Source organism: Schistocerca serialis, chromosome 7, assembly GCF_023864345.2.
Source record: "Schistocerca serialis cubense isolate TAMUIC-IGC-003099 chromosome 7, iqSchSeri2.2, whole genome shotgun sequence".
NCBI lineage: Eukaryota > Metazoa > Arthropoda > Insecta > Orthoptera > Acrididae > Schistocerca > Schistocerca serialis.
In genome coordinates this window covers 587,322,183-587,394,271 of record NC_064644.1, presented here as the reverse complement: position 1 = coordinate 587,394,271, position 72,089 = coordinate 587,322,183, and positions in this window count along the sequence as shown.

The following is a 72,089-nucleotide window of genomic DNA, read 5'->3' as shown; positions in this document are numbered from 1 at the left end:
CAAATCTACAGTCCCTAGGCGACTTTTCTCCAAGTTAATAACCTGGCTACAGCTATTGTTCAGACGATCCCCTGAGGGTCAGGCTGCAGGTTTCGGATGCACCAGTGACAATTTATTGTATCCCTCAAGCTCTCGTAATGACATTAGAACTAAGAAATTGCCTCGCGAATCAATTCTACAGTCCCTAACGACTTGTCTAAAAGTGACTAACGTGGCTATGACTATTGTACAGACGTTCCCCTGAGAGTCAGGCTGAAAGAGTCCGATGCACCAGTAACAATTTACGGTATCCCTCGTTCCCTCTAATGGCTATGGAACGAAGAAAAATCGTTGCGATTCAAATCTACAGTCCCTAGGCGACTTGTCTGCAAGTGAAAAACGTGACTATTGTTATTGGACAGACGATCCCCAGAGGGTCAGGCTGCAGGTTTCGGATGCATCAGTGACAATTTACTGTATCCCTCAAACCCTTGTAATGACAATGGAACAAAGAAATTGCGTCGCGATTCAATTCCACAGTTTCTAGCGCCTTGTCTCCAAGTTACTAACGTGGCTATGGCTATTGTTCAGACGTCCCCCTGAGGGTCAGGCTGCAGGTTTCGGATGCACCAGTGACAATTTACTGTATCCCTCAAACCCTCTAATGGCAATGGAACGAAGAAAAATCGTCGCGATTCAAATCTACAGTCCCTAGGCGACTTTCTCCAACTGACTAACGTGGCTACGGCTATTGATCAGACGTTCCCCTGAGGGTCAACTGCAGGTTTCGGATGCACCAGTGACAATTTACTGTTTCCCTCAAACCCTCGTAATGACAATGGAACAAAGAAATTACGTCGCGATTCAATTCTACAGTCTCTAACGTCTTGTCTGAAAGTGACTAACGTGGCTATGACTATTGTACAGACGTTCCCCTGAGAGTCAGGCTGCAGGTTTCCGATCCACCAGTGACAATTTACTATATCCCTCAAACCCTCTAATGGCAATGGAACGAAGAAAAATCGTCGCGATTCAAATCTACAGTCCCTTGGCGACTTTTCTCCAAGTGACTAACGTGGCTATGGCTATTGCTTATACGTTCCCCTGAGGGTCAGGCTGTAGGTTTCGGATGCACCAGTGACAAATTACAGCATCCCTCAAACCCTTGTATTGACAATTTAACAAAGAAATTGCGTCGCGATTCAAATCTACAGTCTCTAACGACTTGTCGAAAAGTGACTAACGTGGCTATGAATATTGTACAAACGTTCCCCTGAGAGACAAGCTGCAGGTTTCCGATCCACCAGTGACAATTTACTGTATCCCTCAAACCCTCTAATGGGAAGGAACGAAGAAAAATCATCGCGATTCAAATCTACAGTCACTAGGCGACTTTTCTCCATGTTAACAACCTGGCTACAACTATTGCTCAGACGTTCCCCTGAGGGTCAGGCTGCAGGTTTCGGATGCACCAGTGACAATTTACTGTATCCCTCGCACCCTCGTAATGACAATGGAACAAAGATATTGTGTCGCGATTCAATTCTACAGTCTCTAACGACTCGTCTAAAAGTGACTAACGTGGCTATGACTATTGTACAGACGTTCCCCTGAGAGTCAGGCTGCAGGTTTCGGATGCACCAGTGACCATTTACTGTATCCCTCAAACCCTCGTGATGACAATGGAACAACGAAATTGCGTCGCGATTCAATTCTACAGCCTCTAACGACTTGTCTAAAAGTGACCAACGTGGCTATGCCTAATGTACAGTTGTTCCCCTGAGAGTCAGGCTGCAGGTTTCCGAACCAGCAGTGACAAATTACTGTATCCCTCAAACCCTCTAATGGCAATGGACCGAAGAAAAATCGTAGCGATTCAAATCTAGAGTCCCTAGGCGACTTTTCTCCAAGTTAGTAACCTGGCTACAGCTATTGTTCAGACGTTGCCCTGAGGGTCAGGCTGCAGGTTTCGGATGCACCAGTGACAATTTACTGTATCCCTCAAACCATCATAATGACAATGGAACAAAGAAATTGCGTCGCGATTCAATTCTACAGTCCCTAACGACTAGTATAAATGTGACTAACGTGGCTACGGCTATTGTTCAGATGTTCCCCTGAGGGTCAGGCTGCAGGTTTCGGATGCACCAGTGACAATTTACTGAATCACTCAAACCCTCATATTGACAATGGAATAAAGAAATTGCGTCGCGATTCATTCTACAGTCTCTAACGACTTGTCTAAGAGTGACTAACGTGGCTATGATTATTGTACAGACGTTCCCCTCAGAGTCAGTCTACAGGGTTCGGATGGACCAGTGACAATTTACAGCATCCCTCAAACACTCGTATTGACAATGGAACAAAGAAATTGCGTCGCGATTCAAATCGACAGTCTCTAACGACTTGTCTAAAAGTGACTAACGTGGCTATGACTATTGTACAGACGTTCCCCTGAGAGTCAGGCTGCAGGTTTCCGATCCACCAGTGTCAATTTACTGTATCCCTCAAACCCTCTAATGGCAATGGAACGAAGAAAAATCGTCGCGATTCAAATCTACTCTCCCTAAGCGACGTTTCTCAAAGTGACTAACGTGGCTACGGCTATTGTTCAGATGTTCCCCTGATGGTCAGGCTGCAGGTTTCGGATGCACCAATAAAAATTTACTGTTTCCCTCAAACACTCGTAATGACAATAGAACAAAGAAATTGCGTCGCGATTCAATTCTACAGTCTCTAACGACTTTTCGCCAAGTGACTAACGTGGTATGACTATTGTACAAACGTTCAACTGAGAGTCAGGCTGCAGGTGTCCCAAGCACCAGTAACAATTTACTGTATCCCTCAAACTCTATTAATGACAATGGAACGAAGAAAAATCGTCGCGATTCAAATCTACAGTCCCTAGGCGACTTTACTCCCACTGACTAACGTGGCTACGGCTATTGTTCAGACGTTCCCCTGAGGGTCAGGCTGCAGGTATCGGATGCACCAGTGACAATTTACTGTATCCCTCAAACCCTCCTAATGACAATGGAACAAAGAAAGTTCGTCGCGATTAAAATCTACAGTCCCTAGGCGACTTCTCTCCAAGTGACTAACTTGGCTATTGCTATTGTACAGACGTTCCCCTGAGGGTCAGGCTGCAGGTTTCCGATCCACCAGCGACAATTTACTGTATCCCTCAAACCCTTTAATGGCAATGGTACGAAGAAAAATCGTCGCGATGCAAATCTACAGTCCCTAGGCGACTTTTCTCCAAGTTAATAACCTGCCTACAGCTATTGTTCAGACGAACCCCTGAGGGTCAGGCTGCAGGTTTCGGATGCACCAGTGACAATTTATTGTATGCCTCAAATCCTCGTAATGACAATGGAACAAAGAAATTGCGTCGCGATTCAATCTACAGTCTCTAACGACTTGTCTAAGAGTGACTAACGTGGCTATGACTATTGTACAGTCGTTCCCCTGAGAGTCAGGCTGCAGGTTTCCGATCCACCAGTGACAATTTACTGTATCCCTCAAACCCTCTAATGGCAATGGAACGAAGAAAAATCATCGCGATTAAAATCTACAGTCCCTAGGCGACTTTTCTCCTAGTTAATAACCTGGCTACAGCTATTGTTGGGACGTTCCCCTGACGGTCAGGCTGCAGGTTTCGGATGCACCAGTGACAATTTACTGTATCCCTCAAACCCTCGTAATGACAATGGAACAAAGAAATTGTGTCGTGATTCAATTCTACAGTCTCTAACGACTTTTCTAAAAGTAACTACCGTGGCTATGACTATTGTACAGACGTTCCCCTGAGAGTCAGGCTGCTGGTTTCCGATCCACCAGTGACAATTTACTGTATCCCTCAAACCCTGTAATGGCAATGGAACGAAGAAAAATCGTTGCGATTCAAATCTACAGTCCCTAGGCGACTTTTCTCCCACTGACTAACGTGGATACGGCTATTGTTCCGACGTTCCCCTGAGGGTCAGGCTGCAGGTTTCGGATGCACCAGTGACAATTTACTGTATCTCTCAAACCCTCGTGATGACAATGGAACAACGAAATTGCGTCGCGATTCAATTCTACAGCCCCTAACGACTTGTCTAAAAGTGACCAACGTGGCTATGACTATTGTACAGTCGTTCCCCTGAGAGTCAGGCTGCAGGTTTCCGATCCACCAGTGACAATTTACTGTATTCCTCAACCCTCTAATGGCAATGGAACGAAGAAAAATTGTAGCGATTAAATCTACAGTCTCTAGGCGACTTTTCTCCAAGTTAATAACCTGGCTACAGCTATTGTTCAGACGTTCACCTGAGGGTCAGGCTGCAGGTTTCGGATGCACCAGTGACAATTTACTGTATCCCTCACACCCTCGTAATGACAATGGAACAAAGAAATTGTGTCGCGATTCAATTCTACAGTCTCTAACGACTTGTCTAATAGTGACTTACGTGGCTATGACTATTGTACAGACGTTCCCCTGAGAGTCAGGCTACAGGTGTCCGATGCAGCAGTAACAATTTACGGTATCCCTCATTCCCTCTAATGGCTATGGAACGAAGAAAAATCGTTGCGATTCAAATCTACAGTCCCTAGGCGACTTTTCTCAAAGTGACTAACGTGGCTATGGCTATTGTTCAGATGTTCCCCTGAGAGTCAGTCTGCAGGTTTCGGATGCACCAGTGACAATTTACTGTATCCCTCAAACCCTCGTATTGACAATGTAACAAAGAAATTGCGTCGCGATTCAATCTACAGTCTCTAATAATTTGTCCAAAAGTGACTAACGTGGCTATGACTACTGTACAGACGTTCCCCTGAGAGTCAGGCTGCAGGTTTCCGATGCACCAGTGATAATTTACTGTATCCCTCAAACCCTCTAATGGCAATGGAACGAGGAAAAATCGTCGCGATTCAAATCTACAGTCCCTAGACGACTTGTCTCCAAGTGACAAACGTGGCTATTGTTATTGTACAGACGTTCCCCTGAGGGTCAGGATGCAGGTTTCGGATACACCAGTGATAATTAACTGTATCCCTCAAACCCTCGTAATGACAATGGAACAAAGAAATTGCGTCGCGATTCAATTCTACAGTTTCTAGCGATATGTCTCCAAGTTACTAACGTGGCAGTGGCTATTGTTCAGACGTGCCCCTGAGAGTCAGGCTGCAGGTTTCCGATCCACCAGTGACAATTTACTGTATCCCTCAAACCCTCGTAATGATAATGGAACAAAGAAAGGTCGTCGCGATTCAAATCTACAGACCCAAGGCGACTTCTCTCCAAGTGACTAACGTGGCTATAGCTATTTTACAGACGTTCCCCTGAGGGTCAGGCTGCAGGTTTCCGATGCACCAGTGACAATTAACTGTATCCCTCAAACCCTCTAATGGCAATGGAACGAAGAAAATTCGTCGCGATTCAAATCTACTCTCCCTAGGCGACGTTTCTCAAAGTGACTAACGTGGCTACAGCTATTGTTCAGATGTTCCCCTGATGGTCAGGCTGCAGGTTTCAGATGCACCAATGAAAATTTACTGTATCCCTCAAACACTCGTAATGACAATAGAACAAAGAAATTGCGTCGCGCTCCAATTCTACAGTCTCTAACGACATTTCTCCAAGTGACTAACGTGGCTATGACTATTGTACAGACGTTCAACTGAGAGTCAGGCTGCAGGTGTCCGATGCACCAGTAACAATTTACTCTATCCCTCAAACCCTCTAATGGCAATGGAAGGAAGAAAAATCGTTGCGATTCAAATCTACAGTCCCTAGGCGAATTTTCTCCAAGTGACTAACGTGGCTATGGCTATAGTTCAGACGTTTCCCTGAGGGCCAGGCTGCAGGTTCCCGATGCACCAGTGACAATTTACTGTATCCCTCAAACCCTCGTAATGACATTGGAACAAAGAAATTGTGTCGCGATTCAATTCTACAGTCTCTAACGACTTGTCTAAAAGTGACTAACGTGGCTATGACTATTGTACAGACGTTCACCTGAGAGTCAGGCTGCAGGTTTCCGATCCACCAGTGACAATTTACTGTATCCCTCAAACCCTGTAATGGCAATGGAACGAAGAAAAATCGTCGCGATTCAAATCTACAGTCCCTAGGCGACTTTACTCCCACTGACTAACGTGGCTACGGCTATTGTTCAGACGTTCCCCTGAGGGTCAGGCTGCAGGTTTCGGATGCACCAGTGACAATTTACTGAATCCCTCAAACCCTCTAGAGGCAATGGAACGATGAAAAATCGTAGCGATTCAAATCTACAATCCCCAGGCGACTTCTCTCCAAGTGACTAACTTGGCTATTGCTATTGTACAGACGTTTCCCTGAGGGTCAGGCTGCAGGTTTCCGATCCACCAGCGACAATTTACTGTATCCCTCTAACCCTCTAATGGCAAAGGAACGAAGAAAAATAGTCGCGATTCAAATCTACAGTCCCTAGGCGACTTTACTCCCACTGACTAATGTAGCTACGGCTATTATTCAGACGTCCCCCTGAGGGTCAGGCTGCAGGTTTCGGATGCACCAGTGACAATTTACTGTATCCCTCAAACCCTCCTAATGACAATGGAACAAAGAAAGTTCGTCGTGATTAAAATCTACAGTCCCTAGGCGACTTCTCTCCAAGTGACTAACTTGGCTAATGCTATTGTACAGACGTTCCCCTGAGGGTCAGGCTGCAGGTTTACGATCCACCAGCGACAATTTACTGTATTCGTCATACCCTCCAATGGCAATGGAACGAAGAAAAATCGTCGCTATGCAAATCTACAGTCCCTAGGCGACTTTTCTCCAAGTTAATAACCTGGCTACAGCTATTGTTCAGACGATCCCCTGAGGGTCAGGCTGCAGGTTTCGGATGCACCAGTGACAATTTATTGTATCCCTCAAGCCCTCGTAATGACAATAGAACTAAGAAATTGCCTCGCGATTCAATTCTACAGTCCCTAACGACTTGTCTAAAAGTGACTAACGTGGCTATGACTATTGTACAGACGTTCCCCTGAGAGTCAGGCTGAAAGAGTCCGATGCACCAGTAACAATTTACGGTATCCCTCGTTCCCTCTAATGGCTATGGAACGAAGAAAAATCGTTGCGATTCAAATCTACAGTCCCTAGGCGACTTGTCTCCAAGTGAAAAACGTGGCTATTGTTATTGTACAGACGTTCCCCTGAGGGTCAGGCTGCAGGTTTGCGATCCACCAGTGACAATTTACTGTATCCCTCAAATCCTCTCATGGCAATGGAACGAAGAAAAATCGTCGCGATTCAAATCTACAGTGCCTTGGCGACTTTTCTCCAAGTGACTAACGTGGCTATGCCTATTGTTCAGACGTTCCCCTGAGGGTCAGGCTGCAGGTTTCGGATGTACCAGTGACAAATTATAGCATCCCTCAAACCCTTGTATTGACAGTGGAACAAAGAAATTGTGTCGCGATTCAATTCTACAGTCTCTAACGACTTGTCTAAAAGTGACTCACGTGGCTATGACTATTGTACAGTCGTTCCCCTGAGAGTCAGGCTGCAGGTTTCCGATCCACCAGTGAATATTTACTGTATCCCTCAAACCCTCTAATGGAAATGGAACGAAGAAAAATCATCGCGATTAAAATCTACAGTCCCTAGGCGACTTTTCTCCTGGTTAATAACCTGGCTACAGCTATTGTTGGGACGTTCCCCTGACGGTCAGGCTGCAGGTTTCGGATGCACCAGTGACTATTTACTGTATCCCTCAAACCCTCGTAATGACAATGGAACAAAGAAATTGTGTCGTGATTCAATTCTACAGTCTCTAACGACTTTTCTAAAAGTAACTACCGTGGCTATGACTATTGTACAGACGTTCCCCTGAGAGTCAGGCTGCAGGTTTCCGATCCACCAGTGACAATTTACTGTATCCCTCAAACCCTCTAATGGCAATGGAACGAAGAAAAATCGTTGCGATTCAAATCTACAGTCCCTAGGCGACTTTCCTCCCACTGACTAACGTGGATACGGCTATTGTTCAGACGTTCCCCTGACTGTCAGGCTGCAGGTTTCGGATGCACCAGTGACAATTTACTGTATCTCTCAAACTCTCGTGATGACAATGGAACAACGAAATTGCGTCGCGATTCAATTCTACAGCCCCTAACGTCTTGTCTAAAAGTGACCAACGTGGCTATGACTATTGTACAGTCGTTCCCCTGAGAGTCAGGCTGCAGGTTTCCGATCAACCAGTGACAATTTACTGTATTCCTCAAACCCTCTAATGGCAATGGAACGAAGAAAAATTGTAGCGATTCAAATCTACAGTCTCTAGGCGACTTTTCTCCAAGTTAATAACCTGGCTACAGCTATTCTTCAGACGTTCCCCTGAGGGTCAGGCTGCAGGTTTCGGATGCACCAGTGACAATTTACTGTATCCCTCAAACCCTCGTAATGACAATGGAACAAAGAAATTGTGTCGCGATTCAATTCTACAGTCTCTAACGACTTGTCTAATAGTGACTAACGTGGCTATGACTATTGTACAGACGTTCCCCTGAGAGTCAGGCTACAGGTGTCCGATGCAGCAGTATCAATTTACGGTATCCCTCATTCCCTCTCATGGCTATGGAACGAAGAAAAATCGTTGCGACGCAAATCTACAGTCCCTAGGCGACTTTTCTCCAAGTTAATAACCTGGCTACAGCTATTGTTCAGACGATCCCCTGAGGGTCAGGCTGCAGGTTTCGGATGCACCAGTGACAATTTATTGTATCCCTCAAGCTCTCGTAATGACATTAGAACTAAGAAATTGCCTCGCGAATCAATTCTACAGTCCCTAACGACTTGTCTAAAAGTGACTAACGTGGCTATGACTATTGTACAGACGTTCCCCTGAGAGTCAGGCTGAAAGAGTCCGATGCACCAGTAACAATTTACGGTATCCCTCGTTCCCTCTAATGGCTATGGAACGAAGAAAAATCGTTGCGATTCAAATCTACAGTCCCTAGGCGACTTGTCTGCAAGTGAAAAACGTGGCTATTGTTATTGGACAGACGATCCCCAGAGGGTCAGGCTGCAGGTTTCGGATGCATCAGTGACAATTTACTGTATCCCTCAAACCCTTGTAATGACAATGGAACAAAGAAATTGCGTCGCGATTCAATTCCACAGTTTCTAGCGCCTTGTCTCCAAGTTACTAACGTGGCTATGGCTATTGTTCAGACGTCCCCCTGAGGGTCAGGCTGCAGGTTTCGGATGCACCAGTGACAATTTACTGTATCCCTCAAACCCTCTAATGGCAATGGAACGAAGAAAAATCGTCGCGATTCAAATCTACAGTCCCTAGGCGACTTTCTCCAACTGACTAACGTGGCTACGGCTATTGATCAGACGTTCCCCTGAGGGTCAACTGCAGGTTTCGGATGCACCAGTGACAATTTACTGTTTCCCTCAAACCCTCGTAATGACAATGGAACAAAGAAATTACGTCGCGATTCAATTCTACAGTCTCTAACGTCTTGTCTGAAAGTGACTAACGTGGCTATGACTATTGTACAGACGTTCCCCTGAGAGTCAGGCTGCAGGTTTCCGATCCACCAGTGACAATTTACTATATCCCTCAAACCCTCTAATGGCAATGGAACGAAGAAAAATCGTCGCGATTCAAATCTACAGTCCCTTGGCGACTTTTCTCCAAGTGACTAACGTGGCTATGGCTATTGCTTATACGTTCCCCTGAGGGTCAGGCTGTAGGTTTCGGATGCACCAGTGACAAATTACAGCATCCCTCAAACCCTTGTATTGACAATGGAACAAAGAAATTGCGTCGCGATTCAAATCTACAGTCTCTAACGACTTGTCGAAAAGTGACTAACGTGGCTATGAATATTGTACAGACGTTCCCCTGAGAGACAAGCTGCAGGTTTCCGATCCACCAGTGACAATTTACTGTATCCCTCAAACCCTCTAATGGGAAGGAACGAAGAAAAATCATCGCGATTCAAATCTACAGTCACTAGGCGACTTTTCTCCATGTTAACAACCTGGCTACAACTATTGCTCAGACGTTCCCCTGAGGGTCAGGCTGCAGGTTTCGGATGCACCAGTGACAATTTACTGTATCCCTCGCACCCTCGTAATGACAATGGAACAAAGATATTGTGTCGCGATTCAATTCTACAGTCTCTAACGACTCGTCTAAAAGTGACTAACGTGGCTATGACTATTGTACAGACGTTCCCCTGAGAGTCAGGCTGCAGGTTTCGGATGCACCAGTGACCATTTACTGTATCCCTCAAACCCTCGTGATGACAATGGAACAACGAAATTGCGTTGCGATTCAATTCTACAGCCTCTAACGACTTGTCTAAAAGTGACCAACGTGGCTATGCCTAATGTACAGTTGTTCCCCTGAGAGTCAGGCTGCAGGTTTCCGAACCAGCAGTGACAAATTACTGTATCCCTCAAACCCTCTAATGGCAATGGACCGAAGAAAAATCGTAGCGATTCAAATCTAGAGTCCCTAGGCGACTTTTCTCCAAGTTAGTAACCTGGCTACAGCTATTGTTCAGACGTTGCCCTGAGGGTCAGGCTGCAGGTTTCGGATGCACCAGTGACAATTTACTGTATCCCTCAAACCATCATAATGACAATGGAACAAAGAAATTGCGTCGCGATTCAATTCTACAGTCCCTAACGACTAGTATAAATGTGACTAACGTGGCTACGGCTATTGTTCAGATGTTCCCCTGAGGGTCAGGCTGCAGGTTTCGGATGCACCAGTGACAATTTACTGAATCACTCAAACCCTCATATTGACAATGGAATAAAGAAATTGCGTCGCGATTCATTCTACAGTCTCTAACGACTTGTCTAAGAGTGACTAACGTGGCTATGATTATTGTACAGACGTTCCCCTCAGAGTCAGTCTACAGGGTTCGGATGCACCAGTGACAATTTACAGCATCCCTCAAACACTCGTATTGACAATGGAACAAAGAAATTGCGTCGCGATTCAAATCGACAGTCTCTAACGACTTGTCTAAAAGTGACTAACGTGGCTATGACTATTGTACAGACGTTCCCCTGAGAGTCAGGCTGCAGGTTTCCGATCCACCAGTGTCAATTTACTGTATCCCTCAAACCCTCTAATGGCAATGGAACGAAGAAAAATCGTCGCGATTCAAATCTACAGTCCCTGGGCGACTTTTCTCCCACTGACTAACGCGTCAACGGCTATTGTTCAGACGATCCCCTGAGGGTAAAGGCTGCAGGTTTCGGATGCACCAGTGACAATTTACTGTATCCCTCTAACCCTCGTGATGACAATGATTCAACGAAATGGCGTCGCGATTCAATTCTACAGTCTCTAACGACTTGTCTAAAAGTGACTAACGTGGCTATGACTATTGTACAGACGTTCCCCTGAGAGTCAGTCTACAGGGTTGGGATGCACCTGTGACATTTTACAGCATCCCTCAAACCCTCGTAATGTCAATGGAACAAAGAATTTGCGTCGCGATTCAATTCCACAGTCTCTAACGACTTATCTAAAAGTGACTAACGTGGCTATGACTATTGTACAGACATCCCATTGAGAGTAAGGCTGTAGGTTTCCGATGCACCCGTGACAATTTACTGTATCCCTCAAACCCTCTAGTGGCAACAGAACGAAGACAAATCGTAGCGATTCAAATCTACAGTCCCTAGGCGACTTCTCTCCAAGTGACTAACTTGGCTATTGCTAGTGTACAAACGTTCCCCTGAGGGTCAGGCTGCAGGTTTCCGATCCACCAGTGACAATTTACAGCATTCCTCAAACCCTTGTATTGACAATGTAACAAAGAAATTGCGACGCGATTCAATTCTACAGTCTCTAGCGACTTGTATAATGGTGACTAACGTCGCTATGACTATTGTACAGACGTACCCCTGAGGGTCAGGCTGCAGGTATCGGATGCACCAGTGACAATTTACTGTATCCCTCAAACCCTCCTAATGACAATGGACCAAAGAAAGTTCGTCGCGATTAAAATCTACAGTCCCTCGGCGACTTCTCTCCAAGTGACTAACTTGGCTATTGCTATTGTACAGACGTTCCCCTGAGGGTCAGGCTGCAGGTTTCCGATCCACCAGCGACAATTTACTGTATCCCTCAAACCCTCGTAATGACAATGGAACAAAGAAATTGTGTCGCGATTCAATTCTACAGTCTCTAACGACTTGTCTAAAAGTGACTAACGTGGCTATGACTATTGTACAGATGTTCCCCTGAGAGTCAGGCTGCAGGTTTCCGATCCACCAGTGACAATTTACTGTATCCCTCAAACCCACTAATGGCAATGGAACGAAGAAAAATCGTCGCGATTCAAATCTACAGTCCCTAGGCGACTTTACTCCCACTGGCTAACGTGGCTACGGCTATTGTTCAGACGTTCCCCTGAGGGTCAGGCTGCAGGTTTCGGATGCACCAGTGACAGTTTACTGAATCCCTCAAACCCTCTAGTGGCATGGAACGAAGAAAAATCGTAGCGATTCAAATCTACAATCCCTGGGGGACTTTTCTCCAAGTGACTAACTTGGCTATTGCTACTGTACAGACGTTTCCCTGAGGTTCAGGCTGCAGGTTTCCGATCCACCAGCGACAATTTACTGTATCCCTCAAACCCTCTAATGACAATGGAACGAAGAAAAATCGTCGCGATTCAAATCTACAGTCCCTAGGCGACTTTACTCCCACTGACTAACGTGGCTACGGCTATTGTTCAGACGTTCCCCTGAGGGTCAGGCTGCAGGTTTCGGATGCACCAGTGACAATTTACTGTTTCCCTCAAACCCTCCTAATGACAATGGAACAAAGAAAGTTCGTCGCGATTAAAATCTACAGTCCCTAGGCGACTTCTCTCCAAGCGACTAACTTGGCTAATGCTATTGTACAGTCGTTCCCCTGAGGGTCAGGCTGTAGGTTTCCGATCCACCAGCGACAATTTACTGTATCCCTCAAACCCTCTAATGACAATGGAACGAAGAAAAATCGTCGCGATGCAAATCTACAGTCCCTAGGCGACTTTTCTTCATGTTAATAACCTGGCTACAGCTATTGTTCAGACCATCCCCTGAGGGTCAGGCTGCAGGTTTCGGATGCACCAGTGAAAATTTATTGTATCCCTCAAGCCCTCGTAATGACAATAGAACTAAGAAATTGCCTCGCGATTCAATTCTACAGTCCCTAACGACTTGTCTAAAAGTGACTAACGTGGCTATGACTATTATACAGACGTTCCCCTGAGAGTCAGGCTGAAAGAGTCCGATGCACCAGTAACAATTTACGGTTTCCCTCGTTCCCTCTAATGGCTATGGAACGAAGAAATATCGTTGCGATTCAAATCTACAGTCCCTAGGCGACTTGTCTTCAAGTGAAAAACGTGGATATTGTTATTGTACAGACGATCCCCTGAGGGTCAGGCTGCAGGTTTCCGATGCACCAGTGAAAATTTACTGTATCTCTCAAACCCTTGTAATGACAATGGAACAAAGAAATTGCGTCGCGATTCAATTCCACAGTTTCTAGCGCCTTGTCTCCAAGTTACTAACGTGGCTATGGCTATTGTTCAGACGTTCCCCTGAGGGTCAGGCTGCAGGTTTCGGATGCACCAGTGACAATTTACTGTATCCCTCAAACCCTCTAATGGCAATGGAACGAAGAAAAATCGTCGCGATCCAAATCGACAGTCCCTAGGCGACTTTCTCCAACTGAATAACGTGGCTACGGCTATTGATCAGACGTTCCCCTGAGGGTCAGCTGCAGGTTTCGGATGCACCAGTGACAATTTACTGTTTCCCTCAAACCCTCGTAATGACAATGGAACAAAGAAATTGCGTCGCGATTCAATTCTACAGTCTCTAACGACTTGTCTGAAAGTGACTAACGTGGCTATGACTATTGTACAGACGTTCCCCTGAGAGTCAGGCTGCAGGTTTCCGATCCACCAGTGACAATTTACTGTATCCCTCAAACCCTCTAATGGCAATGGAACGAAGAAAAATCGTCGCGATTCAAATCTACAGTCCCTTGGCGACTTTTCTCCAAGTGACTAACGTTGCTATGGCTATTGTTCATACGTTCCCCTGAGGGTCAGGCTGTAGGTTTCGGATGCACCAGTGACAAATTACAGCATCCCTCAAACCCTTGTATTGACTATGGAACAAAGAAATTGCGTCGCGATTCAATTCTACAGTCTCTAACGACTTGTCGAAAAGTGACTAACGTGGCAATGACTATTGTACAGACGTTCCCCTGAGAGACAGGCTGCAGGTTTCCGATCCACCAGTGACAATTTACTGTATCCCTCAAACCCTCTAATGGCAAGGAACGAAGAAAAATCATCGCGATTCAAATCTACAGTCACTAGGCGACTTTTCTCCATGTTAATAACCTGGCTACAGCTATTGTTCAGACGTTCCCCTGAGGGTCAGGCTGCAGGTTTCGGATGCACCAGTGACAATTTACTGTATTCCTCAAACCCTCGTAATGACAATGGAACAAAGATATTGTGTCGCGATTCAATTCTACAGTCTCTAACGTCTTGTCTAAAAGTGACTAACGTGGCAATGACTATTGTACAGACGTTCCCCTGAGAGTCAGGCTGCAGGTTTCCGATCACCAGTGAGAATTTACTGTATCCCTCCAACCCTCTAATGGCAATGGAACGAGGAAAAATCATCGCGATTCAAATCTACAGTCGCTAGGCGATTTTTCTCCCACTGACTAACGTGGCTACGGCTATCGTTCAGACGTTCCCCTGAGGGTCAGGCTGCAGGTTTCGGATGCACCAGTGACAATTTACTGTATCCCTCAAACCCTCGTGATGACAATGGAACAACGAAATTGCGTCGCGATTCAATTCTACAGCCTCTAACGACTTGTCTAAAAGTGACCAATGTGGCTATGACTAATGGACAGTCGTTCCCCTGAAAGTCAGGCTGCAGGTTTCCGATCCACCAGTGACAAATTACTGTATCCCTCAAACCCTCTAATGGCAATGGACCGAAGAAAAATCGTAGCGATTCAAATCTAGACTCCCTAGGCGACTTTTCTCCAAGTTAGAAACCTGGCTACAGCTATTGTTCAGACGTTGCCCTGAGGGTCAGGCTGCAGGTTTCGGATGCACCAGTGACAATTTACCTTATCCCTCAAACCATCATAATGACAGTGGAACAAAGAAATTGCGTCGCGATTCAATTCTACAGTCCCTAACGACTAGTATAAATGTGACTAACGTGGCTACGGCTATTGTTCAGATGTTCCCCTGAGGGTCAGGCTGCAGGTTTCGGATGCACCAGTGACAATTTACTGTATCACTCAAACCCTCATATTGACAATGGAATAAAGAAATTGCGTCGCGATTCATTCTACAGTCTCTAACGACTTGTCTAAGAGTGACTAACGTGGCTATGACTATTGTACAGACGTTCCCCTGAGAGTCAGTCTACAGGGTTCGGATGCACCAGTGACAATTTACAGCATCCCTCAAACCCTCGTATTGACAATGGAACAAAGAAATTGCGTCGCGATTCAAATCTACAGTCTCTAACGACTTGTCTAAAATTGACTAAGTGGCTATGACTATTGTACAGACGTTCCCCTGAGAGTCAGGCTGCAGGTTTCCGATCCACCAGTGTCATTTTACTGTATCCCTCAAACCCTCTAATGGCAATGGAACGAAGAAAAATCGTCGCGATTCAAATCTACAGTCACTAGGCGACTTTTCTCCCACTGACTAACGCGGCAACGGCCATTGTTCAGACGTTCCCCTGAGGGTCAGGCTGCAGGTTTCGGATGCACCAGTGACAATTTACTGTATCCCTCAAACCCTCGTGATGACAATGCAACAACGAAATTGCGTCGCGATTCAATTCTACAGTCTCTAACGACTTGTCTAAAAGTGACTAACGTGGCTATGACTATTGTACAGACGTTCCCCTGAGAGTCAGGCTGCAGGTTTCCGATCCACCAGTGACAATTTACTGTATCCCTCAAACCCTCTAATGGCAATGGAAAGAAGAAAAATCGTCGCGATTCAAATCTACAGTCCCTAGGCGAATGTTCTCCCACTGACTAACGAGGCTACGGCTATTGTTCAGACGTTTCCATGAGGGTCAGGCTGCAAGTTTCGGATGCACGAGTGACAATTTACTGTATCCCTCAAACCCTCGTAATGACAATGGAACAAAGAAATTGTGTCGCGGTTCAATTCTACAGTCTCTAACGACTTGTCTAAAAGTGACTAACGTGGCTATGACTATTGTACAGACGTTCCCCTGAGAGTCAGGCTGCAGGTTTCCGATGCACCAGTAAAAATTAACTGTATCCCTCAAACCCTCTAGTGGCAATGGAACGAAGAAAAGTCATAGCGATTCAAGTCTACAGTCCCTAGGCGACTTGTCTCCAAGTGACAAACGTGGCTATTGTTATTGTACAGACGTTCCCCTGAGGATCAGGCTGCATGTTTCTTATGCACCAGTGACAGTTTACTGTATCCCTCAAACCCTCGTAATGACAATGGAACAAAGAAATTGCGTCACGATTCAATTCTACAGTTTCTAGCGATTTGTCTCCAAGTTACTAACGTGGCAATGGCTATTGTTCAGACGTTCCCCTGAGAGTCAGGCTGCAGCTTTCCGATGCACCAGTGACAATTTACTGTATCCCTCAAACACTCTAATGGCAATGGAACGAAGAAAAATCGTCGCGATTCAAATCTACAGTCCCTAGACGACTTTTCTCCAAGTGACTAACGTGGCTACGGCTATTGTTTGGACGTTCCCCTGGGGGTAAGACTGCAGGTTTCGGATGCACCAGTGACAATTTACTGTATCCCTCAAACCCTCGTAATGACAATGGAATAAAGAATTTGCTTCGCGATTCAATTCTACAGTCTCTAACGACTTGTCTAAAAGTGACTAACGTGGCTATGACTATTGTACATCCGTTCCCCTGAGAGTCAGGCTGCAGGTTTCTGATGCACCAGTGACAATTTACAGTATCCCTCAAGCCCTCGTAATGACAATGGAACAAAGAAATTGCGTCGCGATTCAATTCTACAGTCCCTAACGACTAGTATAAAAGTGACTAACGTGGTTATGACTATTGTACAGACGTTCCCCTGAGAGTCAGTCTACAGGGTTCGGATGCACCAGTGACAATTTACAGCATCCCTCAAACCCTCGTAATGACAATGGAACAAAGAATTTGCGTCGCGATTCAATTCCACAGTCTCTAACGACTTATCTAAAAGTGACTAACGTGGCTCTGACTATTGTACAGACGTTCCCCTGTGGGTCAGGCTGCAGGTTTCCTATGCACCAGATATAATTTACTGTATCCCTCAAACCCTCGTAATGACAATGGAACAAAGAAATTGCGTCGCGATTCAATTCTACAGTTTCTAGCGACTTGTCTCCAAATTACTAACGTGGCTATGGCTATTGTACAGACGTTCCCCTGAGGGTCAGGCTGCAGGTTTCGGATACACCAGTGACAATTTACTGTATCCCTCAAACCCTCTAATGGCAATGGAACGAAGAAAAATCGTCGCGATTCAAATCAACAGTCCCTAGGCGACTTTTCTCCAAGAGACTAACGTGGCTATGGCTATTGTTCAGACGTTCCCTTGAGGGTCAGGCTGCACGTTTCGGATGAACCAGTGACAATTTACAGCATCCCTCAAACCCTCGTATTGACAATGGAACAAAGAAATTGCGTCGCGATTCAATTCTACAGTCTCTAACGACTTGTCTAAAAGTGACTAACGTGGCTATGACTATTGTACAGAAGTTAACCTGAGGGTCAGGCTGCAGGTTTCGGATGCACCAGTGACAATTTATTGTATCCCCTAAACCCTCCTAATGACAATGGAACAAAGAAAGTTCGTCGCGATTCAAATGTACAGTCCCTAGGCGTTTTTTCTGCAAGTAAATAACCTGGCTACGGCTATTGTACAGACGATCCTCTGAGGGTCAAACTGCAGGTTTCAGATGCACCAGTGACAATTTACTGTATCACTCAAATCCCTCGTAATGACAATACAACAAACATATTACGTCATGATTCAATTTTACAGTCTCTAACGACTTGTCTAAAAGTGACTAACGTGGCTTCGGCTATTGTTCAGACGTTCCCCTGAGGGTCAGGCTGCAGGTTTCGGATGCACCAGTGACAATTTACTGTATCCCTCAAACCCTCGTAATGTCAATGGAACTAAGAATTGGCGTCGCGATTCAATTCTACAGTCTCTAACGACTTATCTAAAAGTGACTAAGTGGCAATTACTATTGTACAGACGTTCCCCTGAGAGTCAGGATGCAGGTGTCGGATGCACCAGTGACAATTTACTGTATCCCTCAAACCCTCTAATGGCAATGGAACGAAGAAAAATCGTCGCGATTCAAATCTATAGTCTCTAGGCGACTTTTCTCCAAGTAAATAACCTGGCTACGGCTATTGTTCAGAGGTTCCCCTGAGGGTTAGGCTGCAGGTTTCGGATGCACCAGTGACAATTTACTGTATCCCTCAAACCCTCGTAATGACAATGGAACAAAGAAATTGCGTCGCGATTCAATTCTACAGTCCCTAACGACTAGTATAAAAGTGACTAACGTCGCTACGGCTAATGTTCAGACGTTCCCCTGAGAGTCAGGCTGCAGGTGTCGGATGCACCAGTGACAATTTACTTATCCCTCAAACCCTCTAATGGCAATGGAACGAAGAAAAATCGTCATGATTCTAATTTACTGTCCCTAGGCGACTTTTCTCCAACTGACTAACGTGGCTACAGCTATTGTTCAGACGTACCCCTGAGTGTCAGGTGCAGGTTTCGGATGCACCAGTGACAATTTACTGTATCCCTCAAACCTTCGTAATGACAATGGAACAAACAAATTGCGTCGCGATTCAATTCTACAGTCTATAACGACTTGTCTAAAAGTGAGTACCGTGGCTATGACTATTGTACAGACATTCCCCTGAGAGTCAGGCTGCAGGTTTCCGTTCAACCAGTGACAATTTACTGTATCCCTCAAACCCTCTAATGGCAATGGAACGAAGAAAAATCGTCGAGATTCAATTCTACAGTCCCTAGGCGACTTTCCTCCAAGTGACTAACGTGGTTACGGCTATTGTTCAGACGTTCCCTTGAGGGTCAGGCTGCAGGTTTCGGATGCACCAGTGACAATTTACAGCTTCCCTCAAACCATCGTATTGACAATGGAACAAAGAAATTGCGTCGCGATTCAATTCTACAGTCTCTAACGACTTGTCTAAAAGTGACTAACGTGGCTATGACTATTGCAGAGACGTTCCCCTGAGGGTCAGGCTGCAGGTTTCGGATGCACCAGTGAAAATTTATTGTATCCCCTAAACCCACCTAATGACAATGGAACAAAGAAAGTTCGTCGCGATTCAAATCTACAGTCCCTAGGCGACTTCTGTCCAAGAGACTAATGTGGCTATTGCTATTGTACAGACGTTCCCCTGAGTACCAGGCTGCAGGTTTCTGCTCCACCAGCGAGAATTTGCCGTATCCCTCAAACCCTCTAATGGCAATGGAACGAAGAGAAATCGTTGCGATTCAAATCTACATTCCCTAGGCGACTTTTCTCCAAGTAAATAACCTGTCTACGGCTATTGTTCAGACGTTCCCCTGAGGGTTAGGCTGCAGGTTTCGGATGCACCAGTGACAATTTTTTTCTATCCCTGAAACCCTCGTAATGACAATGGAACAAAGAAATTGCGTCGCGATTCAATTCTACAGTCCCTAACGTCTAGTATAAACGTGACTAACATGGCTAAGGCCATTGTTCAGATGTTCCCCTGATGGTCAGGCTGCAGGTTTCCGATGAACCAGTGATAATTTATTGTATGCCTCAAGCCCCCTAATGGCAATGGAACGAAGGAAAATCGTCGCGATTCAAATCTACAGTCCCTAGGCGACTTTTCCCCAAGTGACTAATGTGACTACGGCTATTGTTCAGACGTTCCCCTGAGGGTCAGGCTGCAAGTTTCGGATGCACCAGTGACAATTTACTGTATCCCTCAAACCCTCGTAATGACAATGGAACAAAGAATTTGCGTCGCGATTCAATTCTACAGTCTCTAACGACTTATCTAAAAGTGACTAACATGGCTATGACTATTGTACAGACGTTACCCTGAGAGTCAGGCTGTAGGTTTCCGATGCACCAGTGACAATTTACTGTATCCCTCAAATCCTCTAATGGGAATAGAACGAAGAAAAATCGTCGCCATTCAAATCTACAGTCCCTAGGTGACTTTTTCCAACTGACTAACGTTGTTACGGCTATTGTTCAGACGTTCTCCCGAGGGTCGGGCTGCAGGTTTCGGATGCACCAGTGACAATTTACTGTATCCCTCAAACCCTCGTAATGATAATGGAACAAAGAAATAGCGACGCGATTCAATTCTACAGTCTCTAACGACTTGTCTCAAAGTTACTAAGTCGCTATGACTATTGTACAGACGTTCCCCTGAGAGTCAGGCTGCAGGTTTCGGGTGCACCAGTGACAATTTACTGTATTCCTCAAACCCTCTAATGGCAATGGAACGAAGAAAAATCGTCGCGATTCAAATCTATAGTCACTAGGCGACATTTCTCCAAGTAAATAACCTGGCTATGGCTATTGTTCAGACGTTCCCCTGAGGGTCAGGCTGCAAGTTTCGGATGCCCCAGTGACAATTTACTGTATCCCTCAAGCCCTCGTAATGACAATGGAACAAAGAAATTGCGTCGCGATTCGATTCTACAGTCCCTAACGACTAGTATAAAAGTGACTAACGTGGCTACGGCTAATGTTCAGACGTTCCCCTGAGGGTCAGGCTGATGGTTTCGGATGCACCAGTGACAATTTACTGTATCCCTCACACCCTCTAATGGCAATGGAACGAAGAAAAGTCGTCACGATTCAAATCTACTGTCCCTAGGCGACTTTTCTCCAACAGAATAACGTGGCTACGGCTATTGTTCAGACGTACCCCTGAGGGTCAGCTGCAGGTTTCGGATGCACCAGTGACAATTTACTGTATCCCTCAAACCCTCGTAATGACAATGGAACAAAGAAATTGCGTCGCGATTAAATTCTACAGTCTCTAACGACTTGTCTAAAAGTGACTAACGTGGCTATGACTATTGTACAGACGTTCCCCAGAGAGTCAGGCTGCAGGTTTCCGATCCTCCAGTGACAATTTACTCTATCCCTCAAACCCTCTAATAGCAAGGGAACGAAGAAAAATCGTCACATTTCAATTCTACAGTCCCTAGGCGAATTTCCTCCAAGTGACTAACATGGCTACGGCTATTGTTCAGACGTTCCCTTGCGGGTCAGGCTGCAGGTTTCGGATGCACCAGTGACAATTTACAGCATCCCTCAAACCCTCGTATTGACAATGGAACAAAGAAATTGCGTCACGATTCAATTCTACAGTCTCTAACGACTTGTCTAAAAGTGACTAACGTGGTTATGACTATTGTACAGTCGTTCCCCTGAGGGTCAGGCTGCGGGTTTCGGATGCACCAGTGACAATTTATTGTATCCCCTAAACCCTCCTAATGACAATGGAACAAAGAAAGTTCGTCGCTATTCAAATCTACAGTCCCAAGGCGACTTCTCTCCAAGTGACTAATGTGGCTGTTGCTATTGTACAGAAGTTCCTCTGAGGGTCAGGCTGCAGGTTTCCGATCCACCAGCGAGAATTTACTGTATCCCTCAAACCCTCTAATGGCAATGGAACGAAGAAAAATCGTCGCGATTAAAATCTACAGTCCCTAGGCGACTTTTCTCCAAGTAAATAACCTGGCTACGGCTATTATTCAGACGTTCCCCTTAGGGTCAAGCTGCAGGTTTCGGATGCACCAGTGACAAGTTACTGTATCCCTCAAAACCTCGTAATGACAATGGAAAAAAGAAATTGCGTCGCGATTCAATTCTACAGTCCCTGACGACTAGTGCAAAAGTGACTAACGTGGCTAAGGCCATTGTTCAGATATTCCCCTGAGGGTCAGGCTGCAGGTTTACGATGATCCAGTGATAATTTACTGTATCCCTCAAGCCCCCTAATGGCAATGGAACCAAGAAAAATCGTCGCAATTCAAATCTACAGTTCCTAGGCGACTTTTCCCCAAGTGACTAACGTGGCTACGGCTATTGTTCATACGTTCCCCTGAGGGTCAGGCTGCAGGTTTCGGATGCACCAGTGACAATTTACTGTATCCCTCAAATCCTCTTATGGGAATAGAACGAAGAAAAATCGTCGCGATATAAATCTATAGTCTCTAGGCGACTTTTCTCCAAGTAAATAACCTGGCTACGGCTATTGTTCAGACGTTCCCCTGTGGGTCAGGCTGCAGGTTTCGGATGCCCCAGTGACAATTTACTGTATCCCTCAAGCCCTCGTAATGACAATGGAACAAAGAAATTGCGTCGCGATTCTATTCTACAGTCCCTAACGACTAGTATAAAAGTGACTAACGTGGCTACGGCTAATGTTCAGACGTTCCCCTGAGGGTCAGGCTGCAGGTTTCGGATGCACCAGTGACATTTTACTGTATCCCTCAAAGCCTCTAATGGCAATGAAAGGAAGAAAAATCGTCACGATTCAAATCTACTGTCCCTAGGCGACTTTTCTCCAACTGACTAATGTGGCTATTGCTATTGTACAGACGTTCCCCTGAGGGTCAGGCTGTAGGTTTCCGATCCACCAGCGAGAATTTACTGTATCCCTCAAACCCTCTAATGGCAATGGAGCGAAGAAAAATCGTCGCTATTCAAATCTACAGTCCCTAGGCTACTTTTCTCCAAGTAAATAACCCGGCTACGGCTATTATTCAGACGTTCCCCTGAGGGTCAGGCTGCAGGTTTCGGATGCACCAGTGACAATTTACTGTATCCCTCAAACCCTTGTAATGACAATGGAACAAAGAAAATGCGTCGCGATTCAATTCTACTGTCCCTAACGACTAGTAAAAAAGTGACTAACGTGGATATGACAATTGTACAGGCGTTCCCCTGAGAGTCAGGCTGCAGGTTTCCGATGCACCTGTGACAATTTACTGTATCCCTCAAAGCCTCCAATGGCAATGGAACGAAGAAAAATCGTCGCGATTCAAATCTACAGTCTCTAGGCGAATTTTCTCCAAGTGAATAACGTGGCTACGGCTATTGTTCAGACAGTCGCCTGAGCGTCAGGCTGCAGGTTTCGGATGCACCAGTGACATTTTACTGTATCCCTCAAACCCTCTAATGGCAATGAAACGAAGAAAAATCGTCGAGATTCAATTCTACAGTCCCTAGGCGACTTTCCTCCAAGTGACTAACGTGGCTACGGCTATTGTTCAGACGTTCCCTTGAGGGTCAGGCTGCAGGTTTCGGATGCAACAGTGACAATTTACAGCTTCCCTCAAACCATCGTATTGACAATGGAACAAAGAAATTGCGTCGCGATTCAATTCTACAGTCTCTAACGACTTGTCTAAAAGTGACTAACGTGGCTATGACTATTGCAGAGACGTTCCCCTGAGGGTCAGGCTGCAGGTTTCGGATGCACCAGTGAAAATTTATTGTATCCCCTAAACCCTCCTAATGACAATGGAACAAAGAAAGTTCGTCGCGATTCGAATCTACAGTCCCTAGGCGACTTCTGTCCAAGTGACTAATGTGGCTATTGCTATTGTACAGACGTTCCCCTGAGTGTCAGGCTGCAGGTTTCTGATCCACCAGCAAAAATTTGCCGTATCCCTCAAACCCTCTAATGGCAATGGAACGAAGAAAAATCGTTGCGATTCAAATCTACAGTCCCTAGGCGACTTTTCCCCAAGTAAAAAACCTGGCTATGGCTATTGTACAGACGTTCCCCTGAGGGTTAGGCTGCAGGTTTCGGATGCACCAGTGACAATTTATTCTATCCCTGAATCCCTTATAATGACAATGGAACAAAGAAATTGCGTCGCGATTCATTTCTACAGTCCCTAACGACTACTATAAACGTGACTAACGTGGCTAAGGCCATTGTTCAGATGTTCCCCTGATGGTCAGGCTGCAGGTTTCCGATGAACCAGTGATAATTTATTGTATCCCCCAAGCCCCCTAATGGCAATGGAACGAAGGAAAATCGTCGCGATTCAAATCTACAGTCCCTAGGCGACTTTTCCCCAAGTGACTAATGTGACTACGGCTATTGTTCAGACGTTCCCCTGAGGGTCAGGCTGCAGGTTTCGGATGCACCAGTGACAATTTACTGTATCCCTCAAGCCCTCGTAATGACAATGGAACAAAGAAATTGCGTCGCGATTCAATTCTACAGTCCCTAACGACTAGTATAAAAATGACTAACGTGGCTACGGCTAATGTTCAGACGTTCCCCTGAGGGTCAGGCTGATGGTTTCGGATGCACCTGTGACAATTTACTGTATCCCTCACACCCTCTAATGGCAATGGAACGAAGAAAAGTCGTCACGATTCAAATCTACTGACCCTAGGCGACTTTTCTCCAACTGAATAACGTGGCAATGGCTATTGTTCAGACGTACCCCTGAGGGTCAGCTGCAGGTTTCGGATGCACCAGTGACAATTTACTGTATCCCTCAAACCCTCGTAATGACAATGGAACAAAGAAATTGCGTCGCGATTCCATTCTACAGTCTCTAACGACTTGTCTAAAAGTGACTAACGTGGCTATGACTATTGTACAGACGTTCCCCTGAGAGTCAGGTTGCAGGTTTCCGATCCACCAGTGACAATTTACTCTATCCCTCAAACCATCTAATGGCAAGGGAACGAAGAAAAATCGTCGCATTTCAATTCTACAGTCCCTAGGCGAATTTCCTCCAAGTGACTAACGTGGCTACGGCTATTGTTCAGACGTTCCCTTGAGGGTCAGGCTGCAGGTTTCGGATGCACCAGTGACAATTTACAGCATCCCTCAAACCCTCGTATTGACAATGGAACAAAGAAATTGCGTCACGATTCAATTCTACAGTCTCTAACGACTTGTCTAAAAGTGACTAACGTGGCTATGACTATTGTACAGACGTTCCCCTGAGGGTCAGGCTGCGGGTTTCGGATGCACCAGTGACAATTTATTGTATCCCCTAAACCCTTCTAATGACAATGGAACAAAGAAAGTTCGTCGCGATTCAAATCTACAGTCCCAAGGCGACTTCTCTCCAAGTGACTAATGTGGCTGTTGCTATTGTACAGACGTTCCCCTGAGGGTCAGGCTGCAGGTTTCCGATCCACCAGCGAGAATTTACTGTATCCCTCAAACCCACTAATGGCTATGGAACGAAGAAAAATCGTCGCGATTAAAATCTACAGTCCCTAGGCGACTTTTCTCCAAGTAAATAACCTGGCTACGGCTATTATTCAGACGTTCCGCTGAGGGTCAAGCTGCAGGTTTCGGATGCACCAGTGACAAGTTACTGTATCCCTCAAACCCTCGTAATGACAATGGAAAAAAGAAATTGCGTCGCGATTCAATTCTACAGTCCCTGACGACTAGTGCAAAAGTGACTAACGTGGCTAAGGCCATTGTTCAGATATTCCCCTTAGGGTCAGGCTGCAGGTTTACGATGATCCAGTGATAATTTACTGTATCCCTCAAGCCCCCTAATGGCAATGGGACCAAGGAAAATCGTCGCAATTCAAATCTACAGTTCCTAGGCGACTTTTCCCCAAGTGACTAACGTGGCTACGGCTATTGTTCATACGTTCCCCTGAGGGTCAGGCTGCAGGTTTCGGGTGCACCAGTGACAATTTACTGTATCCCTCAAACCCTCTAATGGCAATGGAACGAAGAAAAGTCGTCGAGATTCAATTCTACAGTCCCTAGGCGACTTTCCTCCAAGTGACTAACGTGGCTACGGCTATTGTTCAGACATTCCCTTGAGGGTCAGGCTGCAGGTTTCGGATGCACCAGTGACAATTTACAGCTTCCCTCAAATCCTCGTATTGACAATGGAACAAAGAATTTGCGTCGCGATTCAATTCTACAGTCTCTAACGACTTATATAAAAGTGACTAACGTGGCTATGACTATTGTACAGACGTTCCCCTGAGAGTCAGGCTGTAGGTTTCCGATGCACCAGTGTTAATTTACTGTATCCCTCAAATCCTCTAATGGGAATAGAACGAAGAAAAATCGTCGCGATTTAAATCTATAGTCTCTAGGCGACTTTTCTCCAAGTAAATAACCTGGCTACGGCTATTGTTCAGACGTTCCCCTGAGGGTCAGGCTGCAGGTTTCGGATCCACCAGTGACAATTTACTGTATCCCTCAAGCCCTCGTAATGACAATGGAACAAAGAAATTGCGTCGCGATTCTATTCTACAGTCCCTAACGACTAGTATAAAAGTGACTAACGTGGCTACGGCTAATGTTCAGACGTTCCCCTGAGGGTCAGGCTGCAGGTTTCGGATGCACCAGTGACATTTTACTGTTTCCCTCAAACCCTCTAATGGCAATGAAACGAAGAAAAATCGTCACGATTCAAATCTACTGTCCCTAGGCGACTTTTCTCCAACTGACTAACGTGGCTTTGGCTATTGTTAGGACGTACCCCTGAGTGTCAGCTGCAGGTTTCGGATGCACCAGTGACAATTTACAGCATCCCTCAAACCCTCGTATTGACAATGGAACAAAGAATTGTGTCGCGATTCTATTCTACAGTCTCTAACGACTTGTCTAAAAGTGACTAACGTGGCTATGACTATTGTACAGACGTTCCCCTGAGGGTCAGGCTGCAGGTTTCGGATGCACCAGTGACAATTTATTGTATCCCCTAAACCCTCCTAATGACAATGGAACAAAGAAAGTTCGTCGCGATTCAAATCTACAGTCCCTAGGTGACTTCTCTCCAAGTGATTAATGTGGCTATTGCTATTGTACAGACGTTCCCCTGAGGGTCAGGCTGTAGGTTTCCGATCCACCAGCGAGAATTTACTGTATCCCTCAAACCCTCTAATGGCAATGGAGCGAAGAAAAATCGTCGCTATTCAAATCTACAGTCCCTAGGCGACTTTTCTCCAAGTAAATAACCCGGCTACGGCTATTGTTCAGACGTTCCCCTGAGGGTCAGGCTGCAGGTTTCGGATGCACCAGTGACAATTTACTGTATCCCTCAAACCCTCGTAATGACAATGGAACAAAGAAAATGCGTCGCGATTCAATTCTACAGTCCCTAACGACTAGTATAAAAGTGACTAACGTGGCTATGACAATTGTACAGGCGTTCCCCTGAGAGTCAGGCTGCAGGTTTCCGATGCACCAGTGACAATTTACTGTATCCCTCAAACCCTCTAATGGCAATGGAACGAAGAAAAATCGTCGCGATTCAAAACTACAGTCCCTAGGCGAATTTTCTCCAAGTGATTAACGTGGCTACGGCTATTGTTCAGACAGTCGCCTGAGCGTCAGGCTGCAGGTTTCGGATGCACCAGTGACAATTTACAATATTCCTCAAACCGTCATGTTGACAATGGAACAAAGAAATTGCGTTACAATTCAATTCTACAGTCTCTAACGTCTTGTCTAAAAGTGACTAACGTGGTTATGACAATTGTACAGACGTTCCCCTGAGAATCAGGCTGCAGGTTTCCGATGTGCCAGTGACAATTTACTGTATCCCTCAAACCCTCTAATGGCAATGGAACGAAGAAAAATCGTCGCGATTCAAATCTACAGTCCCTAGGCGAATTTTCTCCAAGTGACTAACGTGGCTACGGCTATTGTTCAGACAGTCGCCTGAGCGTCAGGCTGCAGGTTTCGGATGCACCAGTGACAATTTACAATATTCCTCAAACCGTCATGTTGACAATGGAACAAAGAAATTGCTTTGCAATTCAATTCTACAGTCTCTAACGTCTTGTCTAAAAGTAACTAACGTGGTTATGACTTTTGTACAGACGTTCCCCTGAGAGTCAGGCTGCAGGTTTCCGATGTGCCAGTGACAATTTACTGTATCCCTCAAACCCTCTAATAGCAATGGAAGGAAGAAAAATCGTTGCGATTCAAATCTAAAGTCCCTTGGCCACTTTTCTCCAAGTGAATAACGTGGCTATGACTATTGTTCTGACGTTCCCCTGAGGGTCAGGGTGCAGGTTTCGGATGCACCAGTGACAATTTACTGTACTCCTAAAACACTCGTAATGACACTGGAACAAAGAGATTGCGTCGCGATTCAATTCTACAGTCCCTAACCACTACTATAAAAGTGACAAACGTGGCTAAGGCCATTGTTCAGATGTTCCCCTGAGGGTCACGCTGCAGGTTTCCGATGAACCAGTGATAATTTACTGTATCTCTCAAGCCCCCTAATGGCAATGGAAGGAAAAAAAATCGTCGTGATTCAAATCTACAGTCCCTAGGCGACTTTTCTCCAAGTGGCTAACGTGGCTACGGCTATTGTTCTGACGTTCCCCTGAGGGTCAGGCTGCAGGTTTCGGATGCACCAGTGACAATTTACTGTATCCCTCAAACCCTCGTATTGACAATGGAATAAAGAAATTGCGTCGCGATTCAATTCTACAGTCTCTAACGACTTGTCTAAAAGTGACTAACGTGGCTATGACTATTGTACAGACGTTTCCCTGAGAGTCAGGCTGCAACGTTTTGACGCACCAGTGACAATTTTCTGTATCCCTCAAACCCTCTAATGGCAATGGAACGAAGAAAAATCGTCACGTTTCAAATGTACAGTCCCTAGGCGACTTTTCTCCAAGTAAATAACCTGGCTACGGCTATTGTTCAGACGTTCCCCTGAGGGTCAGGCTGCAGGTTTCAGATGCACCAGTGACAATTTACTGTATCCCTCAAACCCTCGTTTTGACAATGGAACAAAGAAATTGCGTCGCGATTCAATTCTACAGTCTCTAACGACTTGTCTAAGTGTGACTAACGTGGCAATGATTATTGTACAGACGTTCCCCTGAGAGTCAGGCTGCAGGTTTCCGGTGCACCAGTGACAATTTACTGTATGCCTCAAACTCTCGTATTGACAATGGAACAAAGAAATTGCGTCGCGATTTAATTCTACAGTCTCTATCGAGTTCTCCAAAAATTAACTAACGTGGCTATGACTATTGTACAGACGTTCGCCTGAGAGTCAGGCTGCAGGTTTCCGATGAACCAGTGACAATTTACTTTATCCCTCAAACCCTCTAATGGCTATGGAATGAAGAAAAATCGTCGCGATTCAAATCTACACTCCTTAGGCGACTTTTCTCCAAGTGACTAACGTGGCTACGGCTATTGTTCTGACGTTCCCCTGAGGGTCAGGCTGCAGGTTTCGGATGCACCAGTGACAATTTACTGTATCCCTCAAACCCTCGTAATTTCAATGGAACAAATAAATTGCGTCGCGAATCAATTCTACAGTCTCTAACGACTTGTCTAAAAGTGAGTAACGTGGCTATGACTCTTGTACAGACGTCCCTTGAGGGGCAGGCTGCAGGTTTCCGATGCACCAGTGATAATTTACTGTATCCCTCAAAACCCTAATGGCAATGGAACGAAGAAAAATCGTCGCGATTCATATCTACAGTCCCTATGCGTCTTTTCTCCAAGTGACTAACGTTTCTTCGGCTATTGTTCAGACGTTCCCCTGAGGGTCCGGCTGCAGGTTTCCTATGCACCAGCGACAATTTACTGTATCCCTCAAACCCTCTAATGGCAACGTAACGATGAAAAATCGTCGCAATTCAAATCTACAGAACCTAGGCGACTTTTCTCCAAGTGACTAACGTGGCTTCCGCTATTATTCAGAAGTTCGCCTGAGGGTATAGGCTGCAGGTTTCGAATGCACCAGTGACAAATTACTGTAACCCTCAAACCCTCGTATTGACAATGGAACAAAGGAATTGCGTCGCGATTCAATTCTACAGTCCCTAACGACTAGTCAGAAAGTGACTAATGTGGCTATGACTCTTGTACAGACGTTCCCCTGAGAGTCAGGCAGCAGGTTTCCGATGCACCAGTGATTATTTACTGTATCCCTCAAACCCTCTAATGGCAATGTAACGAAGAAAAATCGTCGCGATTCAAATTTACACTCCCTAGGCGACTTTTCTCCAAGTGACTAACGTGGCTACGGCTATTGTTCAGACGTTCCCCTGAGGGTCAGGCTGCAGGTTTCCGATGTGCCAGTGACAATTTACTGTATCCCTCAAACCCTCTAATAGCAATGGAAGGAAGAAAAATAGTTGAGATTCAAATCTAAAGTCCCTAGGCCACTTTTCTCCAAGTGAATAACGTGGCTATGACTATTGTTCTGACGTTCGCCTGAGGGTCAGGGTGCAGGTTTCGGATGCACCAGTGACAATTTACTGTATCCCTCAAACCCTCGTAATGACAATGGAACAAAGAAAATGCGTCACGATTCAATTCTACAGTCCCTAACGACTAGTATAAAAGTGACTAACGTGGCTATGACAATTGCACAGGCGTTCCCCTGAGAGTCAGGCTGCAGGTTTCCGATGCACCAGCTACAATTTACTGTATCCCTCAAACCCTCTAATGGCAATGGAACGAAGAAAAATCGTTGCGATTCAAATCTACAGTCCCTAGGCGAATTTTCTCCAAGTGACTAACGTGGTTACGGCTATTGTTCAGACAGTCGCCAGAGCGTCAGGCTGCATGTTTCGGATGCACCAGTGACAATTTACAATATTCCTCAAACCGTCATGTTGACAATGGAACAAAGAAATTGCGTTGCAATTCAATTCTACAGTCTCTAACGTCTTGTCTAAAAGTGACTACTGTGGTTATGACAATTGTACAGACGTTCCCCTGAGAGTCAGGCTGCCGGTTTCCGATGTGCCACTGACAATTTACTGTATCCCTCAAACCCTCTAATGGCAATGGAACGAAGGAAAATCGTCGCGATTCAAATCTACAGTTCCTCGGCGACTTTTCCCCAAGTGACTAATGTGGCTACGGCTATTGTTCAGACGTTCCCCTGAGGGTCAGGCTGCAGGTTTCGGATGCACCAGTGACAATTTACTGTATCCCTCAAACCCTCGTAATGACAATGGAACAAAGAAAATGCGTCGCGATTCAATTCTACAGTCCCTAACGACTACTATAAAAGTGACTAACGTGGCTATGACAATTGTACAGGCGTTCCCCTGAGAGTCAGGCTGCAGGTTTCCGATGCACCAGTGACAATTTACTGTTTCCCTCAAACCCTCTAATGGCAATGGAACGAAGAAAAATCATCGTGATTCAAATCTACAGTCCCTAGGCGAATTTTCTCCAAGTGACTGACGTGGCTACGGCTATTGTTCAGACAGTCGCCTGAGCGTCAGGCTGCAGGTTTCGGATGCACCAGTGACAATTTACAATATTCCTCAAACCGTCATGTTGACAATGGAACAAAGAAATTGCGTTGCAATTCAATTCTACAGTCTCTAACGTCTTGTCTAAAAGTGACTAACGTGGTTATGACAATTGTACAGACGTTCCCCTGAGAGTCAGGCTGCAGGTTTCCGACGTGCCAGTGACAATTTACTGTATCCCTCAAACCCTCTAATAGCAATGGAAGGAAGAAAAATCGTTGCGATTCAAACCTAAAGTCCCTAGGCCACTTTTCTCCAAGTGAATAACGTGGCTATGACTATTGTTCTGACGTTCCCCTGAGGGTCAGGCTGCAGGTTTCGGATGCACCAGTGGCAATTTACTGTATCCCTCAAACCCTCATAATGTCAATGGAACAAAGAAATTGCGTAGCGATTCAATGTTACAGTCTCTAACGACTTGTCTAAAAGTGACTGACGTGGCTATGACTATTAAACAGACGTGCCCCTGAGAGTCAGGCTGCAGGTTTCCGATGCACCAGTGAGAATTTACTGTATCCCTCAAACCCTCTAATTGCAATGGAACGAAGAAAAATCGTCGCGATTCAAATCTACAGTCCCTAGGCGACTTTTCTCCAAGTAAATTAGATTAGATTAGATTAGATTTACTTTCATTCCAATTGATCCGTAGTGAGGAGGTCCTCCAGGATGTGGAACATGTCAGAAAAACAACAATACATGACAAATATTTAAACTAAAACAAATAAGCTAATGTACCATTCCACAGGTCCCAAGTGGAATGATCGTCATTTTTTAATGAACACTAAGAGTCATTTTACAAATACTATTGCACTGAATTTAAAATAAAAAAGTTTTATATTTATTTATAAGGTAAGAAACATGTAATACAACTACTGTAATACTTATTTACAATGAACACATTACTGCACTGAAATGGTGCAGAAGTTAGATTATACTTACACACACACACACACACACACACAAATTTTCAGTGAACACATTACTGCACTGAAATTGTGCAGAAGTTATGTTGTACTTATATACAAATCAGTTGGTTTTCCTCAGAAATTCATCAATGGAGTAGAAGGAGTTGGCCACCAATAAATCCTTTAGGCTTCTCTTAAACTGAATTTCATTGGTTGTTAAGCTTTTTATGGCTGCTGGCAAGCTATTGAAAATGTGTGTTCCTGAATAATGCACACCTTTTTGTACAAGACTAAGTGACTTTAAATCCTTGTGAAGATTATTCTTATTTCTAGTATTGATTCCATGAATTGAGCTGTTGGTTTGAAAAAGTGATATATTTTTAATGACAAATTTCATTAAGGAATAAATATATTGGGAAGCTGTAGTTAGTATCCCTAGTTCCCTAAACAGGCTTCTGCAGGATGTTCTTGAGTTCACACCACATATTATTCTTACTGCACGTTTTTGTGCCCGGAAAACTTTACCTTGGCTTGATGAATTACCCCAGAAAATAATCCCATATGACATTATGGAATGAAAGTAAGCATAGTATGCCAGCTTTTTCATTTTTATATCCCCTATGTCTGACAAAATTCGCATTGCAAACAGAGATTTGTTAAGACGCTTCAGCAGTTCTGTGGTGTGCTCCTCCCAGTTGAATTTATTATCAAGCTGTAATCCCAAGAATTTAACACCGTCCACTTCTTCTATCTTCTTGTCATCATATGTTAGACATATACTCTTGGGACACCCCTTACAAATTCTGAACTGCATGTAGTGTGTTTTTTCAAAGTTTAGTGACAAAGAATTGGCTAGGAACCAGTGATTAATGTCTACAAATATTTTATTGGCTGATCTTTCTAAGACTACACTTGATTTGCTATTTATTGCAATGTTTGTATCATCAGCAAACAAAACAAACTTGGCATCTGGTAATGTTACTGATGAAAGGTCATTGATATACACAAGAAAAAGTAAGGGCCCCAAAATGGAACCTTGTGGGACCCCACATGTAATTAGTTCCCAGTTGGATGATGCCTGATAGCTTGATACATGTCTCTTTCCTAATAACACCCTTTGTTTCCTGCCAGAGATATAAGATTTGAACCATTTTGCAGCATTTCCTGTTACACTATAATATTCTAGTTTACTTAAAAGGATATTGTGATTTACACAGTCAAATGCCTTTGACAGATCACAAAATATACCAGTTGCCTGCAATTTTTTGTCTAATGAATTAAGTACATTTTCACTGTAAGTGTAGATAGCCTTCTCAATATCAGAACCTTTTAGAAATCCAAACTGTGACTTTGACAGTATGTTATTTGAGATAAGATGGTTATAAAGACGACTGTACATTACTTTTTCGAAAATTTTTGAGAATGCTGGCAACAGTGAAATTGGACGGAAATTTGATGCTATTTCTTTATCTCCCTTCTTAAACAGTGGCTTAACTTCAGCATATTTCAGCCATTCGGGAAATATTCCACTGATAAACGACTGGTTACACAGATAGCTTAATATGTTACTTAGCTCAGAATCACATTCTTTAATTAACTTTGTTGATATTTCATCATACCCACTAGATGTTTTTGATTTTAAAGATTTTATGATGGACATTATTTCTGTTGGGGTAGTGAGGGTCAAATTCATATTATGGAAGTTACTTGAAATGTCTGGTCTAAGGTAATCCATAGCAGCATCTACCGAACCTGACAACCCCATCTTTTCAGTAACAGTTATAAAATGTTTGTTAAAAAGTTCTGCAACACTATACACATCTGTCACCAATGCATCATTTACTCTTAATGCTATTTGTTCCTCTTCATGTCTGGTTCTACCGGTCTCCTCCTTCACTATATCCCATATTGTCTTTATTTTGTTATCTGATATGACTATCTTTTCCTTGTAATATATTTGCTTTGACATCCGTATTACAGTCTTTAATATTTTGCAGTATTTCTTATAATGTGCTATAGCATCAACATTGGAAATGTTTCGGATTGACAGATACAGTTTTCTTTTTGTTTTACAAGATACCCCTATTCCTCGAGTAATCCATGGCTTCTTTGTAGACTTTGCTCTAGCCTTGGTAAGTTTTGGGGGAAAGCAGTGTTCAAATAAGGTAAGCACTTTATTAGCAAAAATGTTATATTCTTCATTCATGCCATGAGCACTGTAAACATCAGTCCAGTGAATGTCTCTGAGGAGTGTCCTAAAATAATCAATTTTTGGCTTACTGATTACCCTCTTGAGCTCAGATTTAACAGATTTTATATCCTGTTCAGTATTAACATTTAACAGAAGGAACTGCATGTCATGGTCTGAGAGGCCATTGACTATTGGTTTTGTAATATAATTTTGTTCATTTGACTTTTCTATAAAGATATTATCAATGGCTGTTTGTGAGCAAGTGGTTATCCTAGTGGGGAACTTTACTGTGGGAATTAAGTTGAATGATAGTGTTACTAACTCAAATAGGTTCTTATTGGGAGAGTCTTTAAGGAAATCTACATTGAAATCACCAGCAACCACTATTTCTTTGTTTTTGGTTGTTAAATGGGCCAGTACAGCTTCAAGGTGGTTTACAAACAGATTAAAGTTACCTGCAGGTGCTCGATATACACTTAATATTATGAAAGATTTTTTGTGAAAATCTAATTCTGTTGCACATGCTTCCATATGCTGTTCTAGGCAAAATTTATGAATGTCTATGTTCTTAAATTTATGACAGTTCCTGATGAATGTGGCAACTCCTCCTTTCTCCATTTCTGATCTACAATAGTGAGATGCTAACCTAAACCCTGTAACACTTAAAAGTTCTATACCAGTGGTAAATAACCTTGCTACAGCTATTGTTCAGACGTTCCCCTGTGGGTCAGGCTCCAGGTTTCGGATGCACCAGTGACAATTTACTGTATCCCTAAAACACTCGTAATGACAATGGAACAAAGAAATTGCGTCGCGATTCAATTCTACAGTCCCTAACGACTAGTATAAAAGTGACAAACGTGGCTAAGGCCATTGTTCAGATGTTCCCCTGAGGGTCAGGCTGCAGGTTTCCGATGAACCAGTGATAATTTACTGTATCCCTCAAGCCCCCTAATGGCAATGGAAGGAAAAAAAATCGTCGTGATTCAAATCTACAGTCCCTAGGCGACTTTTCTCCAAGTGGCTAACGTGGCTACGGCTATTGTTCAGACGTTCCCCTGAGGGTCAGGCTGCAGGTTTCGGATGCACCACTGACAATTTACTGTATCCCTCAAACCCTCGTATTGACAATGGAACAAAGAAATTGCTTCGCGATTCAATTCTACAGTCTCTAACGACTTGTCTGAAAGTGACTAACGTGGCTATGACTATTGTACAGACGTTTCCCTGAGAGTCAGGCTGCAACGTTCTGATGCACCAGTGACAATTTACTGTATCCCTCAAACCCTCTAGTGGCAATGGAACGAAGAAAAATCGTCACGTTTCAAATGTACAGTCCCTAGGCGACTTTTCTCCAAGTAAATAACCTGGCTACGGCTATTGTTCAGACGTTTCATTGAGGGTCAGGCTGCAGGCTTCAGATGCACCACTGACAATTTACTGTATCCCTCAAACCCTCCAAATGACAATAGAGTAAAGAAATTACGTCGCGATTCAATTTTACAGTCTCTAACGACTTGTCTAAAAGTGACTAACATGGCTCTGACTATTGTACAGACGTTCCCCTGCGGGTCAGGCTGCAGGATTCGGATGTACCAGTGACAATTTACTGTATCCCTCAAACCCTCGTTTTGACAATGGAACAAAGAAATTGCGTCGCGATTCAATTCTACAGTCTCTAACGACTTGTCTAAATGTGACTAACGTGGCAATGATTATTGTACAGACGTTCCCCTGAGAGTCAGGCTGCAGGTTTCCGATGCACCAGTGACAATTTGCTGTATCCCTCAAACTCTCGTATTGACAATGGAACAAAGAAATTGCGTCGCGATTTAATTCTACAGTCTCTATCGAGTTCTCTAAAAGTGACTAACGTGGCTATGACTATTGTACAGACGTTCGCCTGAGAGTCAGGCTGCAGGTTTCCGATGAACCAGTGACAATTTACTTTTTCCCTCAAACCCTCTAATGGCAATGGAATGAAGAAAAATCGTCGCGATTCAAATCTACACTCCCTAGGCGACTTTTCTCCAAGTGACTAACGTGGCTACGGCTATTGTTCTGACGTTCCCCTGAGGGTCAGGTTGCAGGTTTCGGATGCACCAGTGACAATTTACTGTATCCCTAAAACACTCGTAATGACAATGGAACAAAGAAATTGCGTCGCGATTCGATTCTACAGTCCCTAACGACTAGTATAAAAGTGACAAACGTGGCTAAGGCCATTGTTCAGATGTTCCCCTGAGGGTCAGGCAGCAGGTTTCCTATGCACCAGTGACAATTTACTGTATCCCTCAAACCCTCTAATGGCAACGTAACGAAGAAAAAACGTCGCGATTCAAATCTACAGAACCGAGGCGACTTTTCTCCAAGTGACTAACGTGGCTTCCGCTATTATTCAGAAGTTCCCCTGAGGGTATAGGCTGCAGGTTTCGAATGCACCAGTGACAATTTACTGTAACCCTCAAACCCTCGTATTGACAATGGAACAAAGAAATTGCGTTGCGATTCAATTCTACAGTCCCTAACGACAAGTCTGAAAGTGACTAATGTGGCTATGACTCTTGTACAGACGTTCCCCTGAGAGTCAGGCAGCAGGTTTCCGATGCACCAGTGATTATTTACTGTATCCCTCAAACCCTCTAATGGCAATGTAACGAAGAAAAATCGTCGCGATTCAAATCTACACTCCCTAGGCGACTTTTCTCCAAGTGACTAACGTGGCTACGGCTACTGTTCAGACGTTCCCTTGAGGGTCAGGCTGCAGGTTTCGGATGCACCAGTGACAATTTACTGTATCCCTCAAACCCTCGTAATGACAATGGAACAAAGAAATTGCGTCGCGATTCAACTCTACAATCTCTAACGACTTGTCTAAAAGTGACTAACGTGGCTGTGACTATTGTACAGACGTTCCCATGAGAGTCAGGCTGCAGGTTTCCGATGCACCAGTGACAATTTACTGTATCTCTCAAACCCTCGTAATGTCAATGGAACAAAGAAATTGCTCAGTGATTCACTTTTACAGTCTCTAACGACTTGTCTAAAAGTGACTAACGTGGCTATGACTATTGTACAGACGTTACCCTGGGAGTCAGGCTGCAGGTTCCCGATGCACCAGTGAGAATTTACTGTATCCCTCAATCCCTCTAATTGCAATGGAACGAAGAAAAATCGTCGCGATTCAAATCTACAGTCCCTAGGCGCCTTTTCTCCAAGTAAATAACCTTGCTACGGCTATTGCTCAGACGTTCCCCTGAGGGTCAGGCTCCAGGTTTCGGATGCACCAGTGACAATTTACTGTATCCCTCAAACCCTCGTAACGACAATAGAACAAAGAAATTACGTCGCGATTCAATTTTACAGTCTCTAACGACTTGTCTAAAAGTGACTAACGTGGCTATGACCATTGTACAGACGTTCCCCTGAGGGTTAGGCTGCAGGTTTCGGATGCACCAGTGACAATTTACTGTATCCCTCAAACCCTCGTAACGACAATAGAACAAAGAAATTACGTCGCGATTCAATTTTACAGTCTCTAACGACTTGTCTAAAAGTGACTAACGTGGCTATGACTATTGTACAGACGTTCCCCTGAGGGTCAGGCTGCAGGTTCCCGTTGCACCAGTCACAATTTACTGTAACCCTAAAACACTTGTAATGGCAATAGAACAAAGAAATTCCGTCGCGATTGAATTCTACTGTCTCTAAGGACTATTCTAAAAGTGACTAACGTGGCTATAACAATTTTACACACGTTCCCCTGAGAGTCAGGCTGCAGGTGTCCGATGCACCAGTACCAATTTACTGTATCCGTCATTCCCTCTAATGGCTATGGAACGAAGAAAAATCGTTGCGATTCAAATCTATACTCCCCAGGCGACTTTTCTCCAAGTGACAAACGTGGCTATGGCTATTGTTCAGACGTATCCCTGGGGGTTGGCTACATGTTTCGGATGCACCAGTGACAATTTACTGTATCCTTCAAACCCTGGTAATGACAATGGAACAAAGAAATTGCGTCGCGAGTCAATTCTACAGTCCCTAACGACTAGTATAAAAGTGACTAACGTGGCTAAGGCCATTGTTCAGATGTTCCCCTGAGGGTCAGGCTGCAGGTTTCCGATGAACCAGTGATAATTTACTTTATCCCTCAAGCCCCCTAATGGCAATTGAACGAAGAAAAGTCGTCGCGATTCAAATGTACAGTCCCTAGGCGACTTTTCTCCAAGTAAATAACCTGGCTACGGCTATTGTTGAGACGCTCCCATGAGGGTCAGGCTGCAGGTTTCAGATGCACCAGTGACAATTTACTGTATCCCTCAAACCCTCGTAATGACAATAGAATAAAGAAATTACGTGGCGATTCAATTTTACAGTCTCTAACGGCTTGTCTAAAAGTGACAAACGTGGCAATGACTATTGTACAGGCGTTCCCCTGAGAGTCAGGCTGCAGGTTTCCGATGCACCAGTGACAATTTACTGTATCCCTCAAACTCTCGTATTGACAATGGAACAAAGAAATTGCGTCGCGATTTAATTCTACAGTCTCTGTCGAGTTCTCTAAAAGTGAGTAACGTGGCTATGACTATTGTACAGACGTTCGCCTGAGAGTCAGGCTGCAGGTTTCCGAGGAACCAGTGACGATTTACTTTATCCCTCAAACCCTCTAATGGCAATGGAATGAAGAAAAATCGTCGCGATTCAAATCTACACTCCCTAGGCGACTTTTCTCCAAGTGACTAACGTGGCTACGGCTATTGTTCTGACGTTCCCCTGAGAGTCAGGCTGCAGGTTTCGGATGCACCAGTGACAATTTACTGTATCCCTCAAACCCTCGTAATGACAATGGAACAAAAAAATTGCGTCGCTATTCAATTCTACAGTCTCTATCGAGTTCTCTAAAACTGACTAACGTGGCTATGACAATTGTACAGACGTTCCCCTGAGAGTCAGGCAGCAGGTTTCCTATGCACCAGTGACAATTTACTGTATCCCTCAAACCCTCTAATGGCAACGTAACGAAGAAAAATCGTAGCGATTCAAATCTACAGACCCTAGGCGACTTTTCTCCAAGTGACTAACGTGGGTTCCGCTATTATTCAGAAGTTCCCCTGAGGGTATAGGCTGCAGGTTTCGGATGCACCAGTGACAATTTACTGTAACCCTCAAACCCTCGTATTGACAATGGAACAAAGAAATTGCGTCGCGATTCAATTCTACAGTCCCGAACGACTAGTCTGAAAGTGACTAATGTGGCTATGACTCTTGTACAGACGTGCCCCTGAGTGTCAGACAGCAGGTTTCCGATGAACCAGTGATTATTTACTGTATCCCTCAAACCCTCTAATGGCAATGTAACGAAGAAAAATCGTCGCGATTCAAATCTACAGTCCCTAGGCGACTTTTCTCCAAGTGACTAACGTGGCTACGGCTATTGTTCACACGTTCCCCTGAGGGTCAGGCTGCAGGTTTCGGATGCTCCTGTGGCAATTTACTGTATCCCTCAAACCTTCGTAATGACAATGGAACAAAGAAAATGCGTCGCGATTCAATTCGGCAGTCTCTAACGACTTGTCTAAAAGTGACTAACATTGCTATGACTATTGTACAGGCGTTCCCCTGAGAGTCAGGCTGCAGGTTTCCGATGCACCAGTGACAATTTACTGTATCCCTCAAACCCTCTAATGACAATGGATCGAAGAAAAATCGCCGCGATTCAAATCTACAGTCCCCAGGCGACTTTTCTCCAAGGGACTAACGTGGCTACGGCTATTGTTCAGACCGTCCCCTGAGGGTCAGGCTGCAGGTTTCGGATTCACCAGTGACAATTTACTGTATCCCTCAAACCCTCGTAATGACAATTGAACAAAGAAATTGCGTCGTGATTCAATTCTACAGTCTCTTACGACTTGTCTAAAAGTGATTAACGTGGCTGTGACTATTGTACAGACGTTCCCATGAAAGTCAGGCTGCAGGTCTCCGATGCACCAGTGACAATTTACTGTATCCCTCAAACCCTCTAATGGCAATGGAACGAAGAAAAATCGATGAGATTCAAATCTAAAGTCCCTAGGCGACTTTTCTCCAAGTGAATAACGTGGCTATGACTATTGTTCTGACGTTCCCCTGAGGGTCAGGCTGCAGGTTTCGGATGCACCACTGACAATTTACTGTATCTCTCAAACCCTCGTAATGTCAATGGAACAAAGAAATTGCTCAGCGATTCAGTTTTACAGTCTCTAACGACTTGTCTAAAAGTCACTAACGTGGCTATGACTATTGTACAGACGTTCCCCTGGGAGTCAGGCTGCAGGGTTCCGATGCACCAGTGAGAATTTACTGTATCCCTCAATCCCTCTAATTGCAATGGAACGAAGAAAAATCGTCGCGATTCAAATCTACAGTCCCTAGGCGACTTTTCTCCAAGTAAATAACCTTGCTACGGCTATTGTTCAGACGTTGCCCTGAGGGTCAGGCTCCAGGTTTCGGATGCACCAGTGACAATTTACTGTATCCCTAAAACACTTGTAATGGCAATAGAACAACGAAATTGCGTCGCGATTCAATTCTACTGTCTCTAAGGTCTATTCTAAAAGTGACTAACGTGGCCATAACTATTGTACACACGTTCCCCTGAGAGTCAGGCTGCAGGTGTCCGATGCACCAGTAACAATTTACTGTATCCGTCATTCCCTCTAATGGCTATGGAACGAAGAAAAATCGTTGCGATTCAAATCTATACTCCCCAGGCGACTTTTCTCCAAGTGACAAACGTGGCTATGGCTATTGTTCAGACGTTTCCCTGGGGGTTGGCTGCATGTTTCGGATGCACCAGTGACAATTTACTGTATCCTTCAAACCCTGGTAATGACAGTGGAACAAAGAAATTGCGTCGCGATTCAATTCTACAGTCCCTAACGACTAGTACAAAAGTGACTAACGTGGCTAAGGCCATTGTTCAGATGTTCCCCTGAGGGTCAGGCTGCAGGTTTCCGATGAACCAGTGGTAATTTACTTTATCCCTCAAGCCCCCTAATGGCAATTGAACGAAGAAAAATCGTCGCGATTCAAATGTACAGTCCCTAGGCGACTTTTCTCCAAGTAAATAACCTGGCTACGGCTATTGTTGAGACGTTCTCCTGAGGGTCAGGCTGCAGGTTTCAGATGCACCAGTGACAATTTACTGTATCCCTCAAACCCTCGTAATGACAATAGAACAAAGAAATTACGTCGCGATTCAATTTTACAGTCTCTAACGACTTGTCTAAAAGTGACTAACGTGGCTATGACTATTGTACAGACGTTCCCCAGAGGGACAGGCTGCAGGTTTCCGATGCACCAGTGACAATTTACTGTATCCCTCAAACCCTCTAATGGCAATGTAACGAAGAAAAATCGTCGCGATTCAAATCTAGAGTCCCTAGGCGACTTTTCTCCAAGTGACTAACGTGGCTACGGCTATTGTTCAGACGTTCCCCTGAAGGTCCGGCTGCAGGTTTCGGGTCCACCAGTGACAATTTACTGTAACCCTCAAACCCTCGTATTGACGATGGAACAAAGAAATTGCGTCGCGATTCAATTCTACAGTCTCTAACGACTTGTCTAAAAGTGACTAACGTGGCAACGGTTATTGTTCAGACAGTCCCCTGCGCATTAGGCTGCAGGTTTCCGATGCACCAGTTCTAATTTACTGCATCCCTCAAACCGTCGTGTTGACAATGGAACAAAGAAATTGCGTTGCGATTCAATTCTACAGTCTCTAACGTCTTTTCTAAAAGTGACTAACGTGGTTATGACAATTGTACATACGTTCCCCTGAGAGTCAGGCTGCAGGTTTCCGATGCACCAGTGACAATTTACTGTATCCCTCAAACTCTCTAATGGCAATGGAGCGAAGAAAAATCGTCGCGATTCAAATCTACATTCCCTAGGCGAATTTTCTCCAAGTGACTAACATGGCTTCGGCTATTATTCAGACGTTACCCTGAGGGTCAGGCTGCAGGTTTCGGATGAACCAGTGACAATTTACTGTATCTCTCAAACCCTCGTATTGACAATGGAACAAAGATATTGCGTCGCGTTTCAATTCTACAGTCTCTAACGAATAGTCGAAATATGACTAATGTGGCTATGACTATTGTACAGACGTTCCCCTGAGAGTCAGGCAGCAGGTTTCCGATGCACCAGTGATTATTTACTGTATCCCTCAAACCCTCTAATGGCAATGTAACGAAGAAAAATCGTCGCGATTCAAATCAACAGTCCCTAGGCGACTTTTCTCCAAGTGACTAACGTGGCTACGGCTATTGTTCAGACGTTCCCCTGATGTTCAGGCTGCAGGTTTCGGATGCACCAGTGACAATTTACTGTATCCCTCAAACCCTCGTAATGACAATGGAACAAAGAATTTGCGTCGCGATTCAATTCTACAGTCTCTAATGACTTGTCTAAAAGTGACCAACGTGGCTATGACTATTGTACAGGCGTTCCCCTGAGAGTCATGCTGCAGGTCTCCGATGCACCAGTGAGAATTTACTGTATCCCTCAAACCCTCTAATGGCAATGCATCGAAGAAAAATGGTCGCGATTCAAATCTACACTCCCTAGGCGACTTTTCTCCAAGTGACTAACGTGGCTACGGATATTGTTCAGCCGTTACCCTGAGGGTCAGGCTGCAGGTGTCGCATGCACCAGTGACAATTTACTGTATCTTTCAAACCCTCGTAATGACAATGGAACAAAGAAATTGCGTCCCGATTCAATTCTACAGTCTCTAAGGACTTGTCTAAAAGTGACTAACGTGGCTATGACTATTAAACAGACGTTCCCATTAGAGTCAGGCTGCAGATGTCCGATGCACCAGTGACAATTTACTGTATCCCTCAAACCCTCTAATGGCAATGGAACGAAGAAAAATCGTCGGGATTCAAATCTACAGTCCCTAGGCGACTTTTCTTCAAGTGACTAACGTGGCTTCGGCTATTGTTCAGACGTTCCCCTGAGGGTCCGGCTGCAGGTTTCGGGTGCACCAGTGACAATTTACTGTAACCCTCAAACCTTCGTATTGAGAATGGAACAAAGAAATTGCGTCGCGATTCAATTCTACAGTCTCTAACGACTTGTCTAAAAGTGAGTAACGTGGCTATGACTATTGTACAGACGTCCCTTGAGGGTCAGGCTGCAGGTTTCCGATGCACCAGTGATAATTTACTGTATCCCTCAAAACCCTAATGGCAATGGAACGAAGAAAAATCATCGCGATTCATATCTACAGTCCCTATGCGACTTTTCTCCAAGTGACTAACGTTTCTTCGGCTATTGTTCAGACGTTCCCCTGAGCGTTCGGCTGCAGGTTTCCGATGCACCAGTTCCAATTTACTGTATCCCTCAAACCGTCGTGTTGACAATGGAACAAAGAAATTGCGTTGCGATTCAATTCTACAGTCTCTAACGTCTTGTCTAAAAGTGACTAACGTGGTTATGACAATTGTACATACGTTCCCCTGAGAGTAAGGCTGCAGGTTTCCGATGCACCAGTGATCATTTACTGTATTCCCCACACCCTCTAATGGCAATGTAACGAAGAAAAATCGTCGCGATTCAAATCTACAGTCCCTAGGCGACTTTTCTCCAAGTGACTAACGTGGCTACGGCTATTGTTCAGACGTTCCCATAGGGTTCAGGCTGCAGGTTTCGGATGCACCAGTGACAATTTACTGTATCCCTCAAACCCTCTAATGGCAATGGAACGAAGAAAAATTGTCGTGATTCAAATCTGCAGTCCCTAGGCGACATTTCTCCAAGTGATTAACGTGGCTATGACTATTGTTCTGAGGATCCCCTGAGGGTCAGGCTGCAGGTTTCGGATGCACCAGTGATAATTTGCTATATCCCTCAAACCCCCTAATAACAATGGAACGAAGAAAAATCGTCGCTATTCAAATCTAAAGTCCCTAGACGACTTTTCTCCAAGTGACTAACGTGGCTATTACTATTGTTCTGACGTTCCCCTGAGGATCAGGCTGTAGATTTCGGATGCACTAGTGATAATTTACTGTATACCTCAAACCCCCTAATGGCAGTGGAACGAAGAAAAATCGTCGCGATTCAAATCTACAGTCCCTAGGCGACTTTTCTCCAAGTGCCTAACGTGGCTACGGCTATTGATCAGACGTTCCCCTGAGGGTCAGGCTGCAGGTTTTGGATGCACCAGTGACAATTTACTGTATCCCTCAAACCCTCTAATGGCAATGGAACGAAGAAAAATCGTAGCGATTCGAATCTATAATCTCTAGGCGACTTTTCTCCAAGTGCCTAACGTGGCTACAGCTATTGTTCAGACGTTCCCCTGAGGGTCAGGCTGCAGGGTTCGGATGCACCAGTGACAATTTACTGTATCCCTCAAACCCTCGTATTGACAAAAAAACAAAGAAATGGCGTCGCGATTCAATTCTACAGTCTCTAACGACTTGTCTAAAAGTGACTAACGTGGCAATGACTCTTATACCGACGTTCCCCTGAGGGTCAGGCTGCAGGTTTCGGATGCACCAGTGACAATTTACTGTATACCTCAAACCCTCGTATTGACAATGGAACAAAAAAATTGCGTCGCGATTCAATTCTACAGTCTGTAACGACTTGTCTAAAAGTGATTAACGTGGCTATGTCTGTTGTACAGGCGTTCCCCTGAGAGTCAGGCTGCAGGTTTCGGATGCACCAGTGACAATTTACTGTATCCCTCAAACCCTCTAATAGCAATGGATCGGAGAAAAATCGTCGCGATTCACATCTGCAGTCCCTAGGCGACTTTTCTCCAAGTGACTAACGTGGCTTCGGCTATTATACAGACGTTCCCCAGAGGGTCAGGTTGCGGGTTTCGGATGCACAACTGACAATTTACTGTATCCCTCAAACCCTCTAATAGCAATGGAACGAAGATAAATCGTCGCGATTTAAATCTAATGTCCCTAGACGACTTTTCTCCAAGTGACTAACGTGGCTATGACTATTGTTCTGACGTTCCCCTGAGGATCAGGCTGCAGATTTTGGATGCACCAGTGATAATTTACTGTATACCTCAAACCCCCAAATGGCAATGGAACGAAGAAAAATCGTCGCGATTCATATCTACAGTCCCTATGCGACTTTTCTCCAAGTGACTAACGTTTCTTCGGCTATTGTTCAGACGTTCCCCTGAGGGTCCGGCTGCAGGTTTCGGGTGCACCAGTGACAATTTACGGTAACCCTCAAACCCTCGTATTGCGATGGAACAAAGAAATTGCATCGCGATTGAATTCTACAGTCTCTAACGACTTGTCTAAAAGTGACTAACGTGGCTACGGCTATTCTTCAGACAGTCCCCTGAGCGTTCGGCTGCAGGTTTCCGATGCACCAGTTCCAATTTACTGTATCCCTCAAACCGTCGTGTTGACAATGGAACAAAGAAATTGCGTTGCGATTCAATTCTACAGTCTCTAACGTCTTGTCTAAAAGTGACTAACGTGGTTATGACAATTGTACATACGTTCCCCTGAGAGTAAGGCTGGTGGTTTCCGATGCACCAGTGATCATTTACTGTATCCCCCACACCCTCTAATGGCAATGTAACGAAGAAAAATCGTCGCGATTCAAATCTACAGTCCCTAGGCGACTTTTCTCCAAGTGACTAACGTGGCTACGGCTATCGTTCAGCCGATACCCTGAGGGTCAGGCTGCAGGTTTCGGATGCACCTGTGACTATTTACTGTTTCCCGCAAACCCTCGTAATGACAATGGAACAAAGCAATTGTGTAGCGATTCAATTTTACAGTCTCTAACGACTTGTCTAAATGTGACTAACGTGGCTGTGACTACTGTACAGACGTTCCCCTGAGAGTCATCCTGCAGGTTTCCGATGCACCAGTAAGAATTTACTGTATCCCTCAAACCCTCTAATTTCAATGGAATGAAGAAAAATCGTCGCGATTCAAATCTACAGTCCGTAGGCAACATTTCTCCAAGTGACTAACGTGGCTACGGCTATTGTTCAGACGTTCCCATAGGGGTCAGGCTGCAGGTTTCGGATGCACCAGTGACAATTAACTGTATCCCTCAAACCCTCTAATGGCAATGGAACGAAGAAAAATTGTCGTGATTCAAATCTGCAGTCCCTAGGCGACATTTCTCCAAGTGATTAACGTGGCTATGACTATTGTTCTGAGGATCCCCTGAGGGTCAGGCTGCAGGTTTCAGATGCACCAGTGATAATTTGCTATATCCCTCAAACCCCCTAATAACAATGGAACGAAGAAAAATCGTCGCTATTCAAATCTAAAGTCCCTAGACGACTTTTCTCCAAGTGACTAACGTGGCTATGACTATTGTTCTGACGTTCCCCTGAGGATCAGGCTGTAGATTTCGGATGCACTAGTGATAATTTACTCTATACCTCAAACCCCCTAATGGCAGTGGAACGAAGAAAAATCGTCGCGATTCAAATCTACAGTCCCTAGGCGACTTTTCTCCAAGTGCCTAACGTGGCTACGGCTATTGATCAGACGTTCCCCTGAGGGTCAGGCTGCAGGTTTTGGATGCACCAGTGACAATTTACTGTATCCCTCAAACCCTCTAATGGCAATGGAACGAAGAAAAATCGTAGCGATTCGAATCTATAGTCTCTAGGCGACTTTTCTCCAAGTGCCTAACGTGGCTACAGCTATTGTTCAGACGTTCCCCTGAGGGTCAGGCTGCAGGGTTCGGATGCACCAGTGACAATTTACTGTATCCCTCAAACCCTCGTATTGACAAAAAAACAAAGAAATGGCGTCGCGATTCAATTCTACAGTCTCTAACGACTTGTCTAAAAGTGACTAACGTGGCAATGACTCTTATACCGACGTTCCCCTGAGGGTCAGGCTGCAGGTTTCGGATGCACCAGTGACAATTTACTGTATACCTCAAACCCTCGTATTGACAATGGAACAAAAAAATTGCGTCGCGATTCAATTCTACAGTCTGTAACGACTTGTCTAAAAGTGATTAACGTGGCTATGTCTGTTGTACAGGCGTTCCCCTGAGAGTCAGGCTGCAGGTTTCGGATGCACCAGTGACAATTTACCGTATCCCTCAAACCCTCTAATAGCAATGGATCGGAGAAAAATCGTCGCGATTCACATCTGCAGTCCCTAGGCGACTTTTCTCCAAGTGACTAACGTGGCTTCGGCTATTATACAGACGTTCCCCAGAGGGTCAGGTTGCGGGTTTCGGATGCACCACTGACAATTTACTGTATCCCTCAAACCCTCTAATCGCAATGGAACGAATATAAATCGTCGCGATTTAAATCTAATGTCCCTAGACGACTTTTCTCCAAGTGACTAACGTGGCTATGACTATTGTTCCTACGTTCCCCTGAGGATCAGGCTGCAGATTTTGGATGCACCAGTGATAATTTACTGTATACCTCAAACCCCCAAATGGCAATGGAACGAAGAAAAATCGTCGCGATTCAAATCTACAGTCGCTAGGCGACTTTTCTCCAAGTGTCTAACGTGGCTACGGCTATTGTTCAGACGTTCCCCTGAGCGTCAGGCTGCAGGTTTCGGATGCACCAGTGACAATTTACTGTATCCCTCAAACCCTGTAATTGCAATGGAACGAAGAAAAATCGTAGCGATTCGAATCTACAGTCCCTAGGCGACTTTCCACCAAGTGCCTAACGTGGCTACGGCTATTGTTCAGACGTTCCCCTGAGGGTCAGGCTGCAGGGTTCGGATGCACCAGTGACAATTTACTGTATCCCTCAAACCCTCGTATTGACAAAAAAACAAAGAAATGGCGTCGCGATTCAATTCTACAGTCTCTAACGACTTGTCTAAAAGTGACTAACGTGGCAATGACTCTTATACCGACGTTCCCCTGAGGGTCAGGCTGCAGGTTTCGGATGCACCAGTGACAATTTACTGTATACCTCAAACCCTCGTATTGACAATGGAACAAAAAAATTGCGTCGCGATTCAATTCTACAGTCTGTAACGACTTGTCTAAAAGTGATTAACGTGGCTATGTCTGTTGTACAGGCGTTCCCCTGAGAGTCAGGCTGCAGGTTTCGGATACACCAGTGACAATTTACTGTATCCCTCAAACCCTCTAATAGCAATGGATCGGAGAAAAATCGTCGCGATTCACATCTGCAGTCCCTAGGCGACTTTTCTCCAAGTGACTAACGTGGCTTCGGCTATTATACAGACGTTCCCCAGAGGGTCAGGTTGCGGGTTTCGGATGCACCACTGACAATTTACTGTATCCCTCAAACCCTCTAATAGCAATGGAACGAAGATAAATCGTCGCGATTTAAATCTAATGTCCCTAGACGACTTTTCTCCAAGTGACTAACGTGGCTATGACTATTGTTCTGACGTTCCCCTGAGGATCAGGCTGCAGATTTTGGATGCACCAGTGATAATTTACTGTATACCTCAAACCCCCAAATGGCAATGGAACGAAGAAAAATCGTCGCGATTCAAATCTACAGTCGCTAGGCGACTTTTCTCCAAGTGTCTAACGTGGCTACGGCTATTGTTCAGACGTTCCCCTAAGCGTCAGGCTGCAGGTTTCGGATGCACCAGTGACAATTTACTGTATCCCTCAAACCCTGTAATTGCAATGGAACGAAGAAAAATCGTAGCGATTCGAATCTACAGTCCCTAGGCGACTTTCCTCCAAGTGCCTAACGTGGCTACGGCTGTTGTTCAGACGTTCCCCTGAGGGTCAGGCTGCAGGGTTCGGATGCACCAGTGACAATTTACTGTATCCCTCAAACCCTCGTATTGACAACGGAACAAAGAAATTATATCGCGATTGAATTCTACAGTCTCTAACGACTTGTCTAAAAGCGATTAACGTGGCTATGACTATTGTACAGACGTTCCCCTGAGGGTCAGGCAGCAGGTTTCGGATGCACCAGTGACTATTTACTGTATCCCTCAAACCCCCGTATTGACAATGATACAAAGAAATTGCGTCGCGATTCAGTTCGACAGTCTCAAACGACTTGTCTAAAAGTGACTAACGTGGGAATGACTATTGTACAGTCGTTTCCCTGAGAGTCGGCTGCAGGTTTCCGATGCACCAGTGACAATTTACTGTATCCCTCAAACCATCTAATGGCAATGCAACGAAGAAAAAACGTCGCGATTCAAATCTACAGTCCCTAGGTGACTTTTCTCCAAGTGACTAAGGTGGCTACGGCTATTATTCGGACGTTCCCCTGAGGCTCAGGCAGTAGGTTTCGGATGCACCAGTGACAATTTACTGTATCCCTCAAACCCTCTAATGGCAATGGAACTAAGATAAATCGTCACGATTCAAATGTACAGTCCCCAGGCGACTTTTCTTCAAGTAACTAACCTGGCAACAAATATCGTTGAGACGTTCCCCTGATGCTCAGGCTAAAGTTTTCGGATGCACCAGTGACAATTTACTGCATCCCTCAAACCCTGGTAATGAAAATAGAACAAAGAAATTCGTCGCGATTCAATTATACAGTCTGTAACGACTTGTCTAAAAGTGACTAACGTGGCTATGACTATTGTACAGACGTTCCCCTGAGGGTCAGGCTGCGGGTTTCGGATGCACCAGTGACAATTTACTGTATCCCTCAAACCTTCGAATTGACAATGGAACAAATAAATTGCTTCGCGACTCAATTCTACAGACTCTAACGACTTGTCTAAAAGTGACTAACGTGGCAATGACTATTGTACAGACGTTCCCCTGAGAGTCAGGCTGCAGGTTTCCGATGCACCAGTGACAATTTACTGTATCCCGCAAATACTCGTATTGACAATGGAACAAAGAAATTGCGTCGCGAGTCAATTCTACAGTCTCTATCGACTTGTCTAATAGTGACTAACGTGGCTATGACTATTGTACAGACGTTTCCCTGAGAGTCAGGCTGCAGGTTTACGATGCACCAGTGACAACTTACTGTATCCCTCAAACCCTCTAATGGCAATGGATCGAAGAAAAATAGTCGCGATTCTAATTTTCAGTCCCTAGGCAACTTTTCTCCAAGTGACTAACGTGGCTACGGCTATTGTTCAGACGTTCTATTGAGGGTCAGGCTGCAGGTTTCGGATGCACCAGTGACAATTTACTGTATCCCTCAAACCCTCGTAATGACAATGGAACAAAGAAATTGCGTCACGATTCAATTCTACAGTCTCTAACGACTTGTCTAAAAGTGACTAACGTGGCTATGACTGTTGTACAGACGTGCCCTTCAGAGTCAGGCAGCAGGTTTCCGATGCACCAGTGACAATTTGCTGTATCCCTCAAACCCTCTAATGGCAATGTAACGGAGAAAAATCGTCGCGATTCAAATCTACAGTCCCTAGGCGACTTTTCCCCAAGTGACTAACGTGGCTTCGGCTATTGTTCAGACGTTCCCCTGAGGGTCCGGCTGCAGGTTTCGGGTGCACCAGTGACAATTTACTGTAACCCTCAAACCCTCGTATTGACGATGGAACAAAGAAATTGCGTCGCGATTCAATTCTACAGTCTCTAACGACTTGTCTAAAAGTGATTAACGTGGCAACGGCCATTGTTCAGACAGTCCCCTGAGCGTTAGGCTACAGGTTTCCGATGCACCAGTTCCAATTTACTGTATCCCTCAAACCGTCGTGTTGACAATGGAACAAAGAAATTGCGTTGCAATTCAATTCTGCAGTCTCTAACGACTTGTCTAAAAGTGACTAACGTGGCAGTGACTATTGTACAGACGTTCCACTGAGAGTCAGGCTCCAGGTTTCCGATGCAACAGTGACAATTTACTGTATCCCTCAAACCCTCTAATGGCAAGGGAACGAAGAAAAATCGTCGCGATTCAAATCTACATTCCCTAGGCGAATTTTCCGCAAGTGACTAACATGGCTTCGGCTATTATTCAGACGTTTACCTGAGGGTCAGGCTGCGGGTTTCGGATGAACCAGTGACAATTTACTGTATCCCTCAAACCCTCGTATTGACAATGGAACAAAGATATTGCGTCGCGATTCAATTCTACAGTCTCTAACGACTTGTCGAAATATGACTACTGTGGCTATGACTCTTGTACAGACGTTCCCCTGAGAGTCAGGCTGCAGGTTTCCGATGCACCAGTGATTATTTACTGTATCCCTCAAACCCTCTAATGGCAATGTAACGAAGAAAGATCGTCGCAATTCAAATCTACAGTCCCTAGGCGACTTTTCTCCAAGTGACTAACGTGGCTACGGCTATTGTTCAGACGTTCCCCTGAGGGTCAGGCTGCAGGTTTCGGATGCACCAGTGACAATTTACCGTATCCCTCAAACCCTCGTAATGACAATGGAAAAAAGAATTTGCGTCGCGATTCAATTCTACAGTCTCTAATGACTTGTCTAAAAGTGACTAACGTGGCTATGACTATTGTACAGGCGTTCCCCTGAGAGTCAGGGTGCAGGTTTCCGATGCACCAGTGACAATTTGCTGTATCCCTCAAACCCTCTAATGGCAATGGATCGAAGAACAATGGTCGCGATTCAAATCTACAGTCCCTAGGCGACTTTTCTCCAAGTGACTAACGTGGCTACGGCTATTGTTCAGCCGTTACCCTGAGGGTCAGGCTGCAGGTGTCGGATGCACCAGTGACAATTTACTGTATCCTTCAAACCGTCGTGTTGACAATGGAACAAAGAAATTGCGTTGCGATTCAATTCCACAGTCTCTAACGTCTTGTCTAAAAGTGACTAACGTGGTTATGACAATTGTACATACGTTCCCCTGAGAGTCAGGCTGCAGGTTACCGATGCACCAGTGACAATTTACTGTATCCCTCAAACCCTCTAATGGCAATGGAACGTAGAAAAATGGTCGCGATTCAAATCTACAGTCCCTAGGCGACTTTTCTCATAGTGACTAACGTGGCTACGGCTATTGTTCAGCCTTTACCCTGAGGGTCAGGCTGCAGGTTTCGAATGCACCTGTGCCAATTTACTGTATCCCTCAAACCCTCGTAATGACAATGGAGCAAAGAAATTGCGTAGCGATTCAATTTTACAGTCTCTGACGACTTGTCTGAAAGTGACTAACGCGGCTGTGACTATTGTACAGACGTCCCCCTGAGAGTCATCCTGCAGGTTTCCGATGCACCAGTGATAATTTACTGTATCCCTCAAACCCTCTAATTTCAATGGAATGAAGAAAAATCGTCGCGATTCAAAACTACAGTCCGTAGGCAAATTTTCTCCAAGTGACTAACGTGGCTACGGCTATTGTTCAGACGTTCCCATGTGGGTCAGGCTGCAGGTTTCCGATGCACTAGTGATAATTTACTGCATACCTCAAACCCCCTAATGGCAGTGGAACGAAGAAAAATCGTCGCGATTCAAATCTACAGTCTCTAGGCGACTCTTCTCCAAGTGACTAACGTGGCTACGGCTATTGTTCAGACGTTCCCCTGAGGGTCAGGCTGCAGGTTTTGGATGCACCAGTGACAAGTTACTGTATCCCTCAAACCCTCTAATGGCAATGGAACGAAGAAAAATCGTAGCGATTCGAATCTACAGTCTCTAGGCGACTTTTCACCAAGTGCCTAACGTGGCTACGGCTATTGTTCAGCCGTTACCCTGAGGGTCAGGCTGCAGGTTTCGAATGCACCTGTGACAATTTACTGTATCCCTCAAACCCTCGTATTGACAATGGAACAAAAAAATTGCGTCGCGATTCAATTCTACAGTCTCTAACGACTTGTCTAAAGGTGATTAACGTGGCTGTGACTATTGTCCAGACGTTCCCCTGAGGGTCAGGCTGCAGGTTTCGGATGCACCAGTGACTATTTACTGTATCCCTCAAACCCTCGTATTGACAATGGAACAAAGAAATTGCGTCGCGATTCAATTCCACAGTCTCTAACGACTTGTCTAAAAGTGACTAACGTGGCAATGACTATTGTACAGACGTTCCCCTGAGAGTCGGCTGCAGGTTTCCGATGCACCAGTGACAATTTACTGTATCCCCCAAACCCTCTAATGGCAATGCAACGAAGAAAGAACGTCGCGATTCGAATCTACAGTCCATAGGCGACTTTTCTCCAAGTGACTAACGTGGCTACGGCTATAGTTCAGACGTTCTCCTGAGGGTCAGGCTGCAGGTTTCGGATGCACCACTGACAATTTACTGTATCCCTCAAACCCTCGAAATGACAATGGAACAAAGAAATTGCGTCGCGATTCCATTCTACAGTCTCTAACGACTTGTCTAAAAGTGACTAACCTGGCTATGACTATTGTACAGACGTTCCCTTTAGAGTCAGGCAGGAGGTTTCCGATGCACCAGTGACAATTTACTGTATCCCTCAAACCCTCTAATGGCAATGTAACGGAGACAAATCGTCGCGATTCAAATCTACAGTCCCTAGGCGACTTTTCTCCAAGTGACTAACGTGGCTTCCTCTATTGTTCAGACGTTCCCATGAGGATCAGGCTGCAGTTTTCGGATGCACCAGTGACAATTTACTGTATCCCTCAAACCCTCTAATGGCAATGGAACGAAGAAAAATCGTCGCGATTCAAATCTACAGTCGCTAGGCGACTTTTCTCCAAGTGACTAACGTGGCTATGACTATTGTTCTGACGATCCCCTGAGGGTCAGGCTGCAGGTTTCGGATGCACCAGTGATAATTTACTGTATCCCTCAAACCCCCTAATAGCAATGGAACGAAGAAAAATCGTCGCGATTCAAATCTAAAGTCCCTAGACGACTTTTCTCCATGTGACTAACGTGGCTATGTCTATTGTTCAGACGTTCCCCTGAGGATCAGGCTGCAGTTTTCGGATGCACCAGTGACAATTTACTGTATCCCTCAAACCCTGGTAATGACAATAGTACAAAGAAATTACGTCGCGATTCATTTTTACAGTCTGCAACGACTTGTCTAAAAGTGACTATCGTGGCTATGACTATTGTACAGACGTTCCCTTCAGAGTCAGGCGGCAGGTTTCCGATGCACCAGTGACAATTTACTGTATCCCTCAAACCCTCTAATGGCAATGTAACGGAGACAAATCGTCGCGATTCAAATCTACTGGCCCTATGCGACTTTTCTCCAAGTGACTAACGTGGCTACGGCTATCGTTCAGACGTTCCCCTGATGGTCGGGCTAAAGGTTTCAGATGCACCAGTGATAATTTACTGTATCCCTCAGACCCTGGTAATGACAATAGAACAAAGAAATTACGTCGCGATTCAATTTTACAATCTGTAACGACTTGTCTACAAGTGACTAACGTGGCTACGGCTATTAATCAGACGTTCCCCTGAGGGTCAGGCTGCAGGTTTCGGATGCACCAGTGACATTTTTCTGTATTCATCAAACCCTCTAATGGCAATGCAACGTAGAAAAAACGTCGGGATTCAAATCTACAGTCCCTAGGCGACTTTTCTCCAAGTGACTAAAGTGGCTACGGCTATTGTTCGGACGTTCCCCTGAGGCTCAGGCTGCAGGTTTCCGATGCACCAGTGACAATTTACTGTATCCCTCAAACCCTCGTATTGACAATGGAACAAAGAAATTGCGTCGCGATTCAATTCTACAGTCTCTAACGACTTGTCTAAAATTGACTAACGTGGCTATGACTATTGTACAGACGTTCCCCTGAGAGTCAGGCTGCAGGTTTCCGATTCACCAGTGACAATTTACTGTATCCCTCAAACCCTCTAATGGCAATGCAACGAAGAAAAAACGTCGAGATTCAAATCCACAATCCCTAGGCGACTATTCTCCAAGTGACTAACGTGGCTACGGCTATTGTTCGGACGTTCCCCTGAGGCTCAGGCTGGAGGTTTCCGATGCACAAGTGACAATTTACTGTATCCTTCAAACCCTCGTATTGACAATGGAACAAAGAAATTGCGTCGCGATTCAAGTCTACAGTCTCTAACGACTTGTCTAAAATTGACTAATGTGGCTATGACTATTGTACTGACGTTCCCCTGAGAGTCAGGCTGCAGGTTTCCGATGCACCAGAGATGATTTACTGTATCCCTCAAACCCTCTAATGGCAATGGAACGAAGAAAATTCGTCGCGTTTCAAAACTACATCCCTAGGCGACTTTTCCCCAAATGACTAACATGGCTACGTCTATTGTTCAGAAGTTCCCCTGGGGGTCAGGCTGCAGGTTTCGGATGCACCAGTGACAATTTAGTGTATCCCTCAAACCCTCATAACGACATTGGAACATAGAAATTGCGTCGCGATAAGATTCTACAGTCTCTAACGACTTGTCTAAAAGTGATTAACGTGGCTATGACTATTGTACTGACGTTCCCCTGAGGGTCAGGTTGCAGGTTTCGGATGCACCAGTGAAAATTTACTGTATTCCTCAAACCCTCGTATTGACAATCGAACGAAGAAATTGCGTCACGATTCAATTCTACAGTCTCGAACGACTTGTCTAAAAGTGACCAACGTAGCAACGACTATTGTACAGACGTTCCCCTGAGAGTCAGGCTGCAGGTTTCCGATTCTCCAGTGACAATTTACTGTATCCCTCAAACACTCTAATGGCAATGCAAGGAAGAAAAAACGTCGCGATTCATAACTACAGTCCCTAGGCGACTATTCTCCAAGTGACTAACGTGGCTACGGCTATTGTTCGGACGTTCCCCTGAGGCTCAGGCTTAAGGTTTTGGATGCACCAGTGACAATTTACTGTATCCCTCAAACCCTCGTAATGACAATGGAACAAAAAAAATTGTGTCGCAAATCAGTTCTACAGTCTCTAACGACTTGTCTAAAAGTGACTAACGTGGCTATGACTATTGTACAGACGTTCCCCTGAGTGTCAGGCTGCCGGTATCCGATGCACCAGTGACAATTTACTGTATCTCTCAAATCTTCTAATGGCAGTGGAACGAAGAAAAATCGTCGCGATTCAAATCTACAGACCCTAGGCGACTTTTCTCCAAGTGACTAACGTGGCTACGACTATTGTTCAGACGTTCCCCTGAGGGTCAGGCTGCAGGTTTCGGATGAACCAGCGACAATTTACTGTATCCCTCAAACCCTCGTATTGACAATGGAACAAAGAAATTGCGTAGCGATTCAATTCTACAGTCACTAACGACTTGTCTAAAAGTGACTAACGTGGCTATAACTATTGTACAGACGTTACCCTGAGAGTCAGGCTGCAGGTTTCCGATGCACCAGTGACAATTTACTGTATCCCTCAAACCCTCTGATGGCAAAGGAACGAAGAAAAATCGTCGCGATGCAAATGGATTGTCACTTGGCGTTTTTTCTCCAAGTGACTAATGTGGCTACAGCTATTGTTGAGACGCTCCCCTGAGGGTCAGGCTGCAGGTTTCGGATGCACCAGTGACAATTTACTGTATCCCTCAAACCCTCGTATTGACAATGGAACAAAGAAATTGCGTCGCGATTAAATTCTACAGTCTCTAACGACTTGTCTCAAAGTGACTAACGTGGCAATGACTATTATACAGACGTTCCCCTGAGGGTCAGGCTGCAGGTTTCGGATGCACCAGTGACAATTTACTGTATCCCTCAAACCCTCGTATTGACAATGGAACAAAGAAATTGCGTCGCGATCAAATTCTACAGTCTCTAACGACTTGTCTCAAAGTGACTAACGTGGCAATGACTATTATACAGACGTTCCCCTGAGGGTCAGGCTGCAGGTTTCGGATGCACCAGTGACAATTTACTGTATCCCTCAAACCCTCGTATTGACAATGGAACAAAGAAATAGTGTCGCGATTCAATTCTACAGTCTCTAATGACTTGTCTAAAAGTGATTAACGTGGCTATGACTATTGTTCGGACGTTCCCCTGAGGGTCAGGCTGCAGGTTTCTGATGCACCAGTGACAATTTACTGTATCCCTCAAACTCTCGTAATGACAATGGATCAAAGACATTGCGTCGCGATTCAATTCTACAGTCTCTAAGACTTGTCTAAAAGTGACTAACGTGGCTATGACTATTGTACAGACGTTCCCCTGAGAGTCAGGCTGCAGGTTTCCGATGCACCAGTGACAATTTACTGTATCCCTCAAACCCTCTAATGGCAATTGATCGAAGAAAAATCGTCGCGATTCAAATCTGCATTAACTAGGCGACTTTTCTCCAAATGAGTAACGTGGCTTCGCCTATTGTTCAGACGTTTCCCTGAGGGTCAGGCTGCAGGTTTCGGATGCACCAGTGAGAATTTACTGTATCCCTCAAACCCTTGTATTGACAATGCAACAGAGAAATTGCGTCGTGATTCAATTCTACAGTCTCTAACGCCTTGTCTAAAAGTGATTAACGTGGCTATGACTATTGTTCGGACGTTCCCCTGAGGGTCAGGCTGCAGGTTTCTGATGCACCAGTGACAATTTACTGTATCACTCAAACTCTCGTAATGACAATGGAACAAAGAAATTGCGTCTCGTTGCAATTCTACAGTCTCTAACGACTTGTCTAAAAGTGACTAACGTGGCTATGACTATTGTACAGACGTTCCCCTGAGAGTCAGGCTGCAGGTTTCCGATGCACCAGTGACAATTTACTGTATCCCTCAAACCCTCTGATGGCAAAGGAACGAAGAAAAATCGTCGCGATGCAAATGGATAGTCACTTGGCGTTTTTTCTCCAAGTGACTAATGTGGCTACAGCTATTGTTGAGACGTTCCCCTGAGGGTCAGGCTGCAGGTTTCGGAGCACCAGTGAGAATTTACTGTATCCCTCAAACCCTCGTAATGACAACGGAACAAAGAAATTGCGTCGCGATTCAATTCTACAGTTTCTAATGACTTGTCTAAAAGTGACTACTGGCTTTGACTATTGTACAGACGTACCCCTGAGAGTCAGGCTGCAGGTTTCCGATGCACTGGTGACAATTTACTGTAACCCTCAAACCTTCTAATGGCAATGGAACGAAGAAAAATTGTTGCGATTCAAATCTACAGTTCCTAGGCGACTTTTCTCCAAGTGACAAACGTGGCTACGGCTATTGTTCAGACGTTCCCGTGAGTGTCAGGCTGCAGGTTTCCGATGCACCAGTGAGAATTTACTGTATCCCTCAAACCCTTGTATTGACAATGCAACAAAGAAATTGCGTCGTGATTCAATTCTACAGTCTCTAACAACTGTCTAAAAGTGACTAACGTGGCTATGACCATTGTACAGACGTTCCCCTGAGGGTCAGGCTGCAGATTTCGGATGCACCACTGACAATTTACTGTATCCCTCAAATCCTCGTATTGACAATGGAACAAAGAAATTGCGTCGCGATTCAATTCTACAGTCTCTAACGACTTGTCTAAAAGTGACTAACGTGGCTATGACTATTGTACAGACGTTCCTCTGAGAGTCAGGCTGCAGGTTTCCGATGCACCAGTGACAATTTACTGTATCCCTCAAACCCTCTAATGACAATGGAACGAAGAAAAATCGTCGCGATTCAAATCTACAGTCACTAGGCAACTTTTCTCCAAGTGACTAACATGGATACGGCTATTGTTCAGACGTTCCCCTGAGGGTCAGGCTGCAGGTTTCGGATGCACCAGTGACAATTTACTGTATCCCTCAAACCCTCGTATTGACAATGGAACAAAGAAATTGCGTCGCGATTAAATTCTACAGTCTCTAACGACTTGTCTCAAAGTGACTAACGTGGCAATGACTATTATACAGACGTTCCCCTGAGGGTCAGGCAGCGGGTTTCGGATGCACCAGTTTCAATTTACTGTATCCCTCAAACCCTCGCATTGACAATGGAACAAAGAAATAGCGTCGCGATTCAATTCTACAGTCTCTAATGACTTGTCTAAAAGTGATTAACGTGGCTATGACTATTGTTCGGACGTTCCCCTGAGGGTCAGGCTGCAGGTTTCTGATGCACCAGTGACAATTTACTGTATCCCTCAAACTCTCGTAATGACAATGGAACAAAGAAATTGCGTCGCGATTCAATTCTACAGTCTCTAACGATTTGTCTAAAAGTGACTAACGTGGCTATGACTATTGTACAGACGTTCCCCAGAGAGTCTGGCTGCAGGTTTCCGATGCACCAGTGACAATTTACTGTATCCCTCAAACCCTCTAATGGCAATTGATCGAAGAAAAATCGTCGCGATTCAAATCTACAGTCACTAGGCGACTTTTCTCCAAGTGACTAACGTGGCTTCGCCTATTGTTCAGACGTTCCCCTGAGGGTCAGGCTGCAGGTTTCGGATTCACCAGTGACAATTTACTGTTTCCCTCAAACCCTCGTATTGACAATGGAACAAAGAAATTGCGTCGCGATCCATTCTACAGTCTCTAACGACTTGTCTAAAAGTGACTAACGTGGCTATGACTATTGTACTGACGTTCCCCTGAGAGTCAGGCTGCAGGTTTCCGATGCACCAGTGACAATTTACTGTATCCCTCAAAACCCACTAATGGGAATGGAACGAAGAAAAATCGTCGCGATTCAAATCTACAGTCACTAGGCAACGTTTCTCCAAGTGACTAATATGGCTACGGCTATTGTTCAGACGTTCCCCTGAGGGTCAGGCTGCAGGTTTCGGATGCACCAGTGACAATTTACTGTATCCCTCAAACCCTCGTATTGACAACGGAACAAAGAAATTGCGTCGCGATTCAATTCTACAGTCTCTAACGACTTGTCTCAAAGTGACTAACGTGGCAATGACTATTATACAGACGTTCCCCTGAGGGTCAGGCTGCAGGTTTCGGATGCACCAGTGACAATTTACTGTATCCCTCAAACCCTCGTATTGACAATGGAACAAAGAAATAGTGTCGCGATTCAATTCTACAGTCTCTAATGACTTATCATAAAGTGATTAACGTGGCTACGACTATTGTTCGGACGTTCCCCTGAGGGTCAGGCTGCAGGTTTCTGATGCACCAGTGACAATTTACTGTATCCCTCAAACTCTCGTAATGACAATGGATCAAAGACATTGCGTCGCGATTCAATTCTACAGTCTCTAACGACTTGTCTAAAAGTGACTAACGTGGCTATGACTATTGTACAGACGTTCCCCTGAGAGTCAGGCTGCAGGTTTCCGATGCACCAGTGACAATTCACTGTATCCCTCAAACCCTCTAATGGCAATTGATCGAAGAAAAATCGTCGCGATTCAAATCTACAGTAACTAGGCGACTTTTCTCCAAATGAGTAACGTGGCTTCGCCTATTGTTCAGACGTTCCCCTGAGGGTCAGGCTGCAGGTTTCGGATCCACCAGTGACAATTTACTGTATCCCTCAAACCCTCGTATTGACAATGGAACAAAGAAATTGCGTCGCGATTAAATTCTACAGTCTCTAACGACTTGTCTCAAAGTGACTAACGTGGCAATGACTATTATACAGACGTTCCCCTGAGGATAAGGCTGCAGGTTTCGGATGCACCAGTGACAATTTACTGTATCCCTCAAACCCTCGTATTGACAATGGAACAAAGAAATTGCGTCGCGATCAAATTCTACAGTCTTTATCGACTTGTCTCAAAGTGACAAACGTGGCAATGACTATTATTCACACGTTCCCCTGAGGGTCAGGCTGCAGGTTTCGGATGCACCAGTGACAATTTACTGTATCCCTCAAACCCTCGTATTGACAGTGGAACAAAGAAATAGTGTCGCGATTCAATTCTACAGTCTCTAATGACTTGTCTAAAAGTGATTAACGTGGCTATGACTATTGTTCGGACGTTCCCCTGAGGGTCAGGCTGCAGGTTTCTGATGCACCAGTGACAATTTACTGTATCCCTCAAACTCTCGTAATGACAATGGATCAAAGACATTGCGTCGCGATTCAATTCTACAGTCTCTAACGACTTGTCTAAAAGTGACTAACGTGGCTATGACTATTGTACAGACGTTCCCCTGAGAGTCAGGCTGCAGGTTTCCGATGCACCAGTGACAATTTACTGTATCCCTCAAACCCTCTAATGGCAATTGATCGAAGAAAATCGTCGCGATTCAAGTCTACAGTAACTAGGCGACTTTTCTCCAAATGAGTAACGTGGCTTCGCCTATTGTTCAGACGTTCCCCTGAGGGTCAGGCTGCAGGTTTCGGATGCACCAGTGAGAATTTACTGTATCCCTCAAACCCTTGTATTGACAATGCAACAGAGAAATTGCGTCGTGATTCAATTCTACAGTCTCTAACGACTTGTCTGAAAGTGATTAACGTGGCTATGACTATTGTTCGGACGTTCCCCTGAGGGTCAGGCTGCAGGTTTCTGATGCACCAGTGACAATTTACTGTATCTCTCAAACTCTCGTAATGACAATGGAACAAAGAAATTGCGTCGCGATGCAATTGTACAGTCTCTAACGACTTGTCTAAAAGTGACTAACGTGGCTATGACTATTGTACAGACGTTCCCCTGAGTGTCAGGCTGCCGGTTTCCGATGCACCAGTGACAATTTACTGTATCCCTCAAACCCTCTGATGGCAAAGGAACGAAGAAAAATCGTCGCGATGCAAATGGATAGTCACTTGGCGTTTTTTCTCCAAGTGACTAATGTGGCTACAGCTATTGTTGAGACGTTCCCCTGACGGTCAGGCTGCAGGTTTCGGAGCACCAGTGAGAATTTACTGTATCCCACAAACCCTCGTAATGACAACGGAACAAAGAAATTGCGTCGCGATTCAATTCTACAGTTTCTAATGACTTGTCTAAAAGTGACTACTGGCTATGACTATTGTACAGACGTACCCCTGAGACTCAGGCTGCAGGTTTCCGATGCACTGGTGACAATTTACTGTAACCCTCAAACCCTCTAATGGCAATGGAACGAAGAAAAATTGTTGCGATTCAAATCTACAGTTCCTAGGCGACTTTTCTCCAAGTGACAAACGTGGCTACGGCTATTGTTCAGACGTTCCCCTGAGTGTCAGGCTGCAGGTTTCCGTTGCACCAGTGACAATTTATTGTATCCCTCAAACCCTTGTATTGACAATGGAACAAAGAAATTGCGTCGCGATTCAATTCTACAGTCTCTACCGACTTGTCTAAAAGTAACTAACGTGGCTATGACTATTGTACAGACGTTCCCCTGAGAGTCAGGCTACCGGTATCCGATGCACCAGTGAGAATTTACTGTATCCCTCAAACCCTCTAATGGCAATGGAACGAAGAAAAATCGTCGCGATTCAAATCTACAGTCCCTAGGCGACTTTTCTCCAAGTGACTAACGTGGTTACGGCTATTGTTCAGACGTTCCCCTGAGGGTCAGGCTGCAGGTTTCGGATGCACCAGTGAGAATTTACTGTATCCCTCAAACCCTCTAATAGGTATGGAACGAAGAAAAATCGTCGCGATTCAAATCTACAGTCCCTAGGCGACTTTTCTACAAGTGACTAACGTGGCTACGGCTATTAATCAGACGTTCCCCTGAGGGTCAGGCTGCAGGTTTCGGATGCACCAGTGACAATTTACTGTATACTTCAAACCCTCTAATGGCAATGGAACGAAGAAAAATCGTCGCGATTCAAATCTACAGTCCCTAGGCATCTTTTCTCCAAGTGACTAACATGGCTACTACCATTGTTCAGACGTTCCCCTGAGGGTCATGATGCACGTGTCTGATGCACCAGTGACAATTTACTGTATCCCTCAAACCCTCGTATTGACAGTGGAACAATGAAATTGCGACGCGATTCAATTCTACAGTATCTAACGACTTGTCTAAATGTGACTAACGTGGCTATGACTATTGTACAGATGTTCCCCTGAGGGTCAGGCTGAAGGTTTCGGCTGCACCAATGACAATTTACTGTATCCCTCAAACCCTCGTAATGACAATGGAACCTAGAAAATTCGTCGCGATTCAATTTTACAGTCTCTAACGACTTTTCTAAAAGTGACTTGCGTGGCTATGACTATTGTACAGACGTTCCCCTTAGGGTCAGGCTGCAGGTTTCGGATGCACCAGTGACAATTTACTGTATCCCTCATACCCTCGTATTGACAATGGAACAAACAAGTTGCCTCGCAATTCAATTCTACAGTATCTAACGACTTGTCTAAAAGTGACTAACGTGGCAATTACTATTGTACAGACGTTCCCCTGAGAGTCAGGCTGCAGGTTTCGGATGTACCAGTGACAATTCACTGTATCCCTCAAACCCTCGTAATGACAATGGAACAAAGAACTTGCGTCGCGATTCAATTCTACAGTCTCTAACGACTTGTCTAAAAGTGACTAACGTGGCAATTACTATTGTACAGACGTTCCCCTGAGAGTCAGGCTGCAGGTTCCCGATGCACCAGTGATAATTTACTGTATCCCTCAAACCCCTAATGGCAATGGAGCAAAGAAAAATCGTCGCTATTAAAATCTACAGTCCCTAGGCGACTTTTCTCCCAGTGACTAACGTGGCTACGGCTATTGTTCAGAAGTTCCCCTGAGGGTCAGGCTGCAGGTTTCGGATGCACTGGTGACAATTTACTGTTTCCCTCAAACCCTCGTATTGACAATGGAACAAAGAAATTGCGTCGCGATTCAATTCTACAGTCTCTAAGGACTTGTCTAAAATTGACTAACGTGGCTATGACTATTGTACAGACGTTCCCCTGAGAGTCAGGCTGCAGGTTTCCGATGCACCAGTGACAATTTACTGTATCCCTCAAAACCCTCTAATGGCAATGGATCGAAGAAAAATCGTCGCGATTCAAATCTACATCCCTAGGCGACTTTTCCCCAAGTGACTAACATGGCTACGGCTATTGTTCAGAAGTTCCCCTGAGGCTCAGGCTGCAGGTTTCGGATGCACCAGTGACAATTTAGTGTATCCCTCAAACCCTCATATCGACATTGGAACAAAGAAATTGCGTCGCGATAAGATTCTACAGTCTCTAACGACTTGTCTAAAAGTGATTAACGTGGCTATGACTATTGTACTGACGTTCCCCTGAGGGTCAGGCTGCAGGTTGCGGATGCACAAGTGACAATTTACTGTATTCCTCAAACCCTCGTATTGACAATCGAACAGAGAAATTGCGTCACGATTCAATTCTACAGTCTCGAACGACTTGTCTAAAAGTGACCAACGTAGCAACGACTATTGTACAGACGTTCCCCTGAGAGTCAGGCTGCAGGTTTCCGATTCTCCAGTGACAATTTACTGTATCCCTCAAACACTCTAATGGCAATGCAAGGAAGAAAAAACGTCGCGATTCATAACTACAGTCCCTAGGCGACTATTCTCCAAGTGACTAACCTGGCTACGGCTATTGTTCGGACGTTCCCCTGAGGCTCAGCCTTCAGGTTTTGAATGCACCAGTGACAATTTACTGTATCCCTCAAACCCTCGTAATGACAATGGAACAAAAAAATTGCGTCGCAAATCAATTCTACAGTCTCTAACAATTTGTCTAAAAGTGACTAAGGTGGCTATGACTGTTGTACAGACGTTCCCCTGAGTGTCAGGCTGTCGGTATCCGATGCACCAGTGACAATGTACTGTATCTCTCAAATCTTCTAATGGCAATGGAACGAAGAAAAATCGTCGCGATTCAAATTTACAGACCCTAGGCGACTTTTCTCCAAGTGACTAACGTGGCTACGACTATTGTTCAGACGTTCCCCTGAGGGTCAGGCTGCAGGTTTCGGATGCACCAGCGACAATTTACTGTATCCCTCAAACCCTCGTATTGACAATGGAACAAAGAAATTGCCTAGCGATTCAATTCTACAGTCACTAACGACTTGTCTAAAAGTGACAAACGTGGCTATAACTATTGTACAGACGTTACCCTGAGATTCAGGCTGCAGGTTTCCAATGCACCAGTGACCATTTACTGTATCCCTCAAAACCTCTGATGGCAAAGGAACGAAGAAAAATCGTCGCGATGCAAATAGATAGTCACTTGGCGTTTTTTCTCCAAGTGACTAATGTGGCTACAGCTATTGTTGAGACGTTCCCCTGAGGGTCAGGCTGCAGGTTTCGGAGCACCAGTGAGAATTTACTATATCCCTCGAACCCTCGTAATGACAACGGAACAAAGAAATTGCGTCGCGATTCAATTCTACAGTTTCTAATGACTTGTCTAAAAGTGACTACTGGCTATGACTATTGTACAGACGTACCCCTAAGAGTCAGGCTGCAGGTTTCCGATGCACTGGTGACAATTTACTGTAACCCTCAAACCCTCTAATGGCAATGGAACGAAGAAAAATTGTCGCGATTCAAATCTACAGTCCCTAGGCGACTTTTCTCCAAGTGACAAACGTGGCTACGGCTATGGTTCAGACGTTCCACTGAGTGTCAGGCTGCAGGTTTCCGATGCACCAGTGACAATTTACTTTATCCCTCAAACCCTTGTATTGACAATGGAACAAAGAAATTGATTGGCGATTCGATTCTACAGTCTCTACCGACTTGTCTAAAAGTAACTAACGTGGCTATGACTATTGTACAGACGTTCCCCTGAGAGTCAGGTTGCAGGTTTCCGATGCACCAGTGACAATTTACTGTATCCCTCAAAACCTCGTATTGACAATGGAACAAAGAAATTGCGTCGCGATTCAATTCTACAGTCTCTAACGACTTGTCTAAAATTGACTAACGTGGCTGTGACTATTGTACAGACGTTCCCCTGAGAGTCAGGCTGCTGGTTTCCGATGCACCAGTGACAATTTACTGTATCCCTCAAACCCTTGTATTGACAATGGAACAAAGAAATTGCGTCGCGATTCAATTCTACAGTCTCTACCGACTTGTCTAAAAGTAACTAACGTGGCTATGACTATTGTACAGACGTTCCTCTGAGAGTCAGGCTACCGGTATCCGATGCACCAGTGAGAATTTACTGTATCCCTCAAACCCTCTAATGGCAATGGAACGAAGAAAAATAGTTGCGATTCAAATCTACAGTTCCTAGGCCACTTTTCTCCAAGTGACAAACGTGGCTACGGCTATTGTTCAGACGTTCCCCTGAGTGTCAGGCTGCAGGTTTCCGTTGCACCAGTGACAATTTACTGTATCCCTCAAACCCTTGTATTGACAATGGAACAAAGAAATTGCGTCGCGATTCAATTCTACAGTCTCTACCGACTTGTCTAAAAGTAACTAACGTGGCTATGACTATTGTACAGACGTTCCCCTGAGAGTCAGGCTACCGGTATCCGATGCACCAGTGAGAATTTACTGTATCCCTCAAACCCTCTAATGGCAATGGAACGAAGAAAAATCGTCGCGATTCAAATCTACAGTCCCTAGGCGACTTTTCTCCAAGTGACTAACGTGGTTACGGCTATTGTTCAGACGTTCCCCTGAGGGTCAGGCTGCAGGTTTCGGATGCACCAGTGAGAATTTACTGTATCCCTCAAACCCTCTAATGGGTATGGAACGAAGAAAAATCGTCGCGATTCAAATCTACAGTCCCTAGGCGACTTTTCTACAAGTGACTAACGTGGCTACGGCTATTAATCAGACGTTCCCCTGAGGGACAGGCTGCAGGTTTCGGATGCACCAGTGACAATTTACTGTATACTTCAAACCCTCTAATGGCAATGGAACGAAGAAAAATCGTCGCGATTCAAATCTACAGTCCCTAGGCGACTTTTCTCCAAGTGACTAACATGGCTACTACCATTGTTCAGACGTTCCCCTGAGGGTCATGATGCACGTGTCTGATGCACCAGTGACAATTTACTGTATCCCTCAAACCCTCGTATTGACAGTGGAACAATGAAATTGCGACGCGATTCAATTCTACAGTATCTAACGAGATGTCTAAATGTGACTAACTTGGCTATGACTATTGTACAGATGTTCCCCTGAGGGTCAGGCTGAAGGTTTCGGCTGCACCAATGACAATTTACTGTATCCCTCAAACCCTCGTAATGACAATGGAACCTAGAAAATTCGTCGCGATTCAATTTTACAGTCTCTAACGACTTTTCTAAAAGTGACTTGCGTGGCTATGACTATTGTACAGACGTTCCCCTTAGGGTCAGGCTGCAGGTTTCGGATGCACCAGTGACAATTTACTGTATCCCTCATACCCTCGTATTGACAATGGAACAAACAAATTGCCTCGCAATTCAATTCTACAGTATCTAACGACTTGTCTAAAAGTGACTAACGTGGCAATTACTATTGTACAGACGTTCCCCTGAGAGTCAGGCTGCAGGTTTCGGATGTACCAGTGACAATTCACTGTATCCCTCAAACCCTCGTAATGACAATGGAACAAAGAACTTGCGTCGCGATTCAATTCTACAGTCTCTAACGACTTGTCTAAAAGTGACTAACGTGGCAATTACTATTGTACAGACGTTCCCCTGAGAGTCAGGCTGCAGGTTCCCGATGCACCAGTGATAATTTACTGTATCCCTCAAACCCCTAATGGCAATGGAGCAAAGAAAAATCGTCGCTATTAGAATCTACAGTCCCTAGGCGACTTTTCTCCAAGTGACTAACGTGGCTACGGCTATTGTTCAGAAGTTCCCCTGAGGGTCAGGCTGCAGGTTTCGGATGCACTGGTGACAATTTACTGTTTCCCTCAAACCCTCGTATTGACAATGGAACAAAGAAATTGCGTCGCGATTCAATTCTACAGTCTCTAAGGACTTGTCTAAAATTGACTAACGTGGCTATGACTATTGTACAGACGTTCCCCTGAGAGTCAGGCTGCAGGTTTCCGATGCACCAGTGACAATTTACTGTATCCCTCAAAACCCTCTAATGGCAATGGATCGAAGAAAAATCGTCGCGATTCAAATCTACATCCCTAGGCGACTTTTCCCCAAGTGACTAACGTGGCTACGGCTATTGTTCAGAAGTTCCCCTGAGGCTCAGGCTGCAGGTTACGGATGCACCAGTGACAATTTAGTGTATCCCTCAAACCCTCATATCGACATTGGAACAAAGAAATTGCGTCGCGATAAGATTCTACAGTCTCTAACGACTTGTCTAAAAGTGATTAACGTGGCTATGACTATTGTACTGACGTTCCCCTGAGGGTCAGGCTGCAGGTTGCGGATGCACAAGTGACAATTTACTGTATTCCTCAAACCCTCGTATTGACAATCGAACAATGAAATTGCGTCGCAAATCAATTCTACAGTCTCTAACAATTTGTCTAAAAGTGACTAACGTGGCTATGACTATTGTACAGACGTTCCCCTGAGTGTCAGGCTGCCGGTATCCGATGCACCAGTGACAATGTACTGTATCTCTCAAATCTTCTAATGGCAATGGAACGAAGAAAAATCGTCGCGATTCAAATTTACAGACCCTAGGCGACTTTTCTCCAAGTGACTAACGTGGCTACGACTATTGTTCAGACGTTCCCCTGAGGGTCAGGCTGCAGGTTTCGGATGCACCAGCGACAATTTACTGTATCCCTCAAACCCTCGTATTGACAATGGAACAAAGAAATTGCGTAGCGATTCAATTCTACAGTCACTAACGACTTGTCTAAAAGTGACAAACGTGGCTATAACTATTGTACAGACGTTACCCTGAGATTCAGGCTGCAGGTTTCCAATGCACCAGTGACCATTTACTGTATCCCTCAAAACCTCTGATGGCAAAGGAACGAAGAAAAATCGTCGCGATGCAAATAGATAGTCACTTGGCGTTTTTTCTCCAAGTGACTAATGTGGCTACAGCTATTGTTGAGACGTTCCCCTGAGGGTCAGGCTGCAGGTTTCGGAGCACCAGTGAGAATTTACTATATCCCTCGAACCCTCGTAATGACAACGGAACAAAGAAATTGGGTCGCGATTCAATTCTACAGTTTCTAATGACTTGTCTAAAAGTGCCTACTGGCTATGACTATTGTACAGACGTACCCCTAAGAGTCAGGCTGCAGGTTTCCGATGCACTGGTGACAATTTACTGTAACCCTCAAACCCTCTAATGGCAATGGAACGAAGAAAAATTGTCGCGATTCAAATCTACAGTCCCTAGGCGACTTTTCTCCAAGTGACAAACGTGGCTACGGCTATTGTTCAGACGTTCCCCTGAGTGTCAGGCTGCAGGTTTCCGATGCACCAGTGACAATTTACTGTATCCCTCAAACCCTTGTATTGACAATGGAACAAAGAAATTGATTGGCGATTCGATTCTACAGTCTCTACCGACTTGTCTTAAAAGTAACTAACGTGGCTATGACTATTGTACAGACGTTCCCCTGAGAGTCAGGCTGCAGGTTTCCGATGCACCAGTGACAATTTACTGTATACCTCAAACCCTCTAATGGCAATTGATCGAAGAAAAATCGTCGCGATTTAAATCTACAGTCACTAGGCGACTTTTCTCCAAGTGACTAACGTGGCTTCGCCTATTGTTCAGACGTTCCCCTGAGGGTCAGGCAGCAGGTTTCGGATGCACCAGTGACAATTTACTGTATCCCTCAAACCCTTGTATTGACAATGCAACAAAGAAATTGCGTCGTGATTCAATTCTACAGTCTCTAACAACTGTCTAAAAGTGACTAACGTGGCTATGACCATTGTACAGACGTTCCCCTGAGGGTCAGGCTGCAGGTTTCGGATGCACAACTGACAATTTACTGTATCCCTCAAACCCTCTAATGGCAATGGAACGAAGAAAAATCGACGCGATTCAAATCTACAGTCCCTAGGCGACTTTTCTCCAAGTGACTAACATGGCTGCGGCTATTGTTCAGACGTTCCCCAGAGGGTCGGGCTGCAGGTTTCGGATGCATCAGTGACAATTTACTGTATCCCTCAAACCCTCTAATGGCAATGCAACGAAGAAAAATCGTCGGGATTCAAATCTACAGTCCCTAGTCGACTTTTCCCCAAGTGACTAACTTGGCTACGGCTATTGTTCGGACGTTCCCCTGAGGCTCAGGTTGCAGGTTTCCGATGCACCAGTGACAATTTACTGTATCCCTCAAACCCTCGTATTGACAATGGAACAAAGAAATTGCGTCGCGATTCAATTCTACAGTCTCTAACGACTTGTCTAAAATTGACTAACGTGGCTGTGACTATTGTACAGACGTTCCCCTGAGAGTCAGGCTGCAGGTTTCCGATGCACCAGTGACAATTTACTGTATCCCTCAAGCCCTCTAATGGCAATGGAACGAAGAAAAATCGTCGCGATTCAAATCTACAGTCCCACGCGACTTTTCTCGAAGTGACTAACGTGGCAATAGCTATTGTTCAGAAGTTCCCCTGAGGGTCAGGCTGCAGGTTTCGGATACACCAGTGATGATTTACTGTATCCCTCTAACCCTCTAATGGCAATGGAACGAAGAAAAATCGTCGCGATTCAAATCTACATCCCTAGGCGACTTTTCCCCAAGTGACTAACATGGCTACGGCTATTGTTCAGAAGTACCCCTGACGGTCAGGCTGCAGGTTTCGGATGCACGAGTGACAATTTAGTGTATCCCTCAAACCCCCATAACGACATTGGAACAAATTAATTGCGTCGCGATAAGATTCTACAGTCTCTAACGACTTGTCTAAAAGTGATTAACGTGGCTATGACTATTGTGCTGACGTTCCCCTGAGGGTCAGGCTGCAGGTTTCGGATGCACAAGTGACAATTTACTGTATTCCTCAAACCCTCGTATTGACAATCGAACAAAGAAATTGCGTAGCGATTCAGTTCTACAGTCTCTAACGACTTGTCTAAAAGTGACTCACGTGGCTATGACTATTGTACAGACGTTCCCCTCTGGGTCAGGCTGCAGGTTTCGGATGCACCAGTGACAATTTACTGTATCCCTCATACCCTCGTATTGACAATGGAACAAACAAATTGCCTCGCAATTCAATTCTACAGTCTCAAACGACTTGTCTAAAAGTGACTAACGTGGCAATTACAATTGTACAGACGTTCCCCTGAGAGTCTGGCTGCAGGTTTCGGATGTACCAGTGACAATTTACTGTATCCCTCAAACCCTCGTATTGACAATGGTACAAAGAAATTGCGTCGCGATTCAATTCTACAGTCTCTAACGACTTGTCTAAAAGTGACTAACGTGGCAATTACTATTGTACAGTCGTTCCCCTGAGAGTCAGGCTGCAGGTTCCCGATGCACCAGTGATAATTTACTGTATCCCTCAAACCCCTAATGGCAATGGAACAAAGAAAAATCGTCGCTATTCAAATCTACAGTCCCTAGACGACTTTTCTCCAAGTGACTAACGTGGCTACGGCTATTGTTCAGAAGTTCCCCTGAGGGTGAGGCTGCAGGTTTCGGATGCACCGGTGACAATTTACTGTATCCCTCAAACCCTCGTATTGACAATGGAGCAAAGAAACTGCGTAGCGATTCAATTCTACAATCTCTAACGACTTGTCTAAAAGTGATTAACGTGGCTATGGCTATTGTTCGGACGTTCCCCTGAGGGTCGGGCTGCAGGTTTCGGATGTATCAGTGACAATTTACTGTATCCCTCAAACCATCTAATGGCAATGCAACGAAGAAAAATCGTCGGGATTCAAATCTACAGGCCCTAGGCGACTTTTCTCCAAGTGACTAACGTGGCTACAGCTATTGTTCGGACGTTCCCCTGAGGCTCACGTTGCAGGTTTCCGATGCACCAGTGACAATTTACTGTATCCCTCAAACCCTCGTATTGACAATGGAACAAAGAAATTGCGTCG